Raw genomic sequence first — 72,089 nt, forward strand, 5'->3', positions numbered from 1 at the left:
ACATTACATATATCACACATATAACCTCTTTTCTTGGTCTTTCAACTCAAACATTCTTACACACTAAAATTGACTTCTGTATGTTTGTAATTTCCCAAGTATCTTTAGTTCTAATGCAATTAATTACGTTCCTCATTTATTTCATTTACCTCATCATATAACAGTTTCAACTTAGGGCCTTTCTTGCATTGTTTCACAAGATTTTCGTAACTTAACAGTTTTCTAAATTAAAGTAAACAAAAAACAATCTCTGACTGTATTTTGTTTTCATTAAATTTTCTTATCCTTATAACTACTAAATTTTATATTTCAAGATAATTTTTCAGTAATACCGGCACTCATTCCAGTATATATTGTATTGTTTAGTAGAAATAAAAACAATCAGAATACCATTTAAATTTACAAAAAGGTTATAGCATAAAACAAGTTATAATGCTATTTTCCTTTTGTTCTTTAAATTAAATTGTATTTTATTCATCCTTATTATAGCATACAACATTATTCCAGTCCTTTATAATTTTACCTGTGTTTCGTGTAGAATTCTAGTCTGTTTATCAGATTCAATTGCGTCGAGTAGTTTTTTCATCCATTCTTCTATTCCTGGTATCTTTTGTTCTTTCCAAGACTCTGCCAAAGTTATTCTAGCTGTTGCTATTAAATAAAACAACACTCTGCCATAAATTTTCTCCAATTCTTTCTGTATGGATAAAAAAAATCTGTGGATGCAGAGGGCTGACTGTTTGTGAACTGACAGCACAAGGTAAGCTTGTCTACTAGACATGATTGTAGAAGAAGCTAATCCCAGGGGCAACCATACATTTACCTAGCAATGCAGCTCGCTGCCTTGGCCTTCCATATCTATTTTATGCTTTTATGTGGCTCAAATATCAAAATGAAAGCTTGTCTGGAACAAAACATAGATTTAATCAAAGCTCTTATAGCTTTGCCTTGAAGGCTGAATGTGTCTGTCTTCCTCTGAAATGTTGACATAATGAGGTTTGAACTCCGCAATCAATATGACCAGTTCTACGTGTCTGTGAACCTTTATCTTTGCTTATGTAATTAAATTTTTATCTTTTGGGTGAAAAAAAAATGACCCTGAAGATAGTTATATGCCCTTCTGCTTGACCAAGATAACGCTTATTCAAAAATAAATCAGGCAAATGTCCATTTCAAAATCAAGAACATAGTGAATATTAAAAATGCTTTTAACTCTGTGGAGCCAGTTTCGCCAATGTTTATTTTATATGTTATGTGTTTTAAATTTTGTAAACACCCCTGGGAATTTTGACTGAGGGGTGGAATAATATATATATACATGGATTTTTAGCAGGAAATTAAGATATATGGGGATCTAAATCATGGGTAGGCACAAGATAGTTTGGCCTCAATCCTCATAGATTTCTGAGCAACATGGTCCAAGGTCAGCAATCATGGGAGCCAAAGTCCAAAATCTGCAGACCTACCTTCCTCCTATTCTGGCTCTAAATCATGCAGCAATATTTCACTGTCAATGCCAATAAATGTTCTAGCATCAAATTTCTTTTACGGGTTGAACAAAATCAGAGTTTATACTCGGCAATATACTACATGTATGTACTGTAGCCTATAAACCATGAAACTAGTGAAATCTGTGGCATTAATTTTTGCAGTGTTAAGTAATTCTTGTGTACATGGACACCCCCCCCCCCCAATAAGGGGGAAGCCATGTATACTCATGCATGCAGCACAGTGTACGCGCCACGGGCATGAGCACCGTTCATTAAATTGTAGCACGGCTTCAGTGTATGCTGAAAGCCATGGGAGGGGAGCCCACGCATGGCGCAGGCTGACTGTAGTTATTGAACAGGTCTATACAACTTTTCTCTATATAATACACCCAAGGTCACTAACAACAGTGCTTATATTAAAAAAATAACTATTTGGTATAGAAAACATACAATACAATCCCTACATATGAAACAGAAATACAGAATGGGGGCAATATGTCATCAGTCCACCAACCACCAGCAACTGTTAAGACAGGAAGGACTTGCAAAGAGATATTTACTTACAATTAGGAAGAAGAAAGTGTTTGAAGTATTTTCTCCCCAATAATTCCTCAGTTGCACCCCACAGGAAGCAACCAACCAGGCACAACCTGGACATAGGAAACTTTCTCTCTATATATAAATTTCACCCCTCAGTCAAAATTCCCAGGGGTCAGTATGGCATTGCCGTATCGATGAACAGAAATTGATATTTCACCAGTGTTTCCTTCATTGTCTGCTCTCCCTGATTGCATCTGCAGATCACAAATACCAATAAACAGGGAGCGTAAGCGGTGCATCAATCTTACTAGAAATGATTGCTTACCCCAAAGTTGTCCACGATGGGCCTGCAAACTGTCCTGATCTATTTGTCATCTAAGGAATCCAACATAACCTCCTTGCCAGCAAGCATTCATTAAATCTTCAGCAATTAAAGGAATGCCACAGTAGCAACTCTTATGAAAAATTATTCTTTTTAATAGGCTCCTCTGCAGGACTCACTCTCAGACTGACTGCTCCTTTGAGACCAAACTTTCCCTCCAAAAATATTGAATTGCAGAGCAGTGTGTGCAAACATTTGGGATTCAATTTTATTTTTAAAATTCTTGCAAAACACAAAGGATGTTTGTTTATTCAAACTAGAGTAGACTCACTGAATCAATGAAACATACATAAATGTACTTACCAAGGGTTCATTGATTTAATAGCTCTATAAGTGTAGTTACCAAGCATCCATTGATTTAATGGGTCTGTCTAGCTGAATGAAACAACTGGATTTAGGCTGAAGCCTCCAGAGGTATCTGAGCCAGAAACAATGATGGGATTTAAACCTGGAAATTTAGTTTCATAGGCTCTTGGGTGCTAGTCTTTCTTTCCCTGCTAGAGACAGTAAAACCTATTGATATGACTGTGTAACTGCTTTTTGTTGTTGTTTCCTGTGACACTATTTAGATTTTAGAAAGTAATTTCAACTGTTAGTAGTACATGTTGAGTCTCCCTTATCCGGAATTCGAAAATCCAAAATATTTCAAAATCCAAAAACCTCCACATGGGTGGCTGAGATCGTGGCATCTTTGCGTTCTAATGGTTCAGTTTTCACACATTTTGTTTCATGTGAAAATTTATTTTAAAATATTGTATAAAATTACCTTCAGGCTATGTGTACAAAGTATATGAAGCATAAGTGAATTTTGTGTTTAGACTAAATGGAGTTTAATCTCATCTCCAAAGTATCTCAGTATGTACATACAGGTTAATTCTCCCTTATCTGGAATTCTGAAATCTGAAATATTCCAAAGTTGAAATTTTGTCTGCAAGGATGGCTGAGATAATGGCTTATTTGTCTTTTGCTGGTTCTGTATACACAAGCTTTGTTTCATGCACAAAATTATTTAAAAATATTGCATATAAAATTACATTCAGGCCATTTTTTGTAAAGTGTATACAAAACAAATGAATTCCATATATAGACTTGGGTCTCCTCTCCAAGATAGCTCATTATGTATATACAAAAAAGCAAAAATCTGAAAATCTCCAAAATCCAAAACACTTCTGGGCCCAGGCATTTTGGATAAGGGAAACTCAGCCTGTAGTTGGTATCTCCCACACTATGTTGTCCAGCAGTTAATGACTATTGATTGATTGATTGATTGATTGATTGATTGATTGATTGACTATGTCAGACTTCAGGCAATACATTGTTCCTGCAGACTGAGTAAGGGAGGCAGAGACCTCTGCCTTCTTCAGTGCTTTTCCTTAGTTTTGCCTTTGGCCCTTCCACATTCTGGGCTAAACCTACTAAATTCTTTCTTTTCTCTTTTTTTAAGATGCAGGTGTGACTCTGGAGCTCATGTGTTGGTATCAAGATTGGTTCAAGGATATAACATGTTCTTTATTGTTGCCATTGTTGCTTACATTTATATCCTTCCCTTTCCTGCAAAGAAAGGCCACCAGCACATTCTCTGTAAGCATGATTTACCTTACAGGCTCACTCTGCCTCTGAACCTTACAGGGCCACTCTGGGATGGAAATCACCTTGAGTTCACTACATAATAAAGAATATCCAAAAGAGCTTTTCTCATGGATAGACTCTGATCTCATTTACTTTCACTACTACATCACTTGACCTCATGGCCAATTTTGAAATCTATGTATGTTTGTTTTTGAATCATTCCAAGAACACAGCCAAGTCTCAAAAAGTTGTCCATGGAGCCATCTTGGTTCAGAGGCAGAATTTCTTATAGTAGAATTCACAATGCATAAGCAAAGACAAGGTGAGTTCAAAGCTCCAGTGCTTTTACAGTATAAATGGCTTGGGTCCAAAATATCCATCCCACACACTCAGGTCCTCTGGGAGAAATCTGCTACGACCAATAAAAAACAGGTTATCTACAACTGCCCAGAGGACCTTTTCGGCTATCACTCCCATACTATGGAATGGCTTGCCAGATGAGATCCATCTTATAACCACTCTTTAAAAGCTGTTAAGATGGTTCTCTTCCGGCAGGCCTTTCCTGGATAGACACCCAGCCACCAAAGAGAGAAAGTAATGGATCGATCCCATTTGCTGTTTGCTTGTCTATTGTTGTTTGTTTTTATCTATTGTTGAAATTGTTATTTATCTTTTAAAATGTTTTAAAGTGTAAAATGTTTCATTCTATTTTAAGGGAGGGAGGGTTGGGGATATGATTTGTATGATTTTTAATGTTGTAAGTCACCCCAATTGCCTGAGTGCAGATGGGGTGGGATATTATTATTATTAGTATTATTATTATTACCTTTCCCAACAATTTGGTGAATGTAAAATTAGCAGGTATTGGCTGTTAGAGCACAAAGATGAAACATTACTTACCCACTGAGCAGTGGCATCCCTAGGGTTGGTGTCACCCAATTTAGTAACTCAAGGTATCACTCCCCTATTGACTTCCTCCCATTTCACACCATACAGAATCCTTAGCAATGCTTTTCTGCACCAATATTACTCATAAATTGTAATTCCCATATAGCACTGAGTATAATGCTAATAGTTGTGACATAAACAACTAGCAAAATTAAAATTATACCTTCAGATTACAATACCATATGCATTACGTATGCATAATGAAGATTTGGTTAAAATTGCATGTTTTTAAAGAAAATTTTAAAAGTTTTTTTAAATTTCAAACAAAATGAAAAAATTAGCCTCATGGACAGATTGTTTAGATTAAAATTTGAAATTTTAATTTAAAAAAATTCTGGGGCACCTCCTTTCTCCTCCCACTGAGCTTCACCCCACTTCCACTATCTTTTAAAGCAGGGGTAGGCAACCTGCGGCCCGCGGGCCGGATGTGACCCGGCAAGGCCTTGGGACCGGCCCCAGCCCGGTCCTGCCACCGATTGGGGCCTTTGGGGGGCAATTGTCTATAGAAGCCTTAGAAACATGCATTTATATTAACATTTTTTTAAAAATCAGCAAATTTTTTTGTGTGTCCTCTATTTTTTTAAAAAAGTCTTCCATTTGAAAATTTTGTCCTACATTTGTCCTGGTTTATTTATATATTTAATTTTTTAAAAAAAAATCATTTAATTATTTATTTTTTGGCTTTGGCCCCCCAGTTGTCTGAGGGACAGCAACCCGGCCCCCAGCTCAAAAAGGTTGCCTACCCCTGTTTTAAAGCATTTTGAAGAGAAGCAGATGAATGCCACAGCGCATTTCTGTCAAAAAAGGAGATGTTTGAGAAGTAGTGTTGTCACTCCCCTTAAAGTGTCACCCACTAGTGACGCCACTGCCACTGAGTCTAACCCACATCAGCTTGTCCATACTGTCAGGGACCCTGATCTGTGAGAAGCTATTTTTAAAGCCTGCATGCTTTCTGAGAGAGATGATTTCAGAAAGGGAGTTGTGTTTGGGAAGTGAGAGAGTTAATTGTCCACTCCCTTCATGTTATGACCACATCTGTCCTTGAAAATCTTTCCTCACCCCACATGACAATTAGGTATGGAAAGGGTCTTCTGCAAACTAGGATCCCTGATTGCATGGACAGACCTATGTGGATACCATTTGTACATATTGTTGTTAGCTGCCTTCAAGTCAGCCTCAATTCATGGAGACCCTGTGGATGAAACATCTCCAGGTCTCCCTGTCCTCAACTGCTCTGCTCAGGTCCTGCAGGTTCAGGCCTGTGACCTCCCTGATTGAGTCGTCCTCTCTTTCTACCATCTTTCCTAGCATTATTGTATTTTCTAGTGATCCATGCCTTCTCATGATGTGGCCAAAGTATGACAGCCTCAGTTTAGTCATCTTGGTTTCCAGGGAGAGTTCTGATTCTTGGCTGTCCACAGTATCCTCCGTACTCTTCTCCAGCACCACATCTCAAATGAGTCAATTTATTAATATCAGCTTTCTTCACTGTCCATCTCACACATCAGTACACGGTGATGGGGAATACCATGGTCTGAACAATCCTAATTTTAATGTTCAGTGTTAAATCTTTTCACTTTAAGATCTTACCTAGTTCATGCAAGGTATGAAATATGTGTCCTATTGAGCCCGTTATGTTGTATTATGCTGAGGAAGAGTGCTTGCTAATACTAATAATCCCTTTCAAACTACATGTAGAAATCTGACTACATGTTGCCATTGTTAACACACTGGTAATAAACTTCTCTGTTGAATTTGATCAGACTTGCTACAATTCCCTGTATATTATTCCTGCTTAATATGAGTGAGGGAGCTAAGAGCGCTGAAACACCCAGGGCAAACGTGGCAGCAAATGTCTTTAAATGCATCGAAGTAGAAAAAGCAAACAAAAAGGAAGGGCAGATTATTTCAGAGATTAAAAGGTCAAAGGCCTTTGTTCAGAAAAGCAAACCTCAAATCCATTCAAAGCCTTTACCACAAGATCAACCAAACACCCAAATCTGAGGGCTCAGTCATTCCAGGCCTGCTTGGAAGGGAGTATGGGAGATGTGTAGCTCCAGTACAGAACATTCCTTGCCTGGCAAACATACACTTGTGGTTATTGATTTGCTCTCTGATAAGTCCCTTCAGCACAGAGTGTCCTTCGAGGCCTTGCACAAATTATGTCCTACCTAGCCGTGTGCTACTTAGACCGGTTGCCAATAGCAAAATTGGAAGACTTCTCAAGCCAATGGTAGGACACCATATTTAGACAGATGGGTTATGTTTTAGTTGAATAAGCTGCATACATTGTGCAAGCAGAGGCTAGTGGTGTGTCCATACTGAAAATTAAAACACTTGGTGTTTTAGTGTATGTTCCCCTCTGCTCCCTGAGCCTATGGGAGTGGGACTTGTGTTGCAGATTAAGATTTCTGGATTCCAGCCAGGGCCACCTAGTGTCTGTCAGGTCAGTATGGTGCTAAATCCATGTTGGGTTTTAGTGTGAATTTTAAATTAGCTGTTCAAAGTTCCCATTTGAGGATAGAGTTTAGCCTCATGGACAGATTGTTTAGATTAAAATCTAGGTGAATTCAATGCCCTACTGACATGGAAGCCTGTGGCCACCTGTGATCACAGCCTGACTTTCCCTATTAATCCTTGCTATAAACCAGAAGCCTGTGTAAGATATGGCTTTTCAGTCATGAAACTCACTGTGTAAATCTGACCCACCCACGCTCTTTGCCCCAGCAGCTGGCAAGAGATCTTCTCCCCATATCCCAACCTCCCTTGCTCTGTCCTCTAAGGGAGAGATGAGCAGCCAGCATCTATCCCCACTGCCACCTCCTTTTCCTTATACAGTGGGCCCTTGGTATCCGCTGGCATTTGGTTCCAGGACTCCCTGTGGATACCAAAATCCATGGCTGCTCAAGTCCCATTAAATACAATGGCATAGTAAAATGGTGTCCCTTATAATAAAATGGAAAACCAAGGTTTGCTTATTGAAATTTATATTTTTAAAAAATATTTTCAAACTGTGGATGCTTGAATCCGTGGATAAAAAATCCGTGCATATGGAGAGCTGACTGTACAACGTAACTTACTTAGATTGTCAGCCTGAAAGCAGGGGACAGTCAAATTACTGATTTTTAAGCCACCCTGGGTGACCTTTTGGTTGAGGGACAGAGTATAAACACCATAAATGAATAAAGTTCATATGAAATAAATAAATGAAATAAGACGAGGAGAAAGTTGCTCTTGAGGGTGCAAAAATACAGTTAAGATAGTTTCTTGACTGTATTTTTGCGCCTTCAAGAGCAACTTCCTCCTCATCTTGAGTTGTTTTTGTATTGCAGCCTTCCTGCAAAAAAAAAAAAAGAAAGAAAGAAAGAAAGAAAGAAAGAAAGAAACCAGGGAATACACAACAACCCTATGAGGTAGGTTAGGATGTCAGATAGTGATTTGCTGACAAGTTTCACATCTCGGTAGGGATTTGAACGTGGATCCTAGTTCAGCACTCTTAACTATGATACCACTCTGGTTCTCAAAAAGCACTTTGTGATAAGTAACTATCTCTATTCAAATCTTCTGTTCCATCATATTCCGACGGACTGTCAGAATGAAAACAAAAGCAGGTTCCTATACATTTCATGGTTGTGTAGAAGGAATTTCAGCAAGTTTTGTTTGTTGCCTGTTTGTATGACAAGCAACACCTGATGAAATTTCCTCTTCTACCCATCCATTAAAGGGACAAGAACTCTCTCTAGTTTTCACTCTAGATCATTTTTCACTGATTTATTAACATCTGGAGATGGCCAAAAGCTTTGCAAAGGAATCCTGTGGCAAGTCATACTTTACCAAAGGCTAAGTATTACTCCAGCCCTAGTTTTTCCAGGATGAAAAATTAAGAGCAAAGCACCACCTTGTGGTTGATGCATTTACTAAAGCACGTCTGATGCATTTACTAAAGCAGAGACTTCTTTCTGCTTTAGTAAATGGTTTTACCAGGAGCAGGGGGTTTCCTCCAGCATATGAGGAGTAAAACAGCTTCTGTTGGATTTTTATTTATGTCTCACATCTTTAATGCCCAGGGAAACAGGGGGCAGGGGGACACTGTGACTATCTATCTATCTACTGGAAGGGCTCATAATCTCTTGTCTTCTGCTTCTAAAAGTAGGTGGCCTTTATTTCTAACCACACACCAGTTTTCCCATCTTCTGCATGATACTTGGGGGACGGGGAGAATTGCCAGGCTATATCATTCTCTCATCTGTGGTTTTGCAGGAATGCAGTGGGTACTTGGAGGTGTCATCCAGGAATGTATGTGTGGGAAGAAACATCATCACTAGCAAGCAAACACAATGTTTTATCTGGATTATTATTATTTTTTAAAAGGCTGAGCTGAAATCTTCACAACCATATGGTGCTTGATCAGCATATTAATATGAGATAAACAGGATGTCTGGAGCAAAGAAAAAAACCTTGAAAGTGAATGGTAACAACACTGGGGATTGAGTTGTGTTAACCATCTATTTTGAAGTAATGTCTTCCCTCACTCCCAAGTAGGAATAGAAGATGGGAGTTTAGCATCCTTTTTTTAAAAAAAAATACTTAATCAACATTGTATAGCATATGATGAGAACGAGAAAGAGGGCACTAAAGCTTTCTGGTGTGGGCAAATACCACAAATTTGTGAATTAGGCTTCCTGCATTTGACCAGAAGGCCAAGCTTCTCAAATCCTTGTAATTCCATAGTGCCACAGCCTTCAGGTTGTCAGTTTGAATAATCTTTATTTGTAAGGATGCTCACCATCTGATAGCTAGACTGGACATCCCCAAATGCAAATTTCAGTGTTGCTGCTACTTACCAACCTTTAAAAAAAAGCCTCACACCCTTAAAAGCAAACTGCTGTAATTAGCTGTCAAACCCACAGATGTTTGATGTTTTAAGAGTACTCATTTGGGGGGCAGTAACAAAGCACTGGGGCAGAGGAACCCACTTCAAAGCTCTGCTAATCCTCATGGAGGTGATGCACAGGGACAATAGGAGAGAGGCGTTTCACTGGATGGAGGCCTTAGTGATGAAGAGGCCTCATCTCTGACACCTTCTCTGAGCAATAGGACTTCTAATTATGTTAATAAAAATCTCCACCGACCTGAAGGAGAAGAAAAATGAGGGAGGGATTAAAAATTCATACATATTATTTGAAGGCTTTTGAGGCAAGATCGCCAAAGAGAGCAATTGAGAGAGAGAGATTCTTTAATTTAAAATAAATCAGGGTATCTATATATTCAGGATACCCAGATTTCTTTTTAATTAAAGAACTTCTATGCAAACCCAGTCGGTGACCTTGGGCAAGTCACACTCTCTCAGCCTCACAAGATGCCTATAGCAAACTCTCTCTGAAGAAACGTGCCATGAAAACCCCAAGATGATTTCACCTTAGACATAAGCTTGAAATGATTTGAAGGCACACAACCACCAAACAACAACAACAACAACAATTATATATTCAGGATATAGAGATATATTTTGATACAAGATATAGATGTCCTGGATCTATCTATATGCAGAGACAAAGAGAGTTGTGAAGCTTTAAAAATCAAGCTGTAGTAAATCAGAGGGAGTTTTTAAATCTCAAAGGCATCCCAAAAGAGAAGCCGGTTGACATAGTTTTAGACTATGTACTGTATAGGCTGAGTGCTTGTTACATTTTCTTCCAAGGAATTCAGAGTAGCATACACGGTTCCATATTCTTTCTCTCCTCACAACAACCTTACGATGTCAGTTAGTCAGAAAGTACTGAAACTACTCTGGCCCTCTGTGAAGCATACAGCACACAGCAGGCATACACACTGTGACACATGCATTGCTTATTGCTCAATGCACACAAATGAATACCTATGAAAATAATGGGCAAATTATTGTAGCTGTGTTTTGAGCCCTATGCTGGGGAAACTGTGAAATATAAATTAAATAAGTAAATATTACACACACCACCAATGGGTTATTGGCTGATAGGAGCTGTCATCTAAAACTTTGTGTAAAAATATTACACAGACACACCAGTGGGATATTAGCTGATGTCAGCTGTGATCTAAAACTCTGTAGTTTGCTGGCCTGGGGAAGATAGTACCAGGGAGCATCTGTTCAGAAACATATATTTGTTAGTCTGGAATAACAGTATGCAAAGAGATCTTGTGGTCAGGGCTGCTTCCAGGGAGATGAGGACCACACCAGGTGATACCTAAGATGGGGGTATCTGCCTTCCAATGTAGAGTGGACTGCTGTGCCTCTCTGCAGATAGACCAGGACTCTGAGAAACTGAAGGTTATGGGAAGGACCCAGTCCACCCACTCAGAGGAGACAAGGACACCAGCCGGGACACTGTTGGCATGCCAGTATGAATTCCTGTAGGCCTCTCCTGTCCCTTTGGGGCTTATGAACATCCCATGACACAGACAGTCCCTTCAGGTACCCTAGTCCACTAATCACTGGCAACAAATGGACTGGAGTCTTTCTGTTCTGTAGCAGTCCAGTCTTTTCCTGAGAGATCATTGGCCTGGCATCCCTAAGCCTAGGGGTGATAGTGTGACTTACTGCACTGGGCTGCCACTGTTTGTAGCACCTTTGGGACTAACTGTGCAATAGAAATTGTAGCATAAGCATTCATAGAATTGGTCTGCTTCCTCAGATGCAGGGGACCCTATAGCCCTCCTGATGTATATGAGTCCAGTTCCTATTAAGCCCAACCAGCAGAATGTTGATGGATGATTTGAACAGAAGTTCAAAAACAAGAGGAGGGCCACATGTTCCTCATCCTTGATTAGTTCTATAAAACTAGCAAAGTGCACCTTGTTTTTACAAGTATGGGATCTGTGTGAAGGGATGAGCAATGTGTTCCTAAATGTATGTGCACTGCTTCTCTGAAGGCCACATCTCAGTACTGGTAAGTACTTTCACTACTTTTTGCCTAATTGACTTTGTAGGGTCTGTAAGGAGGAAAAGAGCAGGGAGCCCTATATGCTATCTTGGATTCCTTGCATGTGGGGAGTAACAGAGAAAAATAATAATAAAGTAGAACTTGGGAGCAGTATTTCCTGTAGAGGAGAGGTGGTGAACCTATGACCCTGCTGAGAATGTTGGACTTCAACTCCTATGAGACCTAGCTAATATGACCAGTGGCCAGGGATTCTGGAAGCAGTAGTTTGACAAGAAGCAGCCAGCCACTGGCTCCCTTTTCCTGCTGCAGAAAGAACAATTTTGATTCATCCAATAAATATCAGAAAATTTTGATGGCAAACTTAGGTTGGTAGATTCACTTTTCGTTTGATGAGTTCTTGTATCTTGATCAAAAGCATGACTGGGAGAGCAGCTATCCATAGCATAAATGTGACATTTTGGCTCATTTTTTGATCAAAGCACAAGAGTAAAGAAAATAAGGTGATCATCCTAGCCAAGTAAATTTAACATATAGGTAGCCATCTGGGAGCAGAGAAGATAGCTGCTGTAAAGTGGACATTCAGGGGTAATAAAGAGTGTACACTTTTTAAATATCTTCTGTAGCTGTGTCTTTAACAGCTGCTTGCTGTGTATGAATTAGCAGGTGAAATCTTTCACGGCACGAAGATAAATGTTACTATCAGCTAATTGCTTCCTATCAAGTTGCTAAGAACTTAAGAAGATTCTTGATGAATGAAGTCCAAGCTAAGATCCATGTAGTCCAGGATTCTGTTTATTCCCACAGTGGGTTAGCCAAATACCTCCAGATATCCTTCTAGTAATGCACAGAGCCAATTATCTTATCAAGACACAAAGCCAAGGGCAGTGAGGAAAGCTGGCAACTCTAGTGAGAATGTCTGCTTTTTAACTTAGCTGCATTAAAATTACATTCTATGAAGTTACTTGGTGTAGTGGTTTTCTAGATAAATGGAACAAGATTCTGTAACAAAGGCTAGCAAGTTTAGCTTATTAGTTAAGTGTTATAGGTAGGGTTGCCATAATTGTCCACTTTTACCAGGGACAAAATGTGGAACAAATTCAAGGCCAAACTGTAGGACAACTGCAGGACAAAACTCAGCCCAAAATGTAGGACATTGAAGAAAAATGGTGGACCTTAAATGTCCTACATTTTGAGCTGAGTTTTGTCCTGCAGTTGCCCTACAGTTTGGTCTTGAATTTGTCCTACATTTTGTCCCTGGTAAAAGTGGACAATTATGGCAGCCCTAGTTATAGGTACAAAATTTTTAGTTTGTTTACCAAGTGACAGTGCTAGATCCTAATTGTTGCAACATCCAGTTATATCTGACAAGTAAAATATACAGCTGGACCTCTGTATCCACAGATACTTTATCCTCTGATTCAAGCATCCACTGCTTGAAAATATTAAAAATATATAAATTCCACAAAGCAAACCTTTATTTTGCCATTTTATATAAGGGACACCATTTTATTGTATTTAATGGGACTTAAACATCCATGGACTTTGGTATCCACTGGAGATCCTGGAACCTAAGGGCAGCAGATATGAAGAACCCACTGTACTTTCTCAAGATTTGGCACTTGATCTAAACACTTCAGTACTCTGTAAGGAGCATTAGTAAAATCTAGTCTTCTCCCTGCTCTCACTCAATACATGTGAGTAGATTGTCATGTGGAAAAACTACCTGTGGATCCTTAATGCTAAAAAACGTTTTTTAACAAGTGGTGAGAAAAAGCTTGGCCTGATTAAACCTTGAGCCTAGTTCATGCACTTTCTTTTTGTCCAGCAAATGGAATGAGGGTCTTGACTCCAGAAGTTTCTGCAGTTAGATGTCTTATCAGTATGTACAGGATCTAAGCAGTATACAAAGATTAAAATATGTATTACGGGGTATTATATATACAAAAATTGATCAGTGATACCTTTTTTGGCCAACCAAAATGCACAACTGAAGCTTGTAATAAGTATATTGTGCATTTCAATTGGCCAATAAAGGTATCACTGATGGATGTTTGTTTGTATTTGTTAAATGGCCAACACAGCTACCCCAGCATGTTTGATGTATTATATATGTATATTATATAATTCACATTCTTAGCTCCAGAAAACCCTATGATAGAGTTGACATAAATCAGATATTATTTTGAAGGCACACAACAACAAATTATATAATTATGTGTTGTTGTTGTTTTTATTTTAACTTACATTTATATTTATTTTTATGTAACCCCTGGAGAAAGCCATTGAATTACAATATATATAGGCTGAAATGCATTGGGCTTTCTCAAAAATTAAACCGCCACCCATTGAACACTTGGAGACATGTCTCCCTCTTTTCCTGTGGATTCTATTGGGTGCTCTCCATTTTTTGTCTCTTCTCTTCAAAACTCTTACAGCTGTTACAAAGTATACTGCAGGATTAGGGGATATGTTCAGTGAGATTAAAAGGAAAATCAACCCTATGCCACAACTAGAGAGAAGTGTTGCAAGGGAAAAGAAAGGAAAGAGGAGGCATTTCCTTCTCTCATTCTCCAGGATCACTCCCACCCCCATATAGCTATATTTTGGGGCTAATAGCCAGCCAATTTCTTAAGGGCTATAACTTTATATTGCATAACTAGTGAAAATCAGGGAGGGAGATGTAAGGCAAATTTTCTCTACTCTGGTCCCTGAAATCCTATCCCCATCGCCAAAGTGAATAACTTAGTAACAACATTGCTCCTCCTAACAAGATTTTATTTCCAAAAGACTGGGTCACTCATTATCAAGACAATTTACAGTTTTGTGAAAAGAAAGTTGTATATGCAGATGCCAGAGACCTATTCCTAAATAATTATAATGTTGTGGTTTTACCAACATTCTGGAATGTCTTTACATCTTGAGCTCCAGGGGAAAGGGGTTTCCCCAGCTTTCTAGTTTAGAACATTTTAGAACTTGGCAGACTATACCTGACACGCACAAAGCCAGAAATTATTCTCTGATGTGATAACCTTTGATCAGGTGTGTTCAGAGTGGGCTTGCTTTTGCCTTTAAGGCTGTGACTTGCCCAAGGTCACCCAGTGGGTTTCCATGGCTGAGCAAGGATTTGAACCCTGGTCTCCAGAGTCATAACCCTAAATGTAAACCACTACACCACGTTGTCTCTCAATGAATTACACACAAACCTATTGGCAATCAAGTGTGAAAAGAGAAAAGAAAATTATCTTTCTTTGAAAAATGTCACTTTCTTTTCAGTGCCAGTTTATAAGGGTTAGGGTGCCTTTGGTGTGCTTCCAACTCTAGTAGATTCTTCTAAGCAAAAGATATGGGGTGTACATCTTGGGAATACAATACTTTCACTCTCTCCTTGAACCTGCCACATGGTTTTGGTCTTAGACACCTTACTACTTACTAATAATTTTTAAGGGTTCTTCTTTAAAAAATTTAAGGGTTCTTCTTAAATATCACCTAAATGTGTCCTTTTAAAATAATAAATCCTGTCTCTGTGAGAGAGCATCATGGCTGTCACAAAACTGTTCCACAATCTCCAGAGGGGCTCTGGAACAGTGACAAGCCAAAGAAGTGACTTTTCCAAGCTCTGTTCCACACAGGATTGCCCTTGTATAAGTAGAAATAAAAACACCACTCGATAAAAGGAAAAGAGCCAGGTGTGCCTACTGCAGACTGGGGAAAAGAAATGCATGGAAGTTTATTGCTAGGTGGCAGTGACAATGGAATCTCTTAAAGCAAGATACTGTTGGATAGTACTATAAGAATGAGGAAGTGGACTCTTTCAGGATCAGACAAAAGCTTCATCCAGTTGGTCAGGAGAGAGGAAATTCACAAGGATATAGTAGAGCAAGCGATACCAACTGTAGACCTCCAGATTTTTTTTGGCTCATCAGCTCCTGCAAATATAGCCAATGGTGAGGGATGATGGGAGCTGACATCCAAAATCCCCTGGACAGCATAGTTGCTCACTCCTGTAGAGAGAGGGTAATGTTTTGACTCTCGTATGTGGTTATGAACAGCTATGCTGTTCGGTATATGCTGTTCCCCCCCCCCCCCCTTTTTTAATAGTGTTGCCAGAAGTAACACATTTGATTCCCATGTATCTGTCCAATAATCCTTTTTAAACTATCTCTGTGAGATAGTTATTTTTTATTTTATTTAAGAAATTTATAAAGTTACAAACAGTACAGTTAAACAGAAAAAAGAAATATATGATATAAACAATATCAAAAATCTAAAGAAAAGAAGAAGAAAGATGAAAAAAGAAAGAGAAAAAAGAAAAAATAGAGCTGTGAGATAGTTATTTTTTTAAAATTCTGGCGATGAATTAAGTTTGGTGTGAAGGAGTCTTAATTTTTCTTGGGAACTTGTGGTTATCAAGTGCTGATGAACTCCTGCTTCTATCATCCCCTACCTTTTCCCACACTGGCAAAAACTGATACGAGTTTGAAGTCCAATAACAGCTGGAGGACCACAGATTGATCTCATCCTGTTCTTGTACTAGCTAATTTGTAGGAAGATGTAGTTTCATGAAGGAAGAAATGAGGGGAATCTTGCAACTGTCAACTTTTCTTTGTATGTTTAATGGCAGGCAGTGTATGTTTAATCCAGGACCTCATTAATATATGATCTTATGCACACTTATTTGGGAATAAAGCCCATGGAGCTCTGCTTGGCTTCTGTAAGAACATGCACGAGGCTAGGCTGGAAGACAGAACAGAACCTCCCACCATTCAAAAAGGAAAAACATGTCTCTGTGTGTGTTATGTTGTGTGCCTTCAAGTCATTTCTGACTTATGGCAACTGTAAGGCTACCCTAAAACCAGGGTTCAAATCACTACTCTGGCATGGAAACCCATTAGGTGACCTCAGACAAGTCACACTCTTTCAGCCTCAGAGGACAGCAAACCTCCTCTGAACAAATCTTGCCAAGAAAAGCCCATGATAGGTTTGCATTAGGATTGTCATGAGTTGGAAACAACCAGAAGGCATACAACAATATCAGAATAAAAAACAAAACAAAAAGGTAATAAATTTTATAGAATGTCAGATACAACAGTGATTGAGAGGTAGAAAGTTTGGGTTATGGTTATGGATGAACCAAACCCTGAGGATAACAGAATGGAAGACAAAGACAGGAAAAGGACTATGAAATATTGAGATCTACTAATTGAGACCCAGTGCCTCTGGGAAAAGAAAACAATTGTGGTTCCAGTAGTAATAAGTCTTCTGGAAGCAATTCCAAATGAACTGGGAGAATTTCTGAATGAGATTGCCATAGACAGGCTCACCATAGGACAATTATAAAAGGTATCAGGGCTTGGAACATGCCCCATTATACAGAGATTCTTGGACAGAACATAAGTCACTGGAAAATCTCAACTCCATGCATCTGAGGAAGTAGTCACAAGTCCATGAAAGCTCATGCCACCTACTCCTCTCTTTCATTTAGTTTCAAAGGTGCTACAAGATCCCTTGGCATACTGATTTTCCAGGCCCACACAGCTATGTCTTTGAATTCTGCACTCAGTGATACCTGGTATCAATTTGTATGCAGAAAACATCATACAAAGAGCAGGTTTAGACTCAGAAGAAGTAGTAAAGATAGGCAGAAGGAACATCAACAACCTACTATGTGCAGGTGACAATATACTACTGACAGATAACATCATGGACTTGGAACAATTACTAAGGGAAGATCAATGAAGAAAGTGCAAAGACAGGCTTGTTGTTGGACTTTAAGAAAACAAAAATAACAACCGCAGAGGATCAACATAAATTTAACCTAGACAGTGAGGAATCTGAAATGGTTAAAGAGTTCCTGTACCTTAGAATCGGACATTGATCAGAAAGGAGATGGAAGTCAAGAAACAAGAAGACTAGGAATGGGAAGGGCAACCATGAAAGAGCTAGAAAAGATCCTAAAGTGTAAGATATATACAACAGAGCACTAAAGTCAGAATGGTTCAGGCTATTGGATTTCCTATTACCATAGGAGCTGGACAGCGAAGAAAGCGGATAAGAAGAAAATCAAGCCGAGAAGTGGTGCTGGAAAAGAATGCTTAGGAAACCATGGATATCCAAGAAGATAAACAAACGGGTCATAGAACAGATCAAGCCTGAAATTTCCCTGGAAACCAAGATTATTAGACTCAGGCTGTCCTACTTTGGCCACATCATGAGAAGGCATGACACATTAGAAAAGACAATAATGCTAGGAAAGGTAGAAGGTAGCAGAAAAAAGCAAGACTGCATGCCAAATGGATAGACTCAACCAGAAATATCATGGGCCTGAATTTCCAGGACCTAGTGGAAGACAGAAGGTCTTGGAGAAATCTCATCCATAGGTTTGCCATAAGTGGAGGAGAGCAGCTAGCAGCAACAACAACAACACCTTGTAGTCCGCAAAACTGTGACATAACACTGTCTTTTGGATGGGTGCGTTTCTCATTGCCCTCCCAGTCTTAATGTTGAATTCCTCAGTGAAAGCAGAGTGACCAGATGTCCTCACCGCCAAGGAGAACAAGGCACCACAAAATATAGGCCCTTTGAGGAAAAATGTAGGGCATGACCAAAGAAAAGCTCAAGAACACTCCTATGAATAAATGTCAATGAATGCTTCTGAGTCATGCTCCAAATGGAGGACCTTTTGAAATTCTCCCTGGACAGAAGGTGGAGACAGAAGACATGTCTTGGAAAAGGAGGATGTGCCTGCTCACCCTGATCCTAAGGAGTCCTGGGATTAGTAGTTTCACAAGGTCTTTAGCCTGCTTTGCCAAAGAGCGCTAGTGGACCCTCACTGGACTACACATCCTGGGATTCTGGAGGATGGTGCCATGGCCTGTTCAAAGTGGTGTCGAACTGAGTTGTTTCTACATTGTTGAGCATTGATTCAGCCATAATGGGGCTGAAGTCCCAAATAATAATAATAATAATAATAGGTTTTATTTGTATCTCGCCTCTCCACAGAAGGCTCTAGGTGGGTTACAATAAAAATACTTAATTAAAATACATGCTGTATATACTTGACTATAAGTCAACCTCATGTATAAGTCGAGGGGAAAGTTTAGGGGCCAGAATTACGGAGAAGTTGAGGGGAAATCTTAGCAGTACGTAACCAAGGATTTAAAGGATGAAGCAAAGGAAAGGATGTTAAAGATCTTTAGAAATGTTGACAGGCATAACCATTTGTGCTCACCCTAAAGGCTGGGCGGATGAAATACTGGGTTTCCCCACAAATAAGAGACTGTCTTATACAACACTATGAAGTAGAAGTTAAAATGAATTAAAGTAGACAGGATTGGAAGGCCAGAGTTTGGGGGTGAGGGATGGAGGGGTCCAGGGCCAGGCTTGCGCCCCCTGCTGCCTGGATCTGCCTTTGCCCTGGGGATGCTGGCTTCTCTCTCTCCTTTCCCTCCTTCCTTTCTTCCTTCTGCTCTGGGCCAGGGCTTTGTTTTCCTGCCGGCGGCGTCTCTCTCTCTCTCGATCTGGCTGGGCTTCCTTTCCAGAGGCTGCCCTTATCTCGCCCCGCACGTTGCCTAAGAACACAATGGCAGGGGCTCCGCAGCAGAGGAGGCTATAAAAGGGGCGGCCCAGGAGGCAGCCAGCCAGAAGCTCCAGAGAAGAGCCCAGCAGCAGCAGCAGCAGCAGCAGCAGCAGCAGCAGCAGCAGCAGCACTAGCAGCCTCTCCTCTCCAATCCTCCTCCTCACTGCTGCCTAGCGCCTTGCCAAGCCCTCTCCAGCCTCAGCCACTGCAAAAGGGATCTTCTCCTCTCAGCTGGAACCTGGCGATGGATTGCCTGCCATGGACCATCCTCGCCCTCCTCCTGGTCCTCCTGAGCATCCCCCAGGCAGGTAAGAGCAGCAGCAGCCAGAAGGAGGAGAAGGAGAAGGAGACCTTTCCCTTCTGCTTCTTCTGCTTCTTCTTTTTAAGAGTCTTGGGTCCTGGGTTTGAGTGATTGTGATGATGCTGATGCTTTCCTGGCAAGGTTCATTCATTCCGAGAGTGGCTTTGCCCTTGCCATCCTCTGAGGCTGGAGCGCTGCTGGACTGGGACTCTGGAGTCCTGGGTTCGGATCCTGGCGCAGCCATGGAGACCCACTTTGGGCGAGTCACACTCTCTCAGCCTCGGAGGATGGCAAACTCTCTCTGGAGAAACTGGCCAAGAAAACTCCGTGAGAGGGTCGCTGGAAGTCCAAAGCGACTTGAAGGCACCATCATCATTATCACCATCTATCATCATCATCATCGTTATTCTGTATTACGGATGCTAAAGCAGGCCCCCTTAGAAAGATAAAGACGATGATGGTGATGATGAGGATAATAGCAATAGCAAGTGCATTTCTATACCTGGCTCCATGCTCTGGAATTTGGGGATTTGTAGCTTGGAGAGACATGTAGCCTCCTCCGTGAGGGCTCAAAGTTCCCAGGATTAAATAGCCTGGAGCCAGGGCAGTTCAAGCGGTGTCAAACTGCGTTGATCCTTCAGTGTGGACGCAGTCCTACATTTCTTTGCGCTTTGTCAACCCTAATCCGAAGGGAAGCTATACCTGAGAAAATGCTCCAAGGGAGGAAATAGCTCAATTTCTTCTCATCTGGCATGAAGGGATTGGCTGGGGGGTCCTCCATTTCCCGGACATGTCCTCCATTTCCACCTTCTCTCCAGAAGGAACGTCAGAACCTCCTCCATTTGGAGCATGGATTTATATTTCTGTGAGTGGTTTCGTTTTTGGTTTTAGTTTTTCTTGGGTCATGTCCTACATTTTTTTTCCTCGAATGTCCTCCATTTTCCAGTGCTTTGTCCTCCTTTCTGTGTAACACGTAGCTGGGGGAACTTTGGGAGATGCTCTCCAGAGGCCCTGTAGAACTACACATCCCAGGATTCCATAGGACGGGAGCACTTAAAGTGGGGCTCTTGAAGTGGCAACACACTGTTTCTTCATGGTTGCAGACATAACACAGTTTGACAATGCTTTCGCTGCCATGGGATTTGTAGTTTGGTGAACTAGTTAGCCGTCTGTCCAAGAGCTCTGGTGCCGCAACAAACTACAGATCCCAGGATTCCATAGCATCGAGCCATGACAGTTAAAGTGGTGTCAAAATCCATTATTTCTACAATGCATATTTAGACTTGGAAGAGGCTCCACTGATACTGTAAAAATCATCCAGTTTGAGACCACTTTGAGCACAATCTTACAGAATTCTGGGATTTGTAGTTTGGTGAGGCCCCAGCCCTCTTGGGCGGAGATGGCTAAAGACTTTGTAAAACTACAGATCCCAGGGTCCCATAAGATTGGGGCAACCAGATAGCCACCATTCTGCCTTGGAGGAATTCCAAAGAGGTCCTCTATTTGGAGCATCACCTAAGAAGCATGAATGTATAATTCTATATGAGTGCTTTTAGCTGTTATTTTGTAAAGTCCTACATTTCCCCCCCCCCGGAATTCCCTCCCCCCCCCCCATTTTGCCCTGCCTTGTCCTCCTTTGGAGTTAGGACCTTTGGTCACTCTGCAGAAAAGGGACCTACAGCCCTTAAAAGTGGTGTCAAGCTGCTTTCTTCCTAGCAGTGTAGATGCACCCAAGAGGCCTCAGCCTCAACCAAAGTCTTGGCTGAGGCTGAGGCAGCCTGGGGTTCCTTTCCAAATCTCCTGCCTTTTACCCCCTCTTTATCACACTAGGGTTGATTTCGGCATTAAAGAGAAATTAAAGCGCATTTAAAGCATTCCTCAAATGAAGTGGCAATGGCGAGTAGTTGTGAATGATTATCACAACCAGTTGCACAAATAAAGCAATATCAGAAGTGCATTGTCGCTGAAATCCTGAAAGTAAAAAGATGTGTGTTAATGCTTCTTTGTGACCACTTTAATGGTGGGTTTTGTGCGACATCGCATGAAATTGTTATGCGTCATTACGTGATTTTCCATGCCTCCATCCTTTGTGCGCTCACTCACCGCTTTCTTCCCTCTTTCTTTCTATTGCATCTTCTTCTTCCCAGGTGGCGCAGAGCTGAGCCTTTTTGGGAGCACAGAGAAGCCACCATCCGATGCTCTCTCCTCACCTTTGCGCCGGACCAAACGTTGTTCCTGCTCCACCCTTTTGGATAAGGAGTGTGTCTATTTCTGCCACCTGGACATCATCTGGATTAACACCCCTGAGTGAGTCCTCCCCCTCCTCTGCCTTAAGCCCTTAATGGAGTTGCTATCTTGCAGAGCTTGCAGCTTCAGTAGCCTCCTGCCAGGCAGTACTGACTTCATCCACAATGAAGAAATAGTCCAGTTAGCTTCCAAGATCAAACAGAGTCTCTTAGCAGCGATTCTCAAACTTTGGTCCTCCAGATGTTTTGGACTACAATTCCCAGAAGCCCCAGGCAGCTTGGCCAACAGTCAAGAATTGTGGGAGCTGAAACCTAAGAAACATCTGGAGGACCAAAGTTTGGGAATCGCTGGTACTAGTGCCTTTAGCATGTCTTAAGCTGCATCATCACTGCAGAATTAATGCAATCTGACATGCCTTTAACTGCCCTGGCTCCATGCCATAGGATTTTGGGGGGTTTGTAGTTTGGCTTAGGGCACTGAGCTCTAGTTTGGCAGACTGGCAATTCTGGGCAGTGTGCCCTTCCTAGGAATGAAAAGACAGGAGTCTCGGGGGTTATTCAGATGGGGTTTTTCAGTGCGACTATCCAAATAATCTCACTCACCCATTCCAGTTTTGATGTTCACACTATTTATTTTAATCAGAACCACATCTCTGTAAGTTCTGTTGCCCACACGTGTCGGCACTGCAAATAAAGATGGAGCTGCTGATGCGGATGTATTCTAAACACATTCAAGGCATAGAGAGTTTTATTGCAGTTTATCCTGGCTCTATTCACACTGGTTATTCACACAATGTGAATCTTTTAGAAAAACCTAGGGAAACCACCCCCAAGATCAGGTTAATCTCCCCCTCCCCCCAAAAAAATGGATGCATTCGAAATGCATGTGAACAACAAAGATTCAACCCACATTCTACTAGAATTATTTTGATCATCTGCATAACCCTTTAGGTGGCAGGGAGAAGTGTGGAAGTTTGGGGCACCTGGGCCTTTCCACCTCACCTTCCAAATATTCCGGAATAACGTTACGTCATTCTGACGTACTATTGATTGACAGCTCCAAATAAGGTATGGAGGAGAAAAATCGATTTATTTAAAAACCGATTTCATTCCAAGTAGGAACGCTTGCAGGTAAAAACTTCGATTTAAAAACCCAAATAGGAACGAAGAATAAAAGCGATTCGGAACGCGGGATAAGACCAGGGTTATTTTGAATCGGTTTTATTAAAAACGTATTTTTAATCGTTTCAAATCTTAAGTGAGAACATCCCCAAAAAGTTCTTAATTGTTAGACATGCTAGGTTGTGACCAAAGATGTGATAGAGAGGCTAGTAAAGGGGTTTCATATTACTGAAATACAGACCAAAGAAAAGGCAGCCAGACCCTCCCCTGCTCCTTTCTGCATCAAGGAATGAAGGGACCCAAGTTCTGGTCTGCCAGGAGAAATAACAGGAAATCTCTCCATTAATTTACAGGCCAGCATTTTAAAACAAAGTTGGAGATTTATCATCTTTTGTCTAAGTCTTCTCAGTAAGTCAGAGATACATCCCATGGCAGTACCACTTGAGGTGATTCCCTCTCCATAGATAAAATTAATTGTACCAGGCCTCTTCTCCATTGCCTCAGAAATGGAAGAGGCAATAAACTCCCTGGTGAAGGACCCAAACAGTGCCAGTACTTAATTTCTAAGGAGATTGACTAGGTTTGGCCCAATATATAACCCCTATTCCTCCCTTATCTACCTGATGCTAGCAAGCAGAGGGACCTCAAAGAGCTGCAAAGGGGAGATCTAAGTGTACCTGAGATTTGGCATCACCTTAGCACTATGCCCTTTGAATCTGGTGGTCTTAGCTCTATGCACTCAAAAAAATAAATAAAACCTAAACAGCCCTCTGACGATGCAATAAAAGTTGACATCAAGGCTGTGCTGTCGGAAAGAATCACTACCAGCAGAATGCCATTGGATTTGGGTGTAAATCTCCTAGGGTTTACTCCCACGGAAGCATGTTCCTTAAGCATTGTGGCTGTAATCCCTGAAACCAATAGGATTTGTGGCAGCCATAAGTATTCAAAGTTGGGGCCCTGGCATATTACTAGGAGAAAAGGCTTCTTCATAAAAAATAAAAATAAAAATCAAGATATGGAGGGTTGTAATCGATTTCTAAAAAGAGCGTAAAAGTCCCATTAACTTCAATTTAAGGATTCATTCTAAGTACACTCAGTAACTTGGAGACATACTTAACTATTGCAGACTTGTACTAACCTGGCCTTAAAGTAATTTTAAATGCTTCTGGGCATCCGCAAATAGGGTTGTCTAACACAGTCATTTTAAAGCCAGTTCAACTGTTTGTTTTGGGCAGTGGGTATGTCTATAATCTTACTTTAATTCATCCATAAACCAACTAGTTTACAGAAGTGTTGTAATTTTAATGGATTCTTTTAAGACAAAATCTGGCCACATTCTTTCTTTGGACTCCAACTAGCTTAAAACAGTAATGTGAAGAAGGGTCTGTGGTTAACCATCTTGCTTTACAGATGAGCAAAGAAAATCTTAGATCAGGGTAGGAAACATACAATACTCCAGATGTTGCTGGACTGCAGATCTTAGCAACTCCAGCCAGAAAGCGCAATGGTGAGGAATGCTGGGAGCTGCAGTCCAGTATTATCTGGAAGGATACATAATTCTTATGCTTAGCACTAAACCATTTGAAGTAATTGTGTGTGTGCAATTCAAAGCATTCTGATAAGTGTACTGAAATACATACACATTTTAAAAGTTATCTAGCACTAGCATATAGTGTTTTAATAACCATTTTAATACATAGTTGGGATTGGGTTTCTTTGCTAAATAGACAGGAGCAATGAAAACCTTCCAGTATTTATTTAGGACAGACTTTGGTGGATGCTGTTGCGTATGAGGTCTACATATCAAAATATCTCATGTTTATGTAGATGCAAACCTGTATCTGAGATTACACTTCCTGACAAGTGTAAAGTTACTAGTTATTAGTTAAGAAAACTGAGTAAATATGTTATCAGCCTGAGCAGTTTTATTCTTGCGAAATAAATTAGAACCCTAGAGTTCCTGCAAATGAAATTAATGTTTTCTTTTCCTCTTCTTCATAACAGGCAGACTGTGCCATATGGGTTGGGAAGTGCTTCTCGAACTAGACGCTCACTGGAAGATTTACCTCTTGGAAGCCTTCAGAGGTCTCCGAACAGATGCCAATGTGCTAACCTGAAAGACAAGAAGTGTACCAACTTCTGCCAGGCTAGAAAAGAACACTGGTATGTACTAATGACACCAGATCCTATCTTATCTTGGAAGCTAAAATGAATTCCAGGTGTAAGCCACCTCTGAGTATTCCTTGCCTAAGAAAGCCTTATGAAATTAATGGGGTGGTCATAAGTCAACAGGCAACTTAAAGGCACGTGCACACACAGCTGCACTGTTTTGTCCTCTTTTGCCTGTGCTGTCAGGAACTAAGTAATAGATTGCAGTGTACTTATTCAGCCGCATAAGTATTACTGAAAAGGTTCTGAGCAGAGTTTGGGAACCCATCCTGGTGGGAATCTGTGATTTGTTGTCTAAAGATAACATTTCCATCCTCTAAACCTGATCCACAATGACCTGAAGAGGTGCTGATGCTACTACTAAAATTAAGAAGTTAGATGTGTGTATCTGAGTTTTCAGAAAGCTTAATATTTAGCTACAAAATCAGAGCAGTTTAGTGGATAGTTTATTAACTTTACACAAGGATTCAAATCTTTGTTCAGCCTAAACTACCTGCCAGGTGGTTGTGGTAGTGCATAAGTTTGGAGGAAGGGAAGGATCCAGATATAATTAATAAATACAAGGAGGTTGTACAGTCTGTGTATGGAATGTAAATTTTCTCATAGCTGTGCTTCATTTTTTTCTTCCCGACACATAACAGGATACAGTCCACTATAGAGAAAGGATGGAGACAACTTCCTAAAGATGGAGACTGCAAAGGGTTTGGGTGTCCATTCAGGCAACTAACCAACAGCAAGAAAATGAGAAGGTGAGTTGGTCCTTTTCATCCATTGATTGAAAAAAATATCTTTGCAATTGATTGCAAGACACATTCCAAAGAGACATTGGAAATGTAGTATGGGATGGTTCTACCAAGGGGTGTAGGGTAAGATCATAGAATCATAGAGTTGGAAGAGACCACAAGGGCCATCCAGTCCAACCCCCTGCCATGCAGGAGACGACTGCTTCACATGCCAGATACCAAGGGCAGGGACTGGTGGTGAGATGCTATTATCCAGCACACTCTGCACCTTACAGCCTGGAATAGAAATCATATTGCTCTCCAGATATTGTTGGACTGCAGTGCCCAGTAACCATAGCCAAAAAAGCCAATAGAGAAGAATGCTGGGAACTGAAGTCTAAAAGCAACTGGAGGGCAAAATGCTAGCTACCCTGTCTTAAGCTATACCAGTGCCCTTGGCTGTGGTGGAGGACACAGCACTGCCACTAAGTCTTGAATTAAGGCTAAGCAATCTCAGTCCAATTTGCTTCATGACTGTGTGAGTCGTAAAATGCCATGGACCAGTTCTCAGTTAAAGCAAGATGGATCCTTCACATCATATCCATAAAGCTTTTTCTAGCTTCTACCTTCAAAACACATCACAGATCCATGGTACAAACAGCTTTTGACACAAATACTAACTTGGTTCCATTTCTCAAAAATGCATGCACAAGGCATTAGGAATTGTTATACAGTATCTAAGAAACAGGATCTGAACACCTGTATAGAGAAGCGGCTTTTTGGCTGTTTTGACAGATAGTATTTTACTCACATGCAGGATCCAATACTAAGCATAAGCTTTTCTACAGATAACAGAGGGTATTGCAACTTTCCCTGCAGGATTTGATAGTTTACTTGTGTGCATCACTTGAGAGATGTAGTTCACCTTACTATCATCTTGAGGAGGAGAGAAGCAGGCCAGCAACAACAGGCCTCTGCCTGCTAAGAAGACAAGCCCTCCTCCTGACCACCATCTTGCTTGTCTTATTGCATGTTGTTTTTATGATGTGTTAATTTTTATTGATTCTGTGAACCGCTTTGATCACCTCGGAAAAGCGGTATAAAAATAAAACATATTATTATTATTATTATCATTTATACCATCTTTATGAGACTTATGCCACCACTTCTGCCTTTGATGGCTTCGGGAGAGAAAGAAACGTTTTCTTTAGGAGAAAACTCTCCTATGTAGTCTTCAGAACAAACAGCAAATTTAGTGAGGAAGTTTACTATTTCTTTTCTTTGTGCCAGGGCAAGATGGCAGCTTTATAAGATTATACTGGACCAAGTTGTGTGTAGGAATATAGGAACATCTGTTTTTCACATACATTCTCCAGAGCAGCATGGGAAAGTAACAATCTTATAGCATCTGTGCTTAACAATTTGTAATATTCTGCCATAACATTTTTGTAATAATGAAAAATTTATTAGATGAATATACAACTAAACAGAATAGAATGCATGGTTCCTGTGTCTATAAATGCATTCCTATATCATACACATGGTATCTTAACTTATTTAACTTCTTGTTTCTGCAGATTAGATACCATCAGTAACAGCATCAAAGCATCTTTCAGTATTGCCAAACTGAAGAGCAGGCTTCACAAACCAAAGCAGCTGAAGCATAACCGAACATATAAAAAGCAAAATGTTTGGGAAAGCCTGAAGACGACATCTTAGTGGAAAGATCACCAACCCTAATCCTCGAGTCATCAAGAATTACTGACAAAGCATTGCTGAAGCTCTGTTTTGACTTCTTAACATTCCACTCCTGGAAGAGATCAAGGAGTGTTGTTCTAAATATTAACTCTCTAAAGGTAAAGGAGGGCCCAAATAATCTTCCATTTGGACAGATGACAAAGCAGTTAAATACTGCCATCCTCTTGGAATTCAGCTGTGCGGGTTGGGTCAAAGATTGTTCCTTCAACTGACTTTTTTTGAGTGGACTATCAGAAGAAGAAGGGGTAAATTTGGGCTCCAATTGTGAAGAGAGGGGAAAACTGAAGCAGTTGAGTTCATTTAGTTTGACAGGTTTCAGTCAGAGCAGCTCAAAATGCAATGCACAGCTGTTTTGGGATCAAGATGATCAGAAGTGGAGAGGTTAAGATTTAAAAGAAAAGACTTCTGTAGCTTTGACTCTAAATGCAAATTGACTCTGCAAGTTTGATCAGGAGCCATCTCCTATCTAACAGGTCTACCTCACATACTCTGGATTGCACTCTTGCCGAAGTGTTGTTCTAACTTTTTGTGACTTTCATATGTCACCCAAAGTCTCTTATTTAATTTTTTTAAAAATAGCTCAAGGACACCTCTAGCTCACCATTTAGTTCCATCTGAATTTTCAGGGCTGTGGATCAAAACTGTGCTCTAAAACTGATGGGGAAATAATGTTACAGTTGTCTATTCTAGACTTAACACAGTTTTGGCAGAAGTAGGCCTCACTGTGTTTGAAATAATTCTGCTTAGAATGGAGGCATAAAGGGGTTTCCATAAATGGGAGATGAGCATATTTTGAGAAACTGCATGAACATTTACAATCCAAAGATGGTAAGGTCTTACAATGTTCAGTGTAATGTGGAGATCTGAATAACCAGTATTCTGATATGGGGCTCTGCTGCCTGGACCTGATTTCAACAAAAAGAGAGGTTCCTAGAAAGCAAGAGATATTTTAGAAAATCTCTAGAAATGGGAGAAAGTGAAATGTGGCTGTTGGTTTAAAAATAAGGCCAAAGGTTAATATTTAGTTAATGTTAGTAGAAGTGAATTTATCTGTTCTGACTGAATTTGCTGAGTAGGGTCTGAACTGGCTTTTGTATGATGTGCTTTTATAAAATCTATCTATCTATCTATATATAATATATTTATATCATGGAACTGTCATTATATTTGCTATGTTGAATATACATTGAAACAGGCCATATTGGTCTATGCACGTCTTACATATTTCTGTATGAAATTTGGGAAATGCCTTATGCCTGTTAAGGTAACATGAGAAATAAATATTTTTAAGTACTACAGTGGTGTCTTTTATGATAGCTGTTCAGTTGCCTAGACTAAAATGACAGACATTTAGGGGAGGAAGGGAACGTGTTACACAATGGTTGATTAGCCCACTTTTAATAACTAAACACTCTGAGTTCTGTCTTGGAAGAGGTGGCAACAGTCTAAACTTCTCTTATTGAACAGCTGCTTAGAATGCAGCTGGTGGCACTTTTCACAACCTGTAGCTAATGGTGGTGGCAAAAGCATCACCCTTTTATTTTTCCTGAGTGTCAGGCTGCTGTTACAGTTACAGGTATAGTAAATGTAAAATGTGACCACACTGTTGAGCCAGCATGGTGTTCAGCTCGGACTCTGGGTTTGAATCTCTGCTTGGCCATGGAAACCCACTGTGTAACTTTCAGCAAGTCACAGTCTCATAGCCTGAAAGAAAGGCAAAGACAAACCCTCTGTGAACAAATCTTGCCAAGAAAACCATGTGATAGGGTCACCATAAGTTGGAAACAACTTGAAGGCACACAAAAACAACCACCAATATTACCCTATTAAAACACATAGGATAGCTTTGTGTCCTTCTTTATAGAGGTCAGTCCTCTATTTTGAGTCAATCTGAAAGGCTGTCCAATCCAAAGCCCAGTCTAAAGATCCATTGGAAGGACAAGCAGGGGACATTAACTTACCCCTGGAGTTCAAGTACTGTAGACCAAGAAGACACACAGGTTACAGGGGTAGTCTATAAGCATTTAACACAAGTCACCATGAGTTTCTCAGGGCTGAAGGGCTTCCCATTCACTTCTGCATTAAATGAACTGTGGAACATTTTCTGACCCCCAATGTATTGAAGGTTAGGGTTAGGTTTCATGTACACTTGAGTGTACTCAATGAAAATTCCAGTACCTCTGCCCTCTGAATGGGGCCAACCTACTGTCAACCAGAATACATTGCTTTGATTCTCCACATCATGGTTCACAAACCATTCCCTGATGGCACAGAAAAGGAATGCTGGTGCAATCTTCAGAAGGAAGCAAATTTGAACGCTTATATTCAGTTCAGCCTAGGGCAAAACCTTGAAGGTGGCACAGATGGACCTATTCTTGAATCTAAGGTGATGTGGGATTCGAAAGCCTTGATAAAACACAACTGGAGCTAACTAAGTATTTTCTCTGTTGCTTAACCTTTGCTCATTATCTTCTTGGGAAAGATTTTCTTCCAAAAAATGATGTTAAAAATAATTTGTAACTTGATGTGAACCTGATGAAAGTTGGGTATCTGCTATACTTGGTTACAGAGAGTCAGGAATGCATTAGGAACGGTCTATATCAGATGGTGTGGAAGTTAAAATCTCCCAAGGCTTATGGTAAAAGGCTTCTGCATTAACTGTGACTGTTTTCATCCCTGATAATTTTCTGCCCCTATTCAGCATGCTTCCTTTTATCATTGTAGTTGTTGCCACTTTGCATGGCCCTACTCTCTTTCAGAAAGCATGTCAGCATCTGATTGAAGTCATACATATAAATACTTCTTTTTATGACTTCGAATTTTAAATATTCATTTTTATCAAAGACAAATGCAACCCTGCTGGCCCATCCAGACGGAAAGGAGGAACTGAACATTTATCAAGCCAAAGTTCTTAATGGGAGAAGCGCAGCCTTCGGTACTGCCCACTATGATGAGATGCAATTATGTTTAAAGTATAGTGAAAATTTCTAAATGTGCATTGATAGAACTGAGCATATGGAAATTTTTACGCAAATCAGTGTTCTCTTTTTAGGGGTGATTTGTTTCTTTTTTTATGTGACATGTCAGTGGCTACCCTATTATTACAGTGTGTTATGTTTGTTGCAGAGAGCCAGTGTGGCATAGTGGACTACAATTATAGAGACTAGGGTTCAATTCCAGCTCAGGCATGAAACCCACTTGGGCAAGTCACATGCTCTCAGCTTCAGGGGAAGAAAATGGCAAACCTCCTCTAAACAAATTTTGCAAAGAAAACCCTAGGATAGGTTCACCATTGGAGTTTATCAGACAAGGGAAACTGGAAGTATAATCTAATGGCAATACGAACACAATCATGGGGTTTAACGTTATTGCGTGATAGACTAGCACACGCAATTTCAGGCAATGGAAAGCCAGTCTGAACGCAATCATGGGGTTTCACATTATTGCGTGATAGACTACCACATGCAATTTCGGGTAATGGCAAGCTATTTTCGGGCAATGGGAAGTCAATTCGAAAGCAATTCAAATTCACGTAAATTTGCTGAATTAGCGAATTCACATGAATACGTTCTGGCCCCCCTTTCTTTTCATTCGAAATTAAGAGAAATTCCTCCCATGTTATAAACTCCTTAGGGTCGCCAGAAGTCAGAAATGACTTGAAGACACACAACACACACAACATGTTTGCTGCTGCAGCTGGACTACTATACATATCTTTTCTTCATATTAGTCAATGGGGCTTACATTTCAGCAAATAAATTGGGAATTTTATATGATTAAATGTACAGTATTAGCCCAACACAAGACTGGCCAATTGAGAGGGAGCCATGGGCCAATTTTCTACCTCCATAGGCTACACTCTTCCCATAGCAATATAATACCTCAATTTTCTTATATTCCTCCTCCAAAATGGTGACAGGAGGTAACACAACACCCCTTTCCATCACCATTTTGGAGAGGAAACAAAAGATCTGAGGTAGTGGAGAGGCCTTTTTGCATTTGTATGTATTTAGGAGCTTTGAGAATGGTTTTTGGGCAAAACTCACAGACCAACTGCAGCCTCTAGGTAATACAACATAATTGAATATCACACAGTATGATATAACAGAATGGAGTGCCATACAATATATAGTAGACCCTTGGTATCCACTGGGGTTTGGTTCCAGAAATCCCCATGTGTACCAAACTCAGTTGATATCAAGTCCCATTAATTACAGTGGCACAGTGAAATGATTTGTTCAGAGGAGGTTTGATAATACAAAATGGCAAAATCAAGGTTTGCTTTTTGTAATTTATATATTTGTTTCATATTTTCAAGCCATAAATAGTTGAATCGGTGGATACAAATCCATGGATATGGAAGGATGACTATAAACGCATATGTTAAAAAAGGGCAACTGCGTTGTAATAAAATGGATCAGACTTACAGATCTGGGGCTGAACCATGCAGCTGCCCTTGTATACTGGGGTGGGGGAATGTCCTCATTTTGGTCCTCCCAGATAAAGGGTATTTCCATAATTATGCATTTGTAGAACAATACAATGACACCAGTAGTCATTTTACTATACAGATATAGTACTAGGATTCCAATTTAAAGGCCACAGCTGCATCCTGGGAAATCCTGGGCTTTATAATTATGTCAGAGGCACTAAAGGCATACTCTGGCTGAGGATGTTAAAGGCCCCTTCCTAAAGGCCCAGGATTCCATAAGAATAATAATGCTATGAAATGTGTAATCTAAAAGGGCCAGAGGTACGGCTTGTCTTACCCCAGTGCTACAATTATAGGAGAAGCTGCACCTGCTTCACCTGCTTTTCTCCTCTTTCCTGACCCTGCTATGCCTTCATGAATGCAACTATTGAGAGTCAGGTGAGGCTTTGCATGCATTTCATTGACTGTATTCAATCCACCATATTATTAGAATTATTTATATGCTTTTGACAGCATTCTGGATTAATTTTCCCAGACATTACTGGAATCCTAACTATGCTGCCTTATCATGAGCTTTGTGATAACATGACAGATAAAATATTCTCCTCACATCTATAATTTACAATTGGTTCAGCTGAGCAAAACTTTTGGTATTTTTTCAAAATTCTTTACAATTCTTTAGTGTTAATCAAGTGGCCATTGCTACCATGGCTATTATGCAACTAAATTAGTTCCTTATCAAATTGCAGGACTGCAAGGGACAGAAAACTTGTTGCCTATCTGATGTTTTGGATAACAGTTCCCATGAGCCCTACACAACATGGCCAATGTTCAGGAATTGTGCAAGTTGTAGCCAAAACATCTGGAGGGACTTGGTTGCCTGTCGTTTTCTTATTGAGTTAGAGGTTCATTTGTAAATAATATTTCGGCTAGGATGTGTTATAACAAGACAATCTTCCAGTGTGGATTTTTTTAACACAACCTACAATTTACATAGCATGAAATGTTTGTCTTTTAAAATGAGTAATATGTGATTGCTACTTTCTTGTTAAATTAATGCAATACACAAATTAGCACATATATGAAATGGGATAACAGGAAAAAAGAAACAGAAAAGACTCCTATAAATAATAGATAGTTCAACATGTCTCATTTATTCCTTCATGTTCAATAGTTTTAACTGGCGCATGAGAATATGGCATACTGTGTTGATTACACAACTAATTTCTGGAGCCTTCCTGGCACAAACCATTAATCCCTGTTAAAATCTGTATGTGGACTCCTAAAAGAAAGAAAAGCCTGATGGATGAAAATTACGAAATGACATGAATCAGCGGAAATTTATGTACTTGATTCATATTCTACCTTTCTCCTTTGAATGAGACTCAATAATACAAATACATAAAATGAACAGTAGTATTTAATAAAACGTAAAGGTAATATAAGAACTTAAAGTATAAAACTATTCCAGGAAAAGAGAATTAGAGCACTCATTCATTTGAAACAGCTCCAGTGTGGTGTAACGGTCTGAGTGTTGGGATAGGACTGGAGACCTGAGATCAAATCCCTACTCAGCCACAGTACACCATTGGGTGACTTTGGGCAACTCACACTATCTCAGACCAAGAGAAACACAATGGCAAACCTCCTCTGCCTAAACTTTATCAAGAACCTTATAAACCTTATAAAGCCCTATATGGCTTGGGCCTGAGTTACTTGAGGGACTGCATCTTCCCGTATGATCCTCCCCGCACACTCAGAACATCTGGTAAGAACTTACTGGAAACACCATCTTCCAAATATGTTTCCTCATCCCAAAAGGCCTTTACTATAATGGCCCCGCGGATCTGGAATAGCCTACCTGAGGAGCTCCGTCTCTTGGAAACATTTAAAAATGGCTTGGGCCCAGGATACCTGAAAGACCGCCTCTCTCCATACATTCCGCCCCGCACCCTCAGAACTTCTGGGCAGCAACTACTGAGGGTCCCAGGGGCTAGACTAACCTCCACAACGAGGAGGTCATATTCCATCGTCGCCCCGGCCCTCTGGAATACGCTGCCCATAGAGCTCCGCTCGGCCACCTCCCTGGCCCAGTTTAAGAAGGAACTAAAAACTTTCTTATTTCAATCTGCATTCCCCGAATGAAGTTCCAGCTGGTCTTCCCCCCCCCCCCCCGATGACAATGGTGATCGGCTGATGGTGTTTTAATTTTGTTTTTAATATGATTGTATTGTATTTTTATGGTGTTTCTGTATTGTTATTGTGTTGTTCACCGCCCTGATCGATGGAAGGGCGGTATACAAATAAAATTTTTATTATTTATTTATTTATTAAAAAAAGACTTAAAACGGTACTGTTTTGTCAAATTTCCCTCCCCCCCCCCCCCGAAGAATGAAGACCAATATCCCTGCTGACAACAATATTCTGCCTTGCCCCTGGATGCTGGATGGTTGATGTATTTTTGTACTGTTGTACTGATGAGTGTTGATGTAATATTTTTTATGTTTTTATAAGATTGTTATATGTATTGATTTTAATAGTCTGTAACCCCGCTTCGATCCACTGGGAGAGGCGGGGAAACACAAATAAATTATTATTATTATTATTATTATTATTAAGAAAAACCCATAAGGTTAGAATTCAAAGATATAGCCATGTTATCTGTATAATCAGTAAGCAAAGAGATCTTGTAGCACCTTTGAGACTAAAAGAAATAAATTGGCAGCATGAGTTTTCATAGACTTCAGTCTACTTCCTCAGATGCATTTATAAGGTTGTCATAAATCAGGGTCGTAGCCAAGGGGGGGGGGTTCTTGGGGTCCGGACACCCCCCCTTCCATTAGAAAAATGCAAGGTGTGTGCTGCTGCGCCACCGCACCCAAGCACCATTATAATGGTGGCACTTAGTCTGGACCCCCCCCCCCCCCTCCTAAAATCCTAGCTACATCCCTGCATAAATCTGACTTGACTTGAAGGCACTTTGTCTTCTTCTTCTCCATCTCCCCTTTTCCCACCACTTCTATTGCCCAGATTGGCTCACTATGACCAATGGACTGGTATATGAATGTAAAGCTTGCAGAGGCTGAAATACAGAGTATTTTAGAACCAGTGGGGGAAAAGAATCTGAGGATGAGCATGAGCAAAGACTCTGCAGAAGTTTTTGTGATGTTTTCTCATTATCTGAAGAACTGGTTTGAGTTTGTTAGCTACATTTTCTTGTAATCTGAAGCCCTAGAAAACATGGCTCAGTTTAAAACAATAAACATGTTTCTTTCCAGTTTAAAATCTTCTGCTTTTTAAAAAAAACAAACACACAAACGATGATAAGGGCTAAACACTTGCTTGTCATACTGGGGATGAAGATATGCATAATGTTTTCCCATATGTCTTCCGTTCTTCAGTTTGGACACCAACTCAGAGATTGATCCCTAGGCTGCTAAACAGGAGGGGAACTGAGAAGGAGTGATTAGCCTTAATATAATTTGGACAAATCATCACATTAAATATGTGATGTAAGGGATAATGCATAAAATCTCCTTTTCTAATGTGTTGACCATCTCCTCATCCTTTTCTTACACCTTGTGGTTGCTCAGTCACCTACTCATGCTGTCTGAAGTAATCTCAAAAGATAGATGGCCAGTATATGATGCATTTCAGTATATTAATTTCTCACATTTATATATTTGACCTGGTTCAATCCAAAAGATTTTTGCAGAGGAACTAACTAATTGGCATTGAATTACAGGAGTATTCAGACTGAGGTTCTCTCACCATAATATGGAACACATTTAATTTCCTTTTTCTTTTGGCAACCTCAGTGTATTTAGAATTCCATGTGCATAACAAAACAATATCTTGCAGCTTACTGAATGCACCAATTGGCAGCTTCCAGGAATGAAAACCTTTAATTCCAAGGGAAGTACTAACTTTTATAACTGATACTCTGCTCAAGAGGGACTTCTGAGCTTGTTTCAGAAATTCAAATCCATTTTAATCGATCGTAGGAATAAAATTAATGTTAAATAAATTGTGCATATGTTTCATGTTATTTTCAGCAAAAGTCAGAATGAGAGAGGAGTGACCTCTGGGTCTTTAAAAATGGGGGTGGGTGGGGTAGGGTTAGAGAAGGAATGTAAGTATTTGTCCTACAGCACAAAAGTAGCCAAGGTCAGTGAAATAGCTAAGGGCAAGTTGGACAGCTACAGCCCTCACATCTTGACCCACTGAGCCTCTCTTAAAAATCAACAGTTGTTTCCTTTTTTTCTAACCTTTCATGAATTTGCTCACCTAGGTTTACTGCTGCCCTAGGGGAGGAAAGGCAGTAATGCTTGATATGGTGAATGACAAGAACAGTGACACTATTGGCAAAAATATACCTTTTACTGAAATAAAATTTCCTGACGCCTGTGTACCTCCTCAGTTAGGTGGTGTCTGCACCTGCCAGAATACTCTGGGAGCAACACAGAATATCCTGGCCTCCAAGCTGCCCCAACCTCCCCTTGTTACCTGGGACACTCTGGTCTAGTGCCCGAAAGCTGTTTGGGCACATTTTTTTATTTAGGTATTTTTTATTTAGGTATTTATATTCTGCCCTTCAGCCCTAATGGCTATCAGGGCAGCTTACATTTATTATTATTTTTAACCAGACAGTTCCCTGCCCGCAGGCTTACAATCTAAAAGACACGACACAAAAGGAGAAGGGAATGGTGAGGGGGGAGGGGATCAGGTCCAGCATTCTTCTCTCCCTCTGAGGCCTGGACCAAGGCAGATGGACCGGAGGGAGGGCTCTGCTTCTTCCAGGCAGGCCTGGTGGAGCTCGCCTGCCTCTCTCTCCCAGATGGTGGCTGAAGGGAGGGCTGGTCCTCTTCGAGGAAGGCGGTTGGAGCTCACCTGCCTGTCTCTCCCAGATGGTAGCTGAAGGGAGGGCTGGTCCTCTTCGAGGAAGGCAGTTGGAGCTCACCTGCCTGTCTCTCCCAGATGGTAGCTGAAGGGAGGGCTGGTCCTCTTCGAGGAAGGCAGTTGGAGCTCACCTGCCTGTCTCTCCCAGATGGTAGCTGAAGGGAGGGCTGGTCCTCTTCGAGGAAGGCAGTTGGAGCTCACCTGCCTGTCTCTCCCAGATGGTAGCTGAAGGGAGGGCTGGTCCTCTTCGAGGAAGGCAGTTGGAGCTCACCTGCCTGTCTCTCCCAGATGGTAGCTGAAGGGAGGGCTGGTCCTCTTTGAGGAAGGCAGTTGGAGCTCACCTGCCTGTCTCTCCCAGATGGTAGCTGAAGGGAGGGCTGGTCCTCTTCGAGGAAGGCAGTTGGAGCAGCGCCACAGCCACTGGTGAGTGTCACTTACTTCTGAGGTCAGAACGAGGTGCCCAGCCTCAATCACATGACTGGGCACTTTGTTCTGGTCTCAGAGCAAGTGGCTCTTTTCAGCAGTTGTGATGCCAGGCAGTATAGCAGGATGCATGTGTGAAAAACCAGCTGGCATCAGAATGGAGGGCTCATATCTTCTGGGAAGATCCAGAGTTTTTAAAACTGTTACAAGAATGTTGTTCAGACTGCAGAAAACCAGGGTTTTGGCTGTGCATTGTCCAGACTCCCTTCCAAGATGATGGGTGGAGAAGGACTTTTTATTGGTCCCATGTAGACAGATCCTAAGATGCATTTTCATCACAAATCAGTCTATTTTGAGAAGCAGTTGGTGAGCAGGGAGGAGTTGTGTTGTTGTTGTTTCACTGTTACTGTTGTTGTTGCTGCTGCTTGTTACTGCTGTTATTTTGATCACCACCACCACTTCCACCAGCAGTACCTATTTCATACCTACAAGTGCTTCACATTCAGTGGCTGCAATGCAACATCCCTTCAACATAGTGTAAATAGCTGCATGCAAAGACATACTACACCAGCACTATGCAACCACCATGCAGAATAAATCATTGCATAATCCATATCAATGACTGGGTGCCATGGTGCAATGCACAACTGTAATGTGTAAGGTGTAAGCACAACACGCAATTGTTGTTCTATCTGCAACTCTGCTTTCGCTGCTGTCAGCAGAATGCATCTGTTGTGCTTTGGTAAATAGTTCATGTGTAGCACAAGTTATACATGTGTAGGTCATGAACAAGTTGCCAGGCATTATTTTAGTAATCCTCACAACAACCCTAAAATCTGAAAGAAATATTATCCTCATATTCCAGGTGAAAAAAATGACTTGTCTATGTCATGCAGTGATGCATTCATAAAAATCTTATCTCTACTTAGTAAAAGCAAGGTTGCTATCACATTGCAGAATTAATGCAGTTTGACACCACTTTAAGTATTATGGCTCCATCCTATGGAATCCTGGGATTTGCTGTTTGTTGTGGCCCGACAGCTCTCTGACAGAGACTAGATATCTCACAAAACTACCAATCCCAGAATTCCATAGCAGTGAGCCACAACAGTTAAAGTGGTGTCAAACTGAATTAATTCTGCAATGTAGATGCAGCCCAAGAGAGACTCTTGTTTGTTCTTATAACCCTTTCTCTCCTCCCTTCCTAAGTGAAATACAGAAGTCTCTGATAATCCATGGATGGGTCCTATGAAATTCATGGGATTGCCATAAATCGATACATGACTTGAAGGTGCATGTGCACACATGTGCACACATACACAAGTCAACACATATCCCATTGATTCAGTGGGTACTTTAGGTAGGACTAGCAACAGAATCCAGGACATGGTTTATTAATCTGAATATATGGGATAGTAAACACAACATAGTGTAGTGGCTTGAATGCTGGACTAGGATAGTGGGGGATCAGAGTTCACTTGGCCATGGAAACCCAGTGGGTGAACTTGGGCAGATCACACCCTCAGAGGAAGGCATGAATCCCTGCAAACAAATTCTGCCAATGAAATGGTGTGGTAGGGTTGTCTTAGGGTCACCATAAGTCAGAAATAACTTGAAGGCACACAACAACAACATACCTGATATGGTCAGATACAAAGGGAATTCCATCTCCTGTAGATTTAATAGCTTCACAGAAAAGTAACTTTCAAGCAGGTTCAGCTTCTTTCATACTTGCATTAGCTTGTATAGTTACATACTTTAACTGTCAAAGTCCCCTCATCATCCCATCTGTTCCAAAGTGTATGGACACTGTTCACTGAAAACTAGGAAAATCCCAGATCATGGTTCCTGTAACTGGTTGGACAACTAAGTTAGCCAGAAGTGACTTAACCACATTCCCCAACATACCAGGAATAGTTTCTTGAAAGTGAAATGACAAGAGTTAAATATGGGGGAAATTGAAGGGAAGAAAATGTTTGTTTAGCAACATTAAGAATTTTCTCTTTTGTAATTCTAGATTTTGAATTGGTTAAGATACAAAACACTTGGTGAAAGGTGATCACAAAAGCCCAGACTTTTTGAGAACCTCACATGTTGTTGTTAGCAAATATTTCACTGCTGGGCTTTATAAATTAAGAGGTCAGTAACTGTTGACCTCACCACCACTGATGCTAGGGGTGCATTTCCAGTTCTAACTTGCAGGTAGCATGGGCACTGCTTGGTGTGGAAAAGGTTGTGAATATAGGAAACAGCAGTACACAGAGATCTATTCAAGTCACACCAGCTTCTGCTTCACAGCCTCTGTTATAGGACAAGCCTCTTGCACTTCTAGGATTAGTGGTTTGAGCACTGGACTGTGACTTTGGAGGTGAGGGTTCAAATCCCTATTCAGCCAAGGAAACCCGCTGAGTGACCTTGGACAAGTCACACACTCTCGGCCTCAGGAAGGCTATGACAAACCCCCTCAGAACAAATGCTGCCAAGAAACACCTGTGATGAGTTCGCCTTAGATCATAAGTCATAAATGATTTGAAGACACACAACAACAATTGCGCTTGTATTTGATGTAAAAGAGGATCTATATTCTTTGGCTTTACACATTGAAATTTGCCTTGGCCAGTTTCAAGGAGGTATTTTGGTGCTAAACGTATCTGTGGTCAGGAATGGAATGGATAAGGGTGAGCAAATAAAAAATTAATCCAGATACTCCTGGACTCAATCCTGAACTTGGATGAGCAGTTTTCAGCTCTTTCCAACCAGGAGTACATTTGCACAGTTAAAGCTTGTGTGGTAATGCTCAGATATTGTTACAGTTATGCATGCTTCTGTGCAATGCTCTATGTGGGATTGCCTTTGAAAACCGGAAACTTCAGCAGGCCCAAAATGCTACAGAGAAACTGGTTATTGGGCCTGATTGCATGTGATTTAGTCTTTCCCCATCCCCAAAGTCCTTCCTCAAGTATTCATCCCTTAGGATGAGTGAGCCATAGGTTGTCTCCATCCTTCCTTTTCTGGGCGAGGAAATGAGAAGAGGGAGAAGAGCCAGATTCCTCTTCAAGGGGGTTATCCTTGCAATTATGGCTGAGCCTGCTCCTTTCCTCCCTTGCCTTCCTCAAGCAAAGAAGCTTCATATGTGATGAAAGCCAATGCATTGAGTTTTCTTGCCTGCTGCTTCTTATGCCAAGCTAATGTATGTTTCAAATGTCACCTGGAAGAGAAGTGGCAACTCCAAGCACTGACTGAGATTTTTGTTTTCAACACAATCCAAGAAGTGGTAAGCAATGGCAGCTCAGCCAATGCCTTGATGAACCTGTAAGTGCACACCAAGTTGTTTTCCCAGGATCTCTTTCTGCACAGGGGGAAAAAAAAAGCAGAAATAGGACAGATGATGCCAGAGGATGGAGCTTTGGGTGTGACCCTGAGTTGTGTCTGAGGTGTGTCTGTGTTCCTTATCCTGACATCCAGCCTGTGAGGTTGATCCAGGTAAAGGGACATTCCAGCTTCTGAGATCAGTTCTATCCCCTACCTCTGGCAAGGCAGTACAGCACTTTACTATTGTATACAGGTGTGTTCAGTACTATACAGTACAGATCAATTCTATATAAGTGTGCTCAGAAGAAGTTACTCCCTCCAAGCCACTCCTTGTTAGCATGTATAGCTGTGGCTTGGTGGTGTTAGGGGTCATTTAGCCCTCCAGATGCTACTGGGCTGCAATAGCAATAGCAAGTACATTTTTATGTCGCTTATCACTTAAGCACTCCCTAAGCGGTTTAAGCCAATTGTCCCCAACAAGCTGGGTACTATGGAAGGATGCAAGGCTGAGTGGACCCTGGAGCCCTGCCTGGGTTCGAACTCCCAACCTTGTAGGTGTGAATGGCTGCAGTACTGGCATTTAACCACTGCACTACCAGGACTCCCTATTACTTCCAGTAACTTCCAGCATTCTTCAACATTGGCAATGCTGGCTAGTGCTGCTGGGAGTTGTCCACCAACTTCTAGAAGGCTGAAGGATTACCACCACAGTGTATATAGGATTATATTGTGCATAACCTCATATTTCTTCACAAATTCTGAGGAATCCCAAAGCAACCCTGTTCAGCCTCACTGAATACAGTTGCCACGACCCAATAAGTATCTTGTTTAAACTTTTTGTCTGTGCCACAAAAAACAAAAACAACAACCAACAAACAAACAAAACCAGAAGGGTACCTAAGTATCTGATGTATCCACATATATAATTATCTTGTTTTCATCTCAGTGATTTACTACTAGTTGTTCTAGCCAAAAGGTTCTATTATTTTCTCATTTATTTCTGAAGCTACTTCCATATGTTGTCTTTTTGTTTGTTTGAACATGCTTTAAATTTTTAATTGTATTAATTCAGTCATTTTCAGATTACCTTTATTATTGTTATTATTCTTTTTATTAATATACTGTCATCAATTTACAATTTACATGATACTTTACATGTCCAACAACTGAAAACAGTGAATGCTGCCAAAGGTGTGCAGTCTAAAGTGTGTGCATAAACATACACACAGATGGAAGGAAAGCATAATAAAACTCTGCAATATAGTTCTAAAACAAATTATCTAGTAAAATACAGAAAGTACAATGTAATATAAAGCAAACTAGCCGATACACACACAATCAAATATAAACAGGCTTATAAAATAACATTAAGCTACAATTCAAAATACTTTGGAAAACATGAACGTTTTTAATTCAGATTTAAAGTGATGATGAAATGTATAAAACAAATGCAGAGAAACTCAAAGTGTGCTTTGTACATCCTTCACATAGGAGTAGACATAGAGGAATCTGATATGTGAGGTTGAACATATTCCTAATAAATCAACATAAATTTCCTAGAAAGGATGTTGTAATTTGCAATGCACATCATTCAGGCTGTAGAACTGCAACATTCCCATAATATTTTATTTTAAATAGCAAAAAATATTTTATGCTGGCTGCTCCTTCCCTGGCATATATTTGTGCAAGTCCTGCTTCCCAGTCCAGACACTTAAGATATTTAAATTTTGTTCTGATCTGATTAATTTCAATGCAGTTATTTTAATCATATCTGAAAAATGAAGCTAGTTGGACAAAATATACAAATATATTCAGATATCATGAGTTAATTCAATTAAATATTTTAGCAAGTCTCTCTCTTTTCTTTAGTCATACCGAAGATGTATAGATTTTTACTTCTGTTATCATATAGTAAACTGCATTTAAAATCCTTGTTCAATCTGCTACTGTCATACATTGCTTCATATGTACCAAACTAAAGCTCTATTACTTATGCTACTGTTGTCACCATCCATAATTTACATTTGGAATTTGAGAAGGACAATTAAATTTTGACAAGGGTATGCTTTGAAATATGTGGTGGGATGCAGTGGCTCAAGTGGTTAAGAGACTGACTCTGTTGATTGCAAAATTGGCAGGTTGGCAATTCGAGGCCCGGGTATCACATGATGGGATGAGCTCCCATCACTAGTCCCAGCTTCTGCCAACCTAGCAGTTCAAAAGCATGCAGATGTAAGTAGATAAATAGGTACCACTCCAGTGGGAAAGTAAACAGCATTCTGTGCAGTCATGCTGGCCACATGAACACAAAGTAGTCTCTGACAATGCTGGCTCTTCAGCTTAGTAACGGAGATGAGCACCACCCTCTATAGTCGGATACTACTTGACAACCTTGTCAACGGAGAATACCTTTACCTTTATGCTTTGAAATAGTTCTGTTTGTGTGGTGTCTCACTACCAAAGATAAGATAGTAGCTCAAAGAAAAGGTTTAATTTTGCTTCCTCACTGGTTTATGTATGTTGCATCTTATTAATAAAATTTAAATCTTTCTGTTTATAGAGCTTGTCCCTCTGCCTTGCTGATAACAACTTTCACAGGACATTGCCAGCAGGCATGTATATTTGTGCATTGAAAGTGGATGACTTTGAAGGAAAACAGGAGTGCAGGATTGCAGAACTGAAATTCATAAAGAGCTTGACCCTGACCTTCTCTCCCTTCCTGTGGCTTCACTGTGAATTATGATTTTGTACATAGTGTTTGTAATTTATTTATTTAACATGTCCATTAAGCAGAGGAATGCTGTTTTTGCTTCTTTAGATAAGCCCATGGCACAATAAAGCTTCAGTTCTAATCACAGGTACCTGTAAGTATCCCTGAAGACCATATAGCTGATTTCTCAGTAAACATGGAAAGGATTGCACTGTAAAACAATTAACCTCAGAAATGATGCATTGCTTTCTGCTGCAAACTGAAAAATGAGATCCATTTTCAAAATTTGTTTTAGTTTTTCTTTTTCTTTCTTTTCCTTCCTTCCTTCCTTCCTTCCTTCCTTCCTTCATTCATTCTTTTTGTTCTAAAACAGCTTTCAAGTTGGTACAATCTGAGGAGGATGCAGCATGTTGTACATGTTAATGGGATCTAGGAGTCCTAATAGACCACAAGTTGACATGAGTAAACAATGTGGTGCAGCAGCAGCAAAAAAAAAAAAAAAAAGCCAATGTGATTCTAGGCTGCATCAAAGGAATTACAGTGTCTACACTGAGGAAAGTAATAGTACCACTCTCTTCTGCTTTGGTCAGGCCTCACCTGGAATAGTGTCCAGTTCGAAAAGGATGTTGACAAGCCGGAGCATATCTGGGGAGGCCGACCAAATTGGTAAAAGGCCTGGAAATCATGCCTTATGAGGAGAGACTTGGGGAACTGAGTATGTTTAGCCTATAGAAGAGAAGGTTAAGAGGTGATATGAGAGTCTTCTTTAAATATTTGAAGGGAAGTTATACTGAAGATGGAGCAAGCTTGTTTTATGCAGTGCCAGAGAACAGGACACAAGGCAATGGATGCAAGCTCCAGGAAAAGAGATTCCACCTCAGTATTAGGAAGAACTTCCTGACACTAAGAGCTGTTTGACAGGGGAATACACTCCCTCGGAGAGTGGTGGAGTCTCCTTCTTTAGAGGTCTTTAAACAGAGGCCAGATGGCCATCTTTTGGGGGTTCTTTGCTTCTGTGTTCCTGCATAGCAAGAAGTTGCAGTGGATGGCCCTTGAGGTCTCTCTTCCAACTCTATGATTCTATGATTCAGGTAATGTCTAGGCCATACCTTCAGCTATGACCTATGGCCTCAGCTGCCCCAACATTATCAAGTGATTATGTTCATGCATAAACTGAGATTAAGACAAATCCCTAGAAAACATGTTGCTGTCTGTAACACAGAATGAACAAAAGTAACATTTCCTATAATCTCTGAATGTGACCTGAAAGAGCCTTTTAGTACCCTTTGCCAAGTCAGGAAGCTTGCGATGGAGGGCGAATTTCAAGAACTTAAGCACAGTTTTATCTGATTTGGATCTTCGTAGCTGAAGTACTTAACACTGCTGTCAAATATAATCAAAAATTATAAACACAATAAGACAAAGACAGGAACAAAACCCAACACAAATTGGGAAAGGCAGGAATCCCATATGCACTGCAAATTCCACAAGATTCTTCTTGTAACAAAACATATGCCTGGTAATGTAACTGCAGTCTCACCAGAGGATCTTACGTTCAGTGTTAAGCTAATTTCTTCTTCCACGTCTGCATTTTTTCAGTCTGAATCATATTAATTTCAGTGTGTGAATTAGGCAAACTTCCTCCGAATAAATCTTTCCAAGAAAACCCTATGATAGGATTGCCATAAGTCAGAGCTGACTTGAAGGTACATACCAACAGGAAGGGCCTATCTGGTTCCATGGAGAGCAGCACTGACTACTTCAGTTTTTTCCACAAAGCCCATCTGCCTGCTGTCATTCTGAAAGTGAAACAGAGGGCACTCAGTAGTAGTCATGAAGGACACTGGTACTTCTCCTCTTGCCTTGAGTAACCAAGACCCTAGGTTTCTCCAAACAGCTACTAAAATTCTCCTCAGTTTCATCATCAGTTGGTCTTGCGTTGGTAAGATTCATGTTTGAGCAAAATGAATCTGCAGCTCCCTTGTGTACATAGAAATAATATTATCGTTATTTGGGTTTTGGTCACTCTAATAATTATTATTTTAAAGAAACAGTTCATACATTATGTAATGAACATTATATCGTATAGCCAACATGTTTTCTTTGGAAGTAAGGCCCAATGAACTCACTGGGATTTACTTTCCAGTGGACATGCACTGAATTTCATTGTAAAAGTATTTGGTTACAAATGGATTGTATAAACTTGTCTAAGTAACAAGAGACTGAAATAGATGATCTGTTTAATGCCCCATGAAAATGTCTTTCAATTTAATGATCTCTCTCTCTCTCTCTGTGTGTGTGTGTGTGTGTGTGTGTGTGTGTAAGAGAGTGTGAGCAAGCAGTGAAATAAAATCCATAAGAATTCTTTGTTAGTGGTGTCTCCTCATATGAAGATGCTACACCTTTTGGGGAGATTTGAAGGCTAGAAAACACATGTAAGAAAAATGTTTTGTCATTACCTGTAATTGCTTCAGGGCAAGATTAGAGCAGCCTGACAGACCTGCCATTGTCATACTGTTTTGTTATAAGGATGAATGACAGGATGCTTATGGAAGAATGTTTTTGCAGTGCAAAGGCTTATTTAAAGAAGATGAAAAGATCATTGCTTTTACAAATTGGATAGAGATCTTTTTTTAAAAAAAGATGGAAAGTTTTGCTGAAAATAAATGTCTTTGGCTGTGCAGGTAGGCTGTTTAAATCCCACTGAAATCAATGGGATTTAAGTTACTATGTGAGCCATTAAGATGAACATTGAGCATCTATCTATCTATCTATCTATCTATCTATCTATCTATCTATCTATCTATCATCTATCTATCTATCTATCATACCTCCATGACAATAGATTAGTATTATTGGTGTTGGGTGAAGAGGGATGACCGTTTTTAAAAATATAATTGCCATCTAAATGGGAGTTTACGAAAGTTATGGCATATTTGATGGCAAAGTTGGCTGCTTTTGTTCTGTAAACCTGCTGATGTGTACTAATCTATTCAACAGGACCGCCTCTCCCCATACATTCCGCCCCGCACCCTCAGAACATCTGGGCAGCAATTACTTAGGGTTCCCGGGGCGAGATTGGCCTCCACCACCAGGAGGACATTTTCCATCGCCGCCCCGGCCCTTTGGAACATGCTGCCCATAGAGCTCTGCTCAGCTACCTCCCTGGCCCAATTCAGACGGGACCTAAAGACCTTTCTGTTCCAGACCGCATTCCCTGAATAAGGTCCTATAAGCCTCCTCCGCCGCACTGGCAATGGGACTGGCTAACCCTGGGGCCTTTTGTTTTTATGTTTTTGTAATTGTGTTATGCTTTTATTGTTATTATTACATTGTATTGTATTTTAAATTGCTGTAAACCGCCCTGATTTGAAGGAAGGGCGGTATACAAATAAAAACTTTATTATTTATTATTATTATTAATCATACAGTCCCTCAGATAGTGTTGAACTACAAATCTCAGTAGCCAGCATGACCAGTGGTGAGGGGTTGCTGGGAACTGCAACCCAACAGCATCTGTAGGACCACATCAGTCAAACCTCTGCTTTATATAAGTGGATGTTGTGAAATTCATAATCCCCAAACAGTCCAATATGTTTCTTATAAAAAGTGAGGCATGTGCTGTGTCTAGAGAGCCAATGTGGTGTAGTGGTTTGAGCACTGAACTACAACTCTGGAGACTAGGGTTTGAATCCCCACTCAGCCATGAAAACCCATTGGGTGACCTTGGTCAAATCACATTCTCTCAGTCTCAGAGGAAGACAATGGCAAACCCCCGGTGCACAAATTTTGCCAAGAAAACCTAGTGACAGGGTTGCCTTAGGGTTGCCATGAAGGCACACAACAACATTTGTTATGACTACATGCCATTGGCTGTTCTTGTTGTTGTTGTGTGCCTTCAAGTCATTTCCAACTTCTAGTGACCCTAAGGCAAATCATGAAGATTTCTTGGCAAGATTTGTTCACAAGAGGTTTTCCATTGCCTTCCCTGAGACTGGGAAAATATGACTTTCCAAAGGTTACCCAGTGCGTTTTATGGCCAAGTGGGGAATTGAACCCTGGTCTACAGAGTCATAGTCTAACACTCAAGCCACTATGCCACACAACATGCCACTCTGTGTGTGTTGTGTGTCTTCAAGTCATTTCCAATTTATGGTGACCCAAAGGGATTTTCTCAGCAAGATTTGTGCATTTGTAGTTACATGCCACTACATACTTTCAAATCTGCTTTACAGGGTTCTGAAATATCCCAGAACCAATTTCAGTGTGTGTATGCATGCAAAGTGTCTTAACTGTGAGAACTCTTGTATGTTCCTGTAAAGGTAACAGAATTAAGCTGTACATGATCGTCCCCTGTGCTCTATTTTTCTTTTCTTTTAACAAGTAGCAGTGGGTGGGGTGGGGAAGTGTCTTGTTAGATTATGCCATTGAGAGATCCTCATTCCCTCTAACTAATCAGAAGTAATCAGTTACTGGCAAAAACAGACACTCGTAAAAACGGTCTGTCATATGAATAATGTTGCATCTACTTTGAACAAAGTTACCAGCCCAGTACTATACACTTCTATTTGGAGTAAATCCCACTAATTTATTTGCATCTCATTCTCACTGAAATCAGCAGCTCTTAGGTCACAATTTACCTGCCTCATTGATTTCAAAGTTCAACTAGCTAAAATCCATCCCAGTGTGCTTATATCCATGTAAAATGTGGATAAGATTTTATCTTTTGGAAAATACCTAACATGCCATTAGTTCACAGTAAGCTATCAGTGGGACTACCATATATTTGAAAACAATGTCAGAGAACTGAAAGGAAGTGCAAGTACAGTTAATCTTTCCTCACTCCTGTGCTTTGTACTGGCCCTTCAACCATGTCTTGTCCCCAGATCCCTTCCTTGAATCCATATGATTATCAGCTGAAAATCTTGTTAAACTAGTGCAAAATCCTCTTGGGAGGGCCTGAATATGGTGTAGATCTGCAGGGTGGCAATATCACATTCCTAAATGCTGAGTGAACCATACATCAGAATGCAGACAAGCTCATGCAACCAGACAATTCCTTTTTACAAGTTTCACATCTACATCAGTCATGCCTTCATGTGTCACATGATGAATGCTTGATGTCTACCATCCAACCAACACAGATTTCCATTGGGTCTTACAGCCAGCCAATTTGTTCAAGAATCTGGACTCCTGTATATTTCTGCTCCGCTTTCTCCACTGCCTATATAACACTTCATAAAATTTCAACAGGAATGGTAGGACCTGCAGGTCAGAGGTACTGCACAGGTCTTGGGAACCAGATTGCACTGGAAAAATACAACTCCAAGAATCTCCCAAGCTACTGAACATGATGGAAGAGGGATTAGTTCAAAAAGCAACTTTTTCTAAACTTTTCTATAACATATTCCTTGTAAGTAGAAGCCCCCAAGTTCAGTTCCAGGCATTTCCAGGTAAAAGTTCCCAAGTGGCAGGGTTGAGAAAGGTCCCTGTCTCAGATCCTGGAGAAGCTTTGTGATTTGGAGACAGATGGACCAATGTAGTACTTTGGAATATTGGACAAGGGGCTAGGCACACAGTACAATAGGCACAGTGTGGCAACTGTTTCACATATGATATTTTAGGTGTTGCTGTTGTTGCAATTATGTTTCTGTTGTTGTAGTTGTCACCTTGACCTTTTCTTTAGAGGAAACAGTTACACTAAAACTACAGGTACTAATCCCATGGTTTTTATCAATAGTCACTACCAATGAAAAGAGCATGATCACATGAGCCAGTGTGGTGTAGTGATTTGAGTGTTGGACTACAACTCTGGTGACCAAAGGCTGAATTCCTGCTTAGCTGTCGAAGTTTACTGGTGACCTTGGGCAAGTCACACTCTCTCAGCCTCATAGGCCCTTATCACATGAGCAAAATTTGAAGTTATCCCAGGGCCAATGTGAAGGCAATACAAGGGCAATCATGGGGTTTCAATCAGGAGCCATCTTAAACACAATCGGGGGTCATTCCAGGGTAATTCCAGGGTTAGGTAAATCCTCTTTTTCCCCAAATTTGCCTAACCCTGGAATGACCCTGGAATGACCCCCGATTGTGTTTAGGATGGCTCCTGATTGCATTTGGCATCGTGTGATAAACAAACTTGAAACCCCATGATTGCCCCTGCATTGCCTTCACATTGCCTACACATTGACCCTGGGATAATTTCAAATTTTGCTCATGTGATAAAGGCCATAGGAAAGCAATGGCAACCCATCCTTCTGAGCAAATCTTGCCAAGAAACCCTATGATAGGTTTGCTTTAGGATCACCATAAGTTGGGGGGAAAAAGTACATAACAACAGCTGATCTCATATTTCATGTGTGTTTGTTGTATATGTGTCTTCAAGTCAACTGTCAGCTTATGGGAATGAATTTCATAGTGTTGTCTTAGGTAAGGCAGTTCCTTTGTTTGTAATATAGTATGTAGCACTTGGTATTCATTGGTCTCTCTACCATCCAAATACAGCTGCTGAGGGTGTGGCAGACAAGCAGCACTTTAAAAAGATGCCTTGCCACCCCAAGAACCATCACCTGCCTCTCCCAAAAAACACTGGGGACCAGCAGAGAGACTCTGGAGGCACAGGAGCCCAGCTGTTCCCCCCCCCCCGCCCCCAGATTGAAATGTTTTAAGATTGTATTTCATTTATATTTGTTTTTAGGATTGGGATGGAGGATTGAGAATGGGGATTATTTTCTATTTTACTTATTTTGTTCATTTATTGCTATGTAATTTGTTTTGTTAATTTTATTGTTTCTGTGAATTGATATGTATTTTTGCTATTTATTGCTATTGTGAATTGCTTCATTACTTTATTGTTATTGTTTATTTGCTTTGTACTTTCTTTATTGTTGTAACCCACCCTGATTCTTTGTGATTGGGTGAGCTATAAATAAATCCTTATTATTATTATTATTATTATTACTACTACTACTGCTGCTGCTGCTGCTATTACTACTACAGCGCTGACCCTACTTAGCTTCCAAGATCAGGCAGGATCTGGTGCCCTTAGGGTATTTAGGCCCTTTTTCAGGTACCTGTGTGTGTAAACTACATGAATGAGGTTTGCTTTCATTTATTTTAGCCCATACACATCTTAGAGCCCTAAGATCTTCAGGAGAAGGCTTTGTCTCAATCTTGCCACCATCACACGCTCACCTGGTGATTATACCAGAGAGAGCCTTCTGGGTGGCTGCTCCTACCCTCTGGAATGTCCTTCTGCAGGAGGCTAGGCTGGCCCCCTCCCTGCTTGCCTTTTGCTGGCAAGGGATTTTTATTATTATTATTTTGGCAGGCTTTTTAATATACAATCATCACAGTATGGTTTTTATATGAGGGGAAGGAAAGAGAGGCAGTGGCAGCAAAAAGGAGAGAAGTCCGTGGCTACCACTGCAGCTGTTGCTGCTGCCAGTACCTGGCCAGTAGCAGGGAGGTCTTGGGATGGATGGTGAGTGACTGCTCCACCTGGTGTCCACCCCCCCCCCTTCAAGGTGCCACCTGGTGCATGCCACCCTTCTAGGACCCTCTAATGATGCCCCTGCCTAGCTAGCCAGTAGAGCTGTGCAAGCTCAGGCTGAAAGGCATCTACTTAATACTCTTTTTATAAAGATGGAGAAAAGACAATCCATTAGCATAAAGCCAGCAATTTTACATGATGTTTTCAAGCCACTGAGAGTCAGAAACTATTGTCAATCTGTTCTAAATTACCTCCAAATCTACTTGCTGCAACTCCTGATGAGGGCCGTCCAAAGCATGGACACACTTTTTGTGGTTGCCTGCTAACACCCAGCCCTTTTTATTTAGCCTAGTCTTTTATGCATAGCATACCCAATGGAAATATTTTTTATTCACTTTCTTGCAAATTGTACCTAACCCAATTTAAACCTGGCATTTCACCTCATTTGGAATATACTGTATCTCCTTGAAGCCATGACTAACTCACTCCAAAGACCTGAATCAGTCTGAATACACAGAGCAAATTCTTTATCTCTTTCTCTGTTGTCTACTGTTTTCTCACTGTCTATTAATAGGTCACACTCTATCGAAACCTATGGTAGTTTCATATATAAGCATAATGGAATCTGGTGTTTAATTCATTGCAAATAGCTTGATGTATTTGTGGCATGTGATACCTTTCCAGGTAAGTGTTCCTTGGATTGCAATTTAGCTTGCACTTCAGCAGATTATTATGTATCTCCTAATCTGTCTTCTCACTGGAAAAAAAATAGACACCATTAGTAAAGGCTGTCTTGAGATTCAAAGATTTGGCACCTTTTTGTCATTTGCAGATGTGTTCTTTTGGAGATGCAATATGGCTTTTAAGTTATCTTTTCTCTAGACCTGACACTCCCATCCAAACATGGGCAACATGCAGCCCACACACCACATGCACACACTCCATCTGTTTTTATCGACTAACTTTCCACCAGTACAACTATACTAATGAAACTGGGCAACTTCCACAAAAAATATTCTTGCTAGCTTCCCTTTCCCTTCAAAACTGGAGAGCAGTGAGATGCTCTACACTATTTGCCAACAGGCTGTGTGGTGCAGCAAGATGTCATGACATTCTCTGGCACCACAGTCAGGTGCTGCAGTTGCCACTGTATTTCATCACCAGCTGATTCAGTGGTAGGAAGTTCAGCAGCCATTGCCAAATTTCAAGAGTGGTGAAGCATGCCCACCCCAGTTGATTCACCAGAATTTATTCTATCTACTCCTTATATCTTCTAACATTTCATAGATGAAAACTGGGACACAGGTAGCCAAGCCATATCAGAATGCTGTCAAATGTTTGTGGCCAGGCAACAAAAAGTAAAATTAATTATGAGGAAGAACTTGTTGTTGCTGTGTGTCTTCAAGTCATTTATGATTTGTGACATCCCTAAGATGAACCTAGCACAGAGTTTTCTTGGCACGATTTGTTCAGAGAGGGTTTGCCTTTGCCTTCCTCTGAAGTTGAGAGAGTGTGACTTGCCCAAAGGCAACAGTGCATTTCCATGGCTGAGCAGGGATTTAAATTCTGATTTCTAGAGATCTATTCCAATGTTCAAACCACTGTACCACACTAACTGCCTGAGGAAAAACATACAAAACCATTATCTCTGATTTTGAAGCAGAGAAACCCTGGAATTTATGGACTAAGTTTAGGAAGGCCAAGACTGGATACCCTTCCTCCTGCTGACTTAACTGAATACTAGCTATTTTTGTATTTTGAGCTCAGTTTGCTGCAAGTGAAGTAAGCTGAGGATGAGGGGGGAAAGTTGGGATGAGGAGAGCAAAACAGCTGAGAAAGTGGAATGGCTGAAATGGGAGGATATGTGATATGGTGTCCTGCTGTGTCCTCTTTTCTGACATAGGAGACAGCTTCATGCTTGTCATTACTGCTTCATCACCCAAGTGGTGGAAGGAGGTGGGAAAGCAGAAAATTGCACCATTTCTGGGAAATAATACGTATACTAATCTTCCTTCTTAGTGAATCAGTAGTAAAAATGGGCATTGCATTAGTCCCTAACTAACTGCAGGGAGAACCAAATATTTTAAATACACATCATAGGGACTATTGATATTAGTCACCCTGCATTCATGTGATTCCAGGGTTTTGCAGAATCTTTTTTTAAGGTTTCAAGTGTTTACTAGTAGACGTTATTCAGCTTGACTTCTAAAGAAGATGTTGTTTGTTCTGTATATTGGTGCAACACAAATTTGGGAGGAAGCATTTAACTGTACCCAGCATAATAGGAGATCTGTGTTATTTAGGTTGGAATTAACTAGGCATAGATATACAAATATATACATATTTCAGTTTTTTCCAAGTTCACATATGTTCATCTTACACATTTTCCTGTGTATTGTAGAAACATTGACTGAAGGTCCCACCTCATGTTCTTTTCATCTGGTGAAGTCATGATTATGTTACCACTGGCCATGCTGGTTGGAGTTTTGTGAGAATTGTAGACTGAAACGTAACTTTTACAAGCTCAGTGTTTTGTATGCATACAACATTGACAAGCTTATATATTCATCCTGTTTTCAGTCCACAACTTTTAAAGGTCTAAAACATATAGACAACTCCCATTTGGAAACTTGTCAGTCTTTTTTAAGAAAAACATACTTTGCGTAACTTGTGATATAGAAGAGGATTGCATTTTCTTTTTCTATTTTAAATATGTTTTTGTTACCAGGGTATGAAGGGGGAAACAAATCTTAATCTTGTCCATCAGAGATGTAAAAATAGCCTTTGTTCTCTTCCTTGGAATTAACATGGCCTTCTTAAAAGCTGGTCACTATTGTGAATGGTCAGTGGTCTAATGTTTATTAGTGTTTTGTTTTGTTTTATTTATGAATAAATTTCTGTAGAAATGAACTGCCATTTGAGATGTTTATAACTAAGGTCTCTGGAAATGGCAGTACTGGGATGGTAATGCTGTGTCCCTCTTGTTCCTTCTCCACAGTTATTTTTGGATGCTTTGAAGGACATTGGTTGTCTTTCTTTCTCATCCTCCATCATGAATCTCCTCTGACCTTTTGCTTGACTTTAATTAGCAAATTGGGTCTTTAGATAATAGCTGGAGAACTAATCTCTGTGTTTGGTAACCTTGTTAAGCAACTGCTGCCGGCAATTAACACCTATTGTTGCACATTATGCATTGTGTCAGAGTTATCTTGTGAAATGCAGTCATCAGTTCATGGCCTTCTTGCTTATTGTGAGCAGATGTGCTTTCAGAGATTGACATCAATTGCTGTGGATGGTTCTGTTTCTGCCATAAAGCAGTGCCTTAAATAGGTTACCTATAAATACTCCTTTCATTTTGCAAATGCTTTCATTTGTTTGCTCCTATCAGGACTGGCCTAAGACATTTTGCTGCCTGAGGCAAAAGACAAGATGACACAAGTACACACCTCCCCAGTCCAGGTAGAGAAGCTAGCTGTACTGACAGCTGAATCCGCAGCAGTGACAATAGATAAGCATCCTCTGACTCTGCTTGTGCTATGGCAACAAGCTAGTTTATAGAGATCCAGGACAGGAAGGCTGAATTTTATCACCTTATTTGCTTAACATGTATGCTGAAAATATCATATATAAAGCAGGATTACACTCAGAAAAAGAAGATGTGAAAACTGGAGACAAAAACATGAACAATCAAAAATAAGCAAATAACACCTTACTACAAGTTGAGTCTCCCTTATGCAAAATGCTTGCGACCACAAGTGTTTTGGCTTTCAGATTTTTTTCAGATTTTGGAATATTAGAATATACATTTGGCCCTCGGTATCAGCGGACTTGACATCCATGGATTTGCGTATCAGTGGATGGCAAGTCTGTGTTGTCCCCAATGGCAGAGCATGCACGGAGCTGCATCGCCATTAGGGACAAGGGGACTTCATCTAAAGCCATGTGTACATGCCTGGGAGATTCATGTGGGGAAGAGATCTCTGGTTCCCCTGAGGGAGTCCAGGGTGCCTGTGCTCTGCTGGAGAGCACCATGGCCATTGTACACTTTGGAGGCTCCTGCTCCCAGCCCCCTTCACATGTACACATGTATCCTCTTCTGCAGTGGAGGGAGGGAGCCCGAAGAGGCACCTCTCTTCCCCCAGGCTGGATGGCAGTGCCTGCAGACCTGGTGCAGGGAGGAAGGGCAGCCCAAAAGGGACTGAGTTGCTGCAGGAGGACCACCACCCCCAAGGCAGGAGGAATGAGCTGTCCCATGTTCCCATCATAGCCTTTGGACAGGGATATGCAGGGCAACCCTGGAACCTGGCCTCAGTCCCTGCCAAGTCCCCACCTGGGAAGAGTCAGCTTGGCCCCACCACCTGTGAGGATAAGTCCAGGGAAGGAGGGGAAGGAGGAAGGAGAGAAGAGGGAAGAGAGAGAAGGAGAAAAGAAAGAAGAGAAAACCAGAAGGCAAATCTTCATCCTTTTCCCTTCTATTTCCCTCTTGTATCAACTATTGGGGAGAATCTGCAGATTTTGGTATTTATTGGGGGCTCTGGAACAGAATCCCTGTGGATACCTAGGGTCAGCTGTAGATAATGAGATATCTTAGTGATTGGACCCAAGTCTAAAAATGAAGTTCATTTATGTTTCATATAGACCATATACACATAGCTGGAAGTTAATTTTATATAGAATATTTTAAACAGTTTTGTGTTTGTTTGTGTGCAATGAACCATCAGAAAGCAAAAGTGTCACTATCTTAGCAACCCACCTGGACCGTTTGGGATTTTGGAATTCTGAATAACAGATGCTTAACCTGCACTAGCAGGAGATAGCAAAGATTTGAAAAGATTATTGAAAAAAATCAAGGCAGAAAGTGAAAGGAGGGGTGGGGTTTACAATTGATCATTAAGAAACCAAAACAATGACCACGTATGATTTACATTATTTTAAAGTAGATGGTAAAGACATTTAAATATTTCAAGATTTTACATACTTAGCTCAATCATCAATCTGAGTGAAGACTGTAGTCAAGAAATCAGAAGACTATGATTTGGAAGGATAGCTATGAAGGAACTAGACAAGATTCTGAAGTGTCAAGATATATAATTGAATATCAAAGTTTGGTTGGTCAACATCATAGTATTCCCAATTTCTATGTATGGATGTGAAAGTTTGGTAGTGAAAAAAGCTGATAGGAAGAATATCAACTCATTTGAGATGTGCTGCTGGAGAAGAGTTCTACAGATACTGTGGGCTGCTAAAAAGGCAAATGAATGCGTCCTAGAACAAATCAGGCCAAAACTCTCCCTAGAAGCAAAGATGACTAAACTGAGGTTGTCACAGTTTGGCCATATCCAAGAAGGAATTACTTACTAGAAAATACCATAATGCTTGGGAAAGTGGAGGGCATTAGGAAAAGAGGAAGACTGCCTTCCAAACACATTAATTCAAGCCAGGAAGCAAGATCTGAGCAGGGCAGTTGATAGGGTGACTTGGAGGCCTCTCACTCATAGGGCTCAAAGTTGACTTGAAGGCAGTTAATCACAAAGAACAGGTTAGGTGGCTCTGACCCCTAATACTGAAGATCTGAGGCAGGCAAAATGGGAAGTCCAGCAGGGAGACTGCCGTGCTTACACCCCAACCCTCATAATAGCATCTGCCATTTTGCCTAATGGTACAGCCAGTTCTGATTCCTATCTATTATATAGGGATTGGTTAAACCAACCTTCCCCCAAAATCTCCATATTGATTGGATGGCAGTCCACTCACCCCTAACCAAACATGGACATTTTTAACTTTTGTTTTAATTTAAAAGAGACATGGTAGATCCATTGTGATGTAGTTGTTTGAGTCATTTGAGTGGGCTTTGTGGTGGAACTACAGGACTACAGTAGTGGTCTCCAGAAAACCATGGCTGAAATCCCTATTCAGCCATGGAAACCCACAAGGTGACCTGAGCCAGTCATGTTCTTTCAGTCTTAAAGGAAAGCAATGGCAAACCTCTAAAAAGGATCTGGCCAAGAAAAACCCAGGATAGGATCACTATAAGCTGGAGTCAACTTGAAGGTACATAATAACAACAAAATAGAAATGAGAATTATGTAGTTCCATTACAAAGGAGTTTTCAAAGCAAAATATACTGTTGGATGTGCATTAGGAAGACTTAAGTCCACTTAGCCATGAAGTTCATGGGACTCACTCAGTCTAGTAATGTACTATGGCTCTATTCAGACTATTTGAATGAATGAATGAATGAATGTGTAAAGTAGATTGTCTATGCCTGACACACATCCATAGAATAGTCTGAAAAGTTGTAACAGTATAGTTTTGCATTAGTGGCGTTTAACAGGCCTTACCAGAAAAAATGTATAATATTTAAAACTTATTTAGTGATTGTTTGGTGGGTTGTTATGCTGTTGGGCTTTTTTTTTAAAAAAATAAATAAATCATAGATTCCATGATCTGTGTTCCTAAAATATAATTTATTTGTTTGTGTGCAACTCTGTCACTGTCTGGAGGACATTTTGTTGAGGAAGACTGGCTGAGATGGAGGGCTGGCCAAAAACATTTTGTTGACCAAGGCACTGGACAAAATGGTTCTCTCACCAATTCTACATTCAGGAGCTGACTAAATTGCCAACTGAAACATTCAGACAGAGTCCTTCATACCAACCACCTCAGGGCCAGTTCAGATTTTGGGAATAAAGTGGGAGACTTACCGGCAAGAACAATTGTGGGAATGCTTTTGGCCTCCCAGTATCTACGGCCTGAATCACTTTTTTTCTGCCTAATGATAGGGCTAGCTCTGCTTAAATAAACCCATAAAGGACAATTCTGTCAGTAGTTATTTATATATGATAGAAGCAATTCACTTTTAATTTCTAGATGCTTATTTTCTGTCTAGATGCTAGAAAATATGGCTGATGACTAGCTTGATCTGGCTGGCCACTGTTGGGAAAAACAGCATGTTGGATAAGATGAAGCAGCACTCTGATGTAGCAAGGTAATTCATCTGTTTATACAACTGTGTTTGCAAACTTACCTCTTGTTTCTCATGTTTGACATTTTTCTCTCTGTGTTAAGAAAAAAACAGGGAAGAAAAAACAGTTATAATGCACACAGAAAACCCAAACTTGCCCAGCTCTGAATGGCCTCCTTTAGCTAATCTGTCTCCCTTTCATCTGTCAGTCTCTTGGTTTTAATGAGCCAAGCCATTACATTGTACAGGGAGCACGAGAAGACTTCAGTGGCAGATTTCTTTCAGCAGAACTAATGCTACCACCTTTGCAGCTTTACTGAACCAGAAACACACCGCAAATAGCTAAAAGGTTTTAAAAACCCAAACAAACAAACAGGTGAGACAATTGGAGGATACGGTGGTTGGGAATCCCGAACAGTAAATTCCAAAAGTATTTGGATCAAGCCCAGGCAGACTGAAGCTGCTCACTGATTTGCACTCCTAAACAAACAAATGGACTCTTGCCGAACCAACTCACTGATGAGAAAAGTAACCTACCCAGATTTTCAGGAGCTAAACTATCATCTTGTGTTTGCAGGCCTACATCATGGTGCACATTCTATTGCCCTGAGGCCATTTTTGTGATATCTCTTTGCACTTTCTGCCTTTTGAAGCTGGGAAAGTTGGTACAGGGACGTAGCCAGGATTTTGGAAAGGAGGGGGAATCCAGACTAAGTGCCACCATTATAATGGGGCTTGGGTGCGGCGGCATGGCAGCACGCACCATTCATTTTATCTAACGGATAAAATGCCCCTTGGCTACATCCCTGGTTGGTAGCCCCCTTTCTTCCCCATACTCCTTCAATTATTTGTGCTCTTAAAAGGGAAACTAGGCAAGAGGAACATAATGGCACAGTTCTGGTCTGTCTTTTTGCTCATTAGACAGATGTGAACTTCTCCTTTTACATTCCCATTTCTGCTTCTGCTCTCTCTGCTTAAACTGTGCAGAGGTCTGTGAACAGGTAAACAGGTCTGACATATGGATGGCAGGGCTGTGATGCTTGGAGGGGGAGTTGCTCAGTTTCTGCCCTTCTGTGGGACAATATTTCTTACTGTTTGGTGTCAGTCACATTTTGTTACAAACAGGGAGTATTTAACACATTTCATTAGGACTATAAACCTTTGTCCAAGTGACGTCCAAGTGACGTCCAAGTGAATAAATGGCTACTGAAGATGTGTTAGGTAACTAGACATCATGTTACAATCCTTAAATGATTACTAAGAGCTAAGGGTACATCTACACTGTAGAAATAATGCATTTTGACAGTGCTCTGTGCTGTAACACCATGCTATGAGATCCTAGCATTAGTAGTTTTACAAGCTCTTAGTTTTGTCTACCAAAGAGTGCTGATACCTCACCAAACTACAAATCCCAGGATTCTGTAGAATGGAGCCATGGCAGTTAAAGCGGTGTCAAATTGCATTATTTCTACAGTGTAGATGCACCCTGAGTTTCATTAAAACCAGTGTGAATACCCCTCCCAAGTAAGCATGCAGAGGAGGACCAGCTGTCAGGTTGTTGTCAGACTGGATGGTCACATCTGCCTGCTTTGCTTTATGTAAATGGCCCCAATGGAAACATTACCAAACAATTAAATGTTAAGGTTGTCATTTGGAGGCTTGGTGTGTAGCTTCAGAAAGAAAAGACTAGCTCTTGACAAACTCTCAGCTACTGCTCTGCTTTCCCCTCTGGGTACTTTCCTCATGTTCCCAGTGACCTGCCTTCTAGCCCAAGAGGACCTCCAAAATAAATGCCGGAACTAAAAGATGACATCAAAAAATGTTTTTGTTACAGAGATAATAACAAGGTACATATAACTGTAAGAAATTTGAAACTCTTCCTTCAGTTAGAACTGGTTTTTCCCCACATGTTCATGTAGCAAAACTATCATCATTTTGTACTATCAATGCATGGAATTTCATTCACCAATTGTGAAAACGGATGTGAAGTGCAATGCTAGTACAGTCAGCCCTCCATATCCATAGATAGGGGGTAGGCAACCTTTTTGAGCCGGGGGCTGGATTGGTGTCCCCCAGACAAGGGGGGGGGGCAAAGCCAAAAAATAAATACTTAAATAATTAAATAATATAAGACAACATTTCCAAATGGAGGACACATTTTTAAAAAATGGAGGACATGCGAAAAATTTGATGATTTTTAAAAAATGTTAATATAAATGCATGTTTCTTAGGCATGATCAAAATGGAGGACATTTGGGCATTATTCCTAGACAGATGGCAGAAATGGACTTCCCTTTCTGGCCAACTCCCCCTCCCTTCCCCCATTCCAAACAGCACATTTGGGCATTGAACATGGCTTTACTTAAGATGGCCTCTTGCATATTTCAGAGGCTTATTGCATAACCAAACTCTTTGGGTTTCACACTGAACATGGGTTCACATGGCTATGCATATTAAACATGTCAAGGCAATCTTTTTTTCAAAGGAAATCAAACTCAGGGAGGTGCAACACTTCCAAAACATCTTTCAGTGCTTGGAGAAAGGGGGTGGATATAATAATATGATCACCCCTGGCCACAAAATCAAGAGCTATACATTATTTTCCCATAAGTGCAGTGATGGAAACCACTCTGTTAAGACGTGGGTGTCTTTCAAATGGAGAGAAGACACTGTGCTAGTAGCCTTCACACCTGCTCCACATCGCCTTTTCTGGTTTTAATTGAGATTTAATTTTGCAATTCCCCAAACAAAAGTAAACTTTTTGGAAAGCTAGTTTCTTTGTTTGCAGGAGGGGGGGAGAGACTCCAGGCCATAAATACAGGTATTGCTTTGGTTTCAGCATGCCTTATTTTTTTAAAAATGTTTGTGTTCAGTGTTCACATGATTTTTGCCATAGTGTACCTGCTTCAAATTACACCAACAATTATGTATGAAGCTTGCAGTATCCCTAAACCAGATAGAAACAGGTCCCTAAAGGATTTGGATTACTCCACTTTCTCCTCTTTCCTTTAAAAAAACAGCAGCAACAACCCTGCTGGCCATGGCTCTACTGTTATTGACCTTAACTGTAGATGTGCTTTGGGATTCCCCACCCAAAAGAAGTAGGATGTAATTGTTGTTGGTGTGTGCCTTCAAGTCATTTCTGACTTACGGAGACCCTAGAATCATAGAATCGTAGATTGGAAGAGACCGCAAGGCATCTCTATTACGTGGGTTTTGTTCAGAATGGGTTTGTCATTGCCATCCTCTGAGGCTGAGAGAGTATGACTTGCCCAAGGTCCTTTTCTCCTTGTATCCTTTCTTTTCTCCTTGTAGCCTTCCTTTCCAGTGTAACCTAACCACTGCAACATATTGAATTAAGATTTATTGGAGGGCCCTCCTCCATCAGTAGGAAAAATACATTGTGAGAGGAAATGTGAGAAGGCCTTTTCTGCAGTGGCACCCCAGTTGTGGAATTCCCACCCCCAGAGGCCTGATTGGTACCAACATTGGAATAATTTCAGCACTAAGTTTAAAATTGGTGTGTGTGTATGTGTGTGCGTGTGTGTGTGTGTGTATTAAAGCCTTTGGGCCAAATTTATGGTTTTATCATCCAATATTGTTTTAACTGGGTTTAAATTGACTGTTTTTTAAATTGACAAAATATTAATATATCTTAAAGCCTTTTTTTGCAAAATATTTCTGCACCAGACTTAGTGGAAGATTACTGCAATTATTTATACAGTGGGCCCTTCTCTTATGCGGGGGATCTGCCCCCCCCCCCACATAAGAGGAAAAGCACGTAAGCTCAAGCCCCATAAGAAGCAATGGGGCTCATGCCTGCGGCGCGTGCCCCATTACTCCTTCAGGAGTGCGGGAGGCTTTTTTCCGGCACAGCTTCCAGCATATATTGGAAGCCATGTATGATGCAGCCGCACTGTAGTTTTAAGTTGATTTCATTGTATGCCACCCTGAAGTCTTTGGATAAAGGGCAGGATATAAATATTTAAATAAATAAATAAAGATTCGTGAAATGCCTCTTCAAAAAGAGTTTTAAGGAATGTGCATGAGGAGATTCCCCCATTTCTGAGAGTTACATAGAACCCCTTAAACAATGTTCATTCCTTGATTGGTACGAAGAAATGGGAGACTTGTGGTGAGCACAAATTTGCTCCTATATCTCCCTGCTGGTGCAGTTTGTATTAGTTTACACTTTATAAACCACTTCGGGATATAGCAGTATAGAAATGCTATTGCTATTGCTATTCTACTTCTTGTGTCATGAGTGTGCTATTCTACTAAATCTATGATACAAATTCTGCAATCTGCATTGCCTCCATTCCATGTGGGAAGTGACACAGTTTTTGTCTCAAGGACAGTAATCTTCCACTAAGTTTGGTGCAGAAATATTTATGTTGATTGTGCATTGCCTCGGCAACATGCTTCAGGGATGAGAGTGAGGGAAGCTGCACAAGACCATCATGCTGAGGCTTGTAGCCGAGGAAGAGGTCAAGACCTCTTCCAAAGAACAATCTGAAGTGTTTCACTTGAGACTGCAGTGGGGCAATTGCCTTGGGAAAGAAAAAGAAAAACCCATTCACTGTAAAATAAATAGCTTCAATTTATTTCTAATGATGTTTCCATTGTCTAATATTAACATAAATTTCAGTTTATTTTCATCCGAGTGAGATGATTTCCCAATTCCCAACTTTTCTTTCCCAGGATTTTTTTTTAAAAAAAAAGAATAGAAGAAAGATAGCTATATCCATAATACTGTTTACATGTAAGGTGGCGGGAATGCAGCCCTCCAGATGGACCACATCTCCCATCATCTCTTCCCATTGGTTCTGGTAGCTAGGACTGATGGTAGTTGAATTCCTGCAACATCTGGTTAGAGCCATACATTATCTGCTCCTTGCATTTAGTGATCTCCCCTTCTTCATCTATGAGAAGGATGCTCTTTTGAGGCTTAGAATATGGAAAAGAATGTACCCTGTCAAATTCAGGGTTTCTCCAAATAGATGGTTCCTTGCATGTGCAACTGGAAGGTACTGTGCAACTGTTCCATCTATTTTTTGTTGTTGTTGTTAACAAAATGTTGTTGTTTTAAAAAAGGTGGAGGAAGCAGTAGCAAAGCAAAGAAGGATTAAGAGCTGAAGATGATGGCATCTTGTGAAGTTGCCATTCACAAAGTGAATTGAGGCATGGTGACGTCAACATGATAAAAAACCTTGTCTGGAAAACTGTTATCAGTTCAAGCTTGCTGGTCTCAAGCCAATTATTTTTTGTTTAATGAGCCAGTCATCCAAGGGTACGTTAAAAGCTCAGCCTGCAAAATTGCTTCTGTGATGTCACAGATCATGACTGTGTAAAATACTGCATTTGTTATCCTGACAACTGGCCTTAAACTTTCTGGAATCTGAAGTGGAAACACACCTATATGTTGTTTCTATTGAAATACTATGCAGGCATGCACAAGCCTGGCTGTTCTTTCTACCCATCTGCTCTGTGGACAAATCACCTTCTTCCATTCCAATTGGCTATGTTGACTAATCACTACTAGCCAGTCACCTCTTTGCTTTCATTGATGGTTAATGAATGCTTAGTCATTGAATGGTCTTTAGGTCATGATATGCAGCTGATGTTTATATATTCATGCTTCACCATTCCAAACTTATTTTGCATGCTCTTAATATGTGTATTACTTGCTCTTTGCTTGACTTTCTATCACTTCAAGTCTTTACATCATCTCATACCATTCCTAAGACACTAAAACAGATTAAGGTAGAAATAAAAAGAGCAACACCCATCTATCTGTAGCCGATGCTAGAACAGTATTCAAATTATTGCATTTGCTATCCTGACAACTGGCCTTAAATTTTCTGGAATCTGAAGAGGAAACAATTATTGGAATGGGGGACATGTATCACCTATTAAAATCTAAAAACCACAGCCCCCAAATTTCTTCCAATTACAGTCAAATCATATTCATCCTTGGTAGCTTTCTTTGGAAAAAAACGTAGTTAAGGGGCCACCATATATTGTAAAATAACTGAGTCCTCTGGTCCCCCATAATTAAAAACAACAGCAGCAGCTAAACAAGAGTTTCATTTAAACCAGTTCCAAGAATGGCCCTGGCTGTGATGCCATTATAATAACTGGACCAGGATTCACTGGGGTTGTTCTATAGATGGAGTTGCTTCCATTAACAGTGATGGGAGAGGGTGATCATCTTTCCTTCCTACAGCCCAGAAAACTGTTGTTAAGAGAAACCCACTGGCAGACAGCACAGAGAGCTGCTGTGGTGAGAAAAGTCTCCCTGTCTAGTGGACAGATGCTTGAGTGACACTGAATTTAATCCAGAAGCTCCAAAAGGAAGTATGAATAAAATATCCTAATCATATCGAGTGCATCTGTGGTGTACCAGTTTGATACACATCTAACTGCTATGACATATTCCAGAATTCTGGGATGGTTAGTTTGGTAAAAAAAAAAAAAGACTTAGAATTATCTGCTAAAAAAACCTTGAAGGCACACAAGAACTATAGTTAATGGGAGTGGACTACAGCAGTGATTCCCAAGCTTTGGTTCTCCAAATGTTTTAGATTTCAGTTCTCAGAAGCCCCTGTCAGGATGACCAAAATAAACAATTCTGGGTGTTACAGTCAACAACATTTGAAAGACCAATTGTGGACCACTGCACTAGAACTCTTTAGCAAAAAATTCTGCCTAATGGTTCGGAGGTTTGCTTATATAATCATTACAATATGAATCCTGAATCTTGAAATTCTAATTTCTAATCTTTGGGTTTTGCTATAATCTAAAGTTTCCTTTATTGGTGTTACATTGTAATGATGACAAGCCATCCTTTGGTTTTCACTGAAACCATCCCAATTTTTAGCCACCCTTTGGGGAGGCCCTTTCCTCTTTATGGCTCCAGGCAGACTATGAATTCTCTCCTCCCTATTCCCTGATGACCTCAATAAAGGGCTGTAACAAGGAGTATCGGTGGCTGCCCCATTGTTAAATGCCGGTAATTGAGAATGGGTTGGGAAGGGGAACTTGCCAAAAAGTCTAAGACAGTGGGGAATTCCTACAGTGGAATCAATAGGAACATAGAAGACAATGACATCGATAAAATTCTTGTCATGTGGAATGCTGATTCAGATGTTGCACATATTTGCTTCGCAAACAGCTGATGCTTTGCTGCAGATGATAAGGCGGCAACCAGTGTGGCTGATTTATGTCCTATTCCTACCCTAACTGCCTAGACATGTGTCTTGATTATTGTTCTGCCTGTGCTTTGATTGTCTCAATGAGTCAAAGAATGCTGGCACTTTTGTTGGTTTTTGGTCTCAGGGGATGCATGAGGATGGAGCATACACTGAATAACCTTCTTGCCGATGTTATCAGGATATTCTGTATTGAACTCTTTGGAGCAGCTTCCTTGAAACAGCATAGCACAGCCACGAGATTCTCAAGTGGCAAGAACACCTTTTAAACTCAGAGGAGCTACTTTAGAATGTCACTAACTCTAACAGGCATTAGCAGCATTCTAAAATAGCTCCTGGAAGAAGGAGGACATCGGAGAAAAAGGAGGTTCATTCAAATGAATGAATGTTAATTTATTCAAATAAATTAAAAGATTATTCTTAAATGCCACTTGGTAATAGTGCATGCTGTTCTAAAATTCCTTAATGTGTAGAAGACACAATGTTGTGTGATAAAGAAATAAGTCTCAGTATACATGTTTTATTCCAGAAATTGTCCAGAGCTGATTACTAAAATTATTTAAAAGGAGAGAGTGTTTGACTTCCGGCACAGCAGGCGAAGGAGGAGGCCACGGGTTAGAAGAGCTCTCTAACCTTGCCTTCACAACAGCAGTACTTGGGGGAACGGGATTGCAAACTACCCGTCCATATTCTTACTGGGAGGTAAGAATAGCCTGGCAACTCAGAGGGGGGTCCAAGGGGGAGACCTGGTGATACACCACCCTAAAGGACCGAAGAGTTGTGGACACCTGTTGTTGTAACCGTTACTACGGGGGGGAAGACGCCTGCTGTGTATAAAAAAGCAACAACAAAAGCTGCTTATATAAACAAACAGCTACTTGAGTTTACCCACCTATATAAGTGCTCCTGCACTCCTGTGTTGCCAATAAGCTGAACTGAAAGCATTGAAAGCATCGAAACAAGATCAAACGGAAAAAACGCTAAAGTAAAGTTGAAACTACAACTCCCAGAAGCCTCTACTTAAAGAAGTAAGCTGCAAAGACAGAAATTGGAGGAGGGAGTGCAGAGAGATAAAAAGAAAACAAGGAGTGAATTTGGTATAATGAGGAATGGGTTTATAGGGGCGAAGATAAATAATAAATAAACAAATAAGATAAGACAAGATAAAAAGAGAACCTTAAAAAGAAATAAGAAATAAGAAAAGGAAAAGAAAAAGAAAAAGACTGAACGGACGGGGCGCGCACTGAGAGAGAGTGAAAGGTGAGAGAGACGGAGGTGAAAGCGGGCGTGCGCGGCGAAGAACAGAGGGAGAAACAGATAGAACTGACGGGAACGCGCGCTGGGAGAAAGACAGAGAAGGAGACGAAAAAGGGCGCGCGCGACGGACGACGGAGAGCAGAGAAGGAGGAAGGACAGAAACAGACAGGAACGCGCGCTGGGAGAGAGACAGAGGAGGAGGTGAAAAGGGGAGCGCGCGACGGACGACGGAGAGCAGAGAAGGAGGAAGGACAGAAGCAGACAGGAACGCGCGCTGGGAGAGAGACAGAGGAGGAGGTGAAAAGGGGAGCGCGCGACGGACGACGGAGAGCAGAGAAGGAGGAAGGACAGAAGCAGACAGGAACGCGCGCTGGGAGAGAGACAGAGGAGGAGGTGAAAAGGGGAGCGCGCGACGGACGACGGAGAGCAGAGAAGGAGGAAGGACAGAAGCAGACAGGAACGCGCGCTGGGAGAGAGACAGAGGAGGAGGTGAAAAGGGGAGCGCGCGACGGACGACGGAGAGCAGAGAAGGAGGAAGGACAGAAGCAGACAGGAACGCGCGCTGGGAGAGAGACAGAGGAGGAGGTGAAAAGGGGAGCGCGCGACGGACGACGGAGAGCAGAGAAGGAGGAAGGACAGAAGCAGACAGGAACGCGCGCTGGGAGAGAGACAGAGGAGGAGGTGAAAAGGGGAGCGCGCGACGGACGACGGAGAGCAGAGAAGGAGGAAGGACAGAAGCAGACAGGAACGCGCGCTGGGAGAGAGACAGAGGAGGAGGTGAAAAGGGGAGCGCGCGACGGACGACGGAGAACCAAGAAAGAGGAAGGATAGAAACAGGCGGGGGGGAAGAAGGTGCGCGCGACGGACGACGGAGAGTAGAGGAAGGATAGAAGCAGACAGGAGAATAGAAGAAGCTGAAGGAGGAGCTGGGAGAGAAGGAAGACACAGGTGGAAAAAAGTAAGTGTAAGGGGGAGCTAAAAGGAAGCAAAAGAGGACTGAGGGAGAGAGAAAAAGGCGGAGAAGAAGCAAATAAGACACAAGGACGAAAAGAGCTAAGAGGACACACAGGGGAGAGAAGTTTGGAGGAAATATTTAACAAGAGATAAACGAGGAACTAAGAGGTGAGGAACAGACTGAAAAAGAAGAGAATTATAGAAGAAATAAAGAAAATAAAGGATTGAACTAGTAGAAACTAAACAAAGGAAGGAAGAAATAAGGAAGAGTAATACAAACTTATAGGAAGATAAGAAATTTAAGATAAGTATTACTTACTTACAAAATATTATAAGTAAAGTGAATAAATAATTGTGAACACTGGGTATGTAAAGGGGGAAAATATAAATTTAAACTAACAAAATAGAATAGAAGGACTTTATTATTGCTTAGTTACCTTATTTAAGCTAAAGGAATATAAGTTTGTAAAATAAGAAAGTACTATTAATTTATCTGGTTGGCATAATCTTATTCTCTGTATAGATAAACAAGGAGAACTCAATGGAACTAAAGCTTAAAACAGACATTTAAATCAACTAAATTCAAGGAAGAATAAGAACACACTGGGAAGAAGACTTCTTATAATTGAAAAACTCATATGGAAACAAGAGAAACTGCAAGAAGGAAAGAAAAGGAAAAGGAAAAGGAAAGAGTAAGAGGACTGTTATATCACTGAATATAAAATATCAAGAATTGAGATGTAATAGAGGAAAAAATTTTTTTTTTTAGAAAGTTGTCTATTATTGTTTGTGTTTGCTTTTGTCTCTAAGGGCTCTAATTGACATTACTATAAAATTATCTTAATTAAAACAAGAGAAGGGAGGGGGTAAAATAGAAAAGAAATATAGTTTAAGAGTCTGATTAATGTATTATCCTCCATTAAGGTATTATTTGGTAAAAACTGTTACTATTTAAAGGACTATTTAGTTTTAACATAAATATAGGTATAACTTGCGATATACTTGTCAAATAGGAAGAGAAAAAGGAAAGTATGGCAAAAACAAATAAAGGACCTACACAATCTCAGTTGGTATTAACGACAGCTAGAAGAGGATCGATGGAAGATACAATTAAGATTATTGATCCGAATATTCGCATCCTGGATGAAATACGGAAATTACAACAAGAGATAAAAGACGCAAGACTAGAGACCAAAGAAGACATAAGAAATGCTTGTACAGAGCTAAGAGAAGAAATAAAAGATACACGATCTGAAATAAGGAAAGATGTTAAAAAAGAACTAGATCTCTTTGGGAAAAAGATAGACAAATTAACAACTGATCTTAACAATACTCAGAAAGAAGTAGAACAAATAAAGGAAAGGACTACAATATTGGAAAAATCTTCTAAAGATCTTAATCAACAACAGGAAGAACAAAAACGCATGGAATGGAATAATGAACTGCGTTACAGGGAAAAATGTATGAAGCTAAGAGGAGTAACAGAAAGAAATAAGGAAGATTTATATGAGAGACTTATACCCGCTCTGGCTGTATACATTAAAATAACACCAGAAGAATTAGAGTTAGAAATTGATAAAATCTTTAGAATTAATTCCTACCAAAACAAAGAAAGAAATATTCCCAGAGACATAGCGGTTTGTTTTACAAGATCGAGAATCAGAGATAGATTTATTCAACAAAATTATCAAACAAAACTACAGATTGAGGATACAGAGATTAAAATATTTAAAGACATTCCACCACAGATAATGTTGAATAGACAGAAATACAAACCATTAACACAGCTCCTAAAAAATTTGGATATAGATTTCAGGTGGGAAAGAATTGAAGGACTGTCCTTTTACTATCAACAAAGGAGATATAGAATTGACACATTGGAAAAAGCTAATGAAATAGAAATAAAATTGAAAAGAGAATACAAAGAGAACGGAGGAAAAAAACAAGGAAGAGAATACCCAGCAAGAGAGTGGAAACCGAGGAAACATAACGAAAAGGAAAAAGACATAGAAAAACAAAGACAAGAAGAAAAAGAAATAGAAAGATTTACTCCATTAGAAAGAACAGAAATAGACTTGCTGTCTTGAAATCAAGAGATATTATAAGAAAGAATTATATTGTTAAGATTACTAACAGCTATTCTAGATATTTCTGGAAAAATAAGTGTATACTTTATATCATTCTGTAATTAAGCTTACAAAATAAAAGGGGTGGAAGGGGTGGAACAATCACAACACAACAATGACAACTAAATTAATTTCGTGGAATGTAAAAGGGATAAATTCCAAATACAAAAGGAGCATCATTTTCCACCAGCTCGAGAAATTAAAAGGTGATATTATTTGCATACAGGAGACAAAAATTAAATCGGAAGAAATAAAATATTTAAGAAATCCAAAATTAGGTGAATGCTATACAGCTACCTTGGATAAGAAGAAAAAAGGGGTAGCATTATATATCAGTAAAAAATACAATTCTAAAGAAATATTTCATGATGAAAATGGATCATGTATTGCAGCGGAAGTGAAATTAAGGAATTGTACAACATTGGTTGTAGGAATTTACGCGCCACATGAAAATAAAGAGAAATATTTTGATAAATTACATGAGAAAATTCAAGAGCTTGATTATGAAAACATTATAGTACTAGGAGACTTTAATGGAGTAATAAATCCAATTATTGATAGAAAATCCAATGACGGTAAAAACATGAAAAAGAATCAAGGCAAGCTACCTAAGACCTTTTTTCGAATGATAGAAGATCTAAATCTTTTGGATGTGTGGAGATATAAATATGGTCAATCAAGAAACTTCACCTTTTTTTCAGAAGTGCATAACTCCTTTGCTAGAATAGATTTATTTTTAGTGTCAAAAACTTTACTTCCATATATTCAGTCATCAGAAATTTTAGGAAAGCCAGTTTCAGACCATAATCCTATTATATTGACCATACAAGAAAAAAAATTGAATTACACTTGGAGATTAAATGGAGACCTGTTAAATGATGAACAACTGACAAAACGTGTAAAAGAAGAAATGAGATGGTACTTTAAAGAAAACATAACAGATGAAATCCCAATGAAAACTATATGGGATGCAAGCAAAGCAGTAGCGAGAGGAATTTTTATTAAGATAAATAGTGAACAAAAAAAGAAAAAGAAAATGGAAGAGACACATTTACAAAATAAATTAAAACAAAAAGAAAAAGAATGGAAAGAAAAGGGTGACAAAAAATTAAAAATAGAAGTGGAAATATTACAAGAAAAATTAAAAGCATTGTCTATTCAAGAAATCACAACTAAATTAAGAACAATTAAGCAAAGGAATTTTGAATCCGGAAATAAAGCTGGGAAACTATTGGCACAAAAAATTAAAAAAATAAGAAGAAAAAAGATTATTAATGAAATAAAATATAATGATAAAAGATATACCACACAAAATGAAATTATAGAGAAATTTACAAAGTACTATGAAGAATTGTATGATAATGAGACAGATATGGAAAATAAAAACATTAAAATTAAACAGTATTTAAATAAACTGAACCTAAAAACAATAAACGAAGTTCAAAAACAAAATTTGAATAAAGAAATTACAGACAAAGAAATTATGGAAGCAATACAAAAGCAAAAATTGGGAAAAGCTGCGGGTCCGGATGGGATATCAGCAATCTACTATAAAAAATTAAAGGAAGAACTGTTAGAACCATTAAAACAAACATTCAACGAAATAAATAAGCATGGCGTACCTGAAACCTGGAAGGAAGCATTAATAACAGTCATCCCTAAAGGTGAAAAAGATCATACTGATATAAGGAATTACAGACCCATCTCACTCACTAACGTAGATTATAAAATATTTTCATCCATATTGGCAAACAGGCTAAAAAATGTCTTGATAGAATATATACAAGAAGACCAAAATGGATTTATACCTGGACGTTATGGACAGAATAATATCAGAACATTTATAAATATTTTGGAACATTATGAACAGCATAGTGAAAAAAAATTGGCATGTATCCTGCTTGATGCAGAGAAAGCTTTTGACCAAGTGGATTGGAAATTTTTATTTGAAGTTATAAAAAGGATTGATCTAGGAGAAGAGTTTGGGAGATGGATAAAAAAGATATATACGGAACAGAAAGCATACTTACTCATTAACGAGGAGAAATCTAAATGCTTTAAGGTTAAAAGGGGAACAAGACAAGGATGTCCCTTGTCTCCATTACTGTTTATTTTGATCTTAGAAATTTTGATTAATAAAATAAAAGGAGAAGAATCAATTAGAGGGGTTAAAGTTAGAGAAATTGAATATAAACTAAAAGTATTTGCTGATGATATAATTTTCTTTCTAGATGATCCAAACAAAAGCATAAATTTACTAATTCAGACAATTAAGGAATATGGAATTTTAGCGGGATTTAAAATCAATGCAGGAAAAACCATGATCCTTACAAAAAATCTTCCAAAAAATGAAGAAAAAGAACTTAAAGAAATATCAGGGTTTAGTATTGTTAACAAAGTTAAATATTTGGGTATTTACTTTACCAAAAGAAACACCGAATTATTTCAGAATAATTATACAAAAACATGGACAGAGATTAAAAAAGACTTAGAAAAATGGTCTAAATATAAATTATCCTTCTTGGGCAAAATTGCCTTAATTAAAATGAATATACTTCCAAGA

The 72,089-nt window shown here is 40.1% G+C and overlaps 1 protein-coding gene across 1 annotated transcript; it reads left to right on the top strand.

Annotated features, from left to right (window-relative positions):
* Positions 1-19,553: 19,553 nt before the first annotated feature.
* EDN1 (endothelin 1) lies at positions 19,554-29,015 on the top strand. Its single transcript, XM_089518808.1, has 5 exons — positions 19,554-19,733; positions 21,874-22,033; positions 25,102-25,260; positions 25,908-26,015; positions 27,566-29,015. Exons 1-5 carry the CDS (start codon positions 19,670-19,672, stop codon positions 27,705-27,707), a joined length of 633 nt encoding a protein of 210 aa, XP_089374934.1. The 5' UTR covers positions 19,554-19,669; the 3' UTR covers positions 27,708-29,015.
* The last annotated feature ends 43,074 nt before the right edge of the window (positions 29,016-72,089 follow it).

Source organism: Sceloporus occidentalis, unplaced genomic scaffold, assembly GCF_023333645.1.
Source record: "Sceloporus occidentalis isolate IW3139 unplaced genomic scaffold, rSceOcc1.0.p SCAF_3, whole genome shotgun sequence".
Classification (NCBI taxonomy): domain Eukaryota; kingdom Metazoa; phylum Chordata; class Lepidosauria; order Squamata; family Phrynosomatidae; genus Sceloporus; species Sceloporus occidentalis.

What these genes read in the sequence shown, in the direction of transcription:
- EDN1 (XM_089518808.1), top strand. Translation starts at nt 19,670, where the DNA reads ATGGATTGCCTGCCATGGACCATCCTCGCCCTCCTCCTGGTCCTCCTG. An exon ending in CCTGAGCATCCCCCAGGCAG is followed by an intron (nt 19,734 to 21,873) that starts GTAAGAGCAGCA and finishes TCTTCTTCCCAG; the next exon opens with GTGGCGCAGAGCTGAGCCTT. An exon ending in CAGGCTAGAAAAGAACACTG is followed by an intron (nt 25,261 to 25,907) that starts GTATGTACTAAT and finishes GACACATAACAG; the next exon opens with GATACAGTCCACTATAGAGA.